This window comes from Mytilus trossulus, chromosome 6, assembly GCF_036588685.1.
Source record: "Mytilus trossulus isolate FHL-02 chromosome 6, PNRI_Mtr1.1.1.hap1, whole genome shotgun sequence".
Lineage (NCBI taxonomy): Eukaryota > Metazoa > Mollusca > Bivalvia > Mytilida > Mytilidae > Mytilus > Mytilus trossulus.
The window spans coordinates 81,576,720-81,648,808 of NC_086378.1; the positions used below are offsets into that span (position 1 = coordinate 81,576,720).

Here is a 72,089-nt window from a genome sequence, read left to right on the forward strand (position 1 = left end):
CACAAGGAGACAACACGTTTACCAGGCTAAATTTGGGGTCAAATATACATGTGCTGAAACATATAACTCCAAGAGAAATTATTATGGATTATCTCCTAGTAGTGTTTGTAACTGGGCAATAATTTCCTTTATTGATTTAATTTTCATAATTAATTTAAATTTAACATTTCAGTTAAAACATTTCAACTTTCCAGACGCAAATGTTGAAAAACGGGAAAGAAACAAAATATTTTACAAGACATAAACATGTAAAATATAAATATATATTTCAGCTGACTAAAAATATTTTCATAATGTTACTTTGTCATCATTTCTTAAAAACTAAGTCCCAAACATTATTGCTCAGTTGATATGTGTCATCCTCATGCGGTACGAGATAACTATATATAATTCTGAGTTTCTCATGCAATCTCGAAAAGAGAGGCCATCACAGACAAACATGACATTAAATCGTCATTATACGAACAAGAACAAACAGCTCTAAGTTGCTTTGATATTTATCCAATTTTCAGGAAACATTGTGAAAATGATCTTCAATTTTTTCGAAAACATGTGAAATAAAATTGCAAACACGGTGGACCGTCGAGGGTCAACAAACGTAGTAGACTCGTCCATTGGAAAGACGAGGATAATGGTTTCATCATTTGTCATTCATACCCAGTTTTGAATATGATATCCAAAAAGGATGTACTTTTTTTAATCTATGAAACTAGAAAATTCCAAATTGTAAATATCTCTTCATCTGGACTTGGCATCTATCACGTTTGGACGGGTCCATTTCATTAGTAAGGTGATCGATAAATCTTACGGAGTTATGACAAAAAAGGAAAACAAACTTATTGTAATGTGTTTTTAACAAGGGTTTCGTTCCTCTAAATTATTTGCGGAAACAAATCAACAAAATAGGTCAGTTAACTTTGTCTATTTTTAGATTACAGGTAATCATTTGACACTACGTATAACCTGATAACCTGTGTAGTGATTTTGATTTTACGATAAATTTATGAATGAACGACAATTTTATGAATGAACAAGAGCACCTGACCTTTTTCTTAAAAAAACACCAATTAAACATATAAAACCGTATATTATAAAAGATAATTCAGTCAAATTTTCAATACTAAATCAACAACTGAAATGATTCCATATTTTGTTGAAACATCGTACGAACGGAAAACGTAATCGCAGGTATAAAAATGCATTTTTTTCACTCGGACGTCTATGTTTTTTGATAGTCAAACGGTTGTCCCCCTAAATACAAAAATACATCTACAAGAACGTATGCTGAAACTTCTTAAATCCACTAACGTTTTTCAAAAGTTTCAAGCTATGTATTGCATTAGAAAACATACATAGGTGTTTAAGAATGACAGATCAGGAGCCTGTTTAACAAAATACTATGGCTTGATCTGGGCGAAGTCTCTGATCTGGGTCACAAAGATGGCCATACGCGACGGCATGAAAGCAATTGCTTTAAAAATCAGATAGCATATGAACTTTGACAGGTTTAACCCTAAGTATTAAGAAAAAAATAGCATTTTGCAGTTTCACCTTTATTCAACTTTTGCTCAAGTTATTAAAGCAAACATTACTTTGTTTCAATTTAAATGCTCCTGTTCATAAACCTTTCATTTTGCATAAATATCATCGTACTTTTTAAAACTGAACAAATGCCCTTTGAAGACAAAAACTTTGATCATATTCATTCAGAGAGCTTTCTTTGTTCCATTCATACAGAAAAAAATATACTATAATGTCATTATTACATGCACACAGGAACATCACATCACAGTAATCATCTAATATATGTTTCTTATGAAAATTAAACCATTCTACATTCTTTAAAATCATACTTCATTTTTTTTTATAAATATTAAAAAATCTCACTGAATAAATGCATTTTTGAAAGAAAAAAAAATGGCAATGATGTTGGTAATCCACAAATATTTACAACCTGCAATAACAATGCACATAGAAACAAACACAGAGAACTTAAAATTACCTATATTAAACTGTAATTTTAAACACATTTTTTTGTGTACAAAAAACACTATTTGTCTAGCAAATTTCTTCTGAGGATATTTAGTAACACTTTTTTTCTTCTTTGAAACATTTTTCATAAAATAAACAATCATGATTCATTCTATTTTGTCAAAAAACAGAAAATTTTATAACAATTTTATTATGGTTCAGATAAGACAAAAAAAACAAGAGCTTTGAATTTTTTACTAAATAGAAAAAGGAAAGGTAATTGGAATCAAACAGAAAACCAAGGACTTAAATATACGTCCCTGAGAAAACATACCAAATAATTTGGCAATAGTTTTTTTCAAGAAATAGTAAAATAAAAACAAGCTAGCACTTTTCCCAATAATATTAAAATCAAATATTCAGAAATAACAGTAGTCATATGAAATCACCCTGTTACAATAAGAACCATTCATCTCTTTAAGTGGCTTATATTTTTTTTAATCTTTTTTCAGAAGCTGATGATACTTTGTACAAATCAAAATTTTCTAGGTTGAATTTGAGCAAATCCATGGTTGAACCTCAAAAGGAAGATTTTTCACCTTGGCAGTTTTGATTTTGATACCAAACCATTGTAAAAAGTGCTGAAGATGAAATTGATATGAACAGTTGCAAGACAATTGGTGAACATATGTTTGGTTTGGTTGTATAAACTTAACCTGAGATCATACCTGTCAACCTCTGAAAATGAAAAGTCAGGTCATGACCTGCATTGAGAAAAAAAATCTCAGGTCATAACGCGTACGACATTTTGCGGGCTCAATTGAAGAACAAAAATATGTTTACATATAATTTATATAGTCAATATGTATATAAAACAGTTAGAACATGTATACAAGTTTATTTCAGACTATTGTTATATTCCATAGTAGCAGACTTGGCATTCTTTAAAAGAACTGCACTTGGTTTCAGTTCATAGCAATGCAAATGTGTATTCATTTTACAAGAAAGAAGAGCACACAGTGTATCCTTATTAAGATCAGCCCTAAACTCTGTAGCTATTTTCTTTACTAAAGAAAATGCCCTCTTACTGTCTGCATTGCTGTTTGGCAAAAAACTGTAATGTTTTAGCAAGTTTTGACAAAACAAAAAATCTTGGCTTGTTAAGAAAAATGTCATGCAACTTGGACATTTCTCCCCAAAATGTACCAATGTCAGTTTCAGGGGAAGTTCATCTAATGGGGTCAACTGATAGTCACTGAACTCATCTTGTAGCTTGTTGAAAATATCGTTACGTAGCTCAGGTAAACAAGTCCTACATTTTGACTTTTGGTTACATTGAAAAAGACCGATAAAACCGAAGGTCGTATTACTTCTAAATACCAGAAATAATTCCAGTCAGAAATCCGGGTGAAACGGGTAATGTTAGAAATTCCCGGGACCCGCCGGGTAAAGAAAAACTCCCGGGTGAGAGGTGAAAATAACGGGTGTCACCCGCAAAAAACTGGTGAGTTGACAGGTATGCCTGAGATTGATATAGTTAAATATCTTCCCAACCCACTGATAAAATCTGCCATGTTTGTGCTCACAAATCTTAGTTCTGTTACACTTTTCCAGTTTGTTTGTCTGCACAGAGAATAAATAAGAAGTGTTAAAATGAACACTTGGTTCATAAAAGAGTACTACTACATTAATATGCACATACAATTCATCTTAAATTGGTTAAATATTTCATTTGGTTTTGCCAATTTACACAACATTCTTTTTTTCAAAACTTCTTATTGCTTTAACACAATCCATAAATATAGACAAAATTAAATTAAAGTTAATTTTCCCAATGAATTATTGAAACTTCCAATTGAGAAAAATAACCAAAAAAAACTATTGCAAAATATGAGTAACTAATTGTATATATAAAAACCCCAGAAAATCTATAACTAAATACAAATCTTACAAGTTGTCAAGTCTTACAGTTACAGCATTTTTTTGTACATATTAAAAATTTAGGAATGTTTGTAAAAATATTATTTAGTATCTAATTTTCATTATAATTCAGCACAAATACAATAAATTTGATCACACAATAAAGTGTATATCTTTTTCTTCTTCATAAAGAGATCGTCCTCTTTTCCTGAATAAAAATTTTCTAATTTCTGATACAACACATACACTTGAGGTTAAAAGTATCAGGAAAACAAAATCTGAAAAAAAAAAAAAATATTATTGTCATATATCTTCATTCTCATAAAGCCAAAGCATTACATCAGTACAGAGATAACAACAATAACTATTTACAATATATACTAAACAAGGAGAGAGGTTACAAAAGACGGGAGGACAAACAATAGTATTGATACATTTCATATACATTTGTATAAACAAAGCTTCTTCAGGACTGGTTTTTGTGTACGTGACATACGTTCAGAGAACTTAACTGTATTATGTCGTTGTCCAAAAAAGGAGGATAATACTTAGTACTTTTTGTATCGAAAAAAGTACATTCCAATATATATAGTGATATTCTTCTCCAATTTGTTGATTGTTACATTGATGGCAAACACTGTCTTCTCTTAATACGTTTTGCCACCTTCCTGTTTCAATCAATTTGTTATTAGTTGTTTGAAATCGACAAAGAAAAACAGCTTCTTTAATGTCCAAAATATTAAAATATTACTCAAATTCACAGTTTTTCTTAATTTTTGTTGTTGTTTACAGCTTTTGAAACAATTAAAGTTGGTGCTTTTTATAGCTGACTATACAGTATAGGTTTTGCTAATTGTTGTAGGCAGTTATGTAACCTGTATTTGCTTACATCAATATCATATGGAATTAATGGATAGTTGTTTTGGTGGCTACTGTAGCCCATCACCAGACTTTTAAATGAAACAATAAGCCATACCATTTACAACAGAAATTAAGCTCATAATACCCAATAAGTTTATTTTACCCCTGTACTTAAATGCATTTGTTTTTTGATGTTTCTCATCAATATTGTTGTTTGAAGAAAAAATGTGTGTATATTTACCTATATGAAGTTATTTTCTTTCAGATCATTACTTCATTCTTTTGAGGAATCAACTCAGACGATACTTTGTATCTATAAAATATGCTCAAAGGCATTTAAAATAATGACCTGTGTCGGTCTGTCTTTTATTTGATCAATCCTTACACCTTTCGCTGTGTTCTACAGCAAGAAAAACCTTAAAATATGCATTAACTATAACATATTTACCTGATAAATAAAGAGCCTCTGTTTGAAAAACAGCCTGTAAAGGTGGAAAATATATAACAAGGAGCTGACCAATGATCGATCCTCCGACAGCTATCACAAACATTTTATTGGTAAAAAGTCCTACTTGAAACACTGATTTTGTCTAAAATATAAATAAAGATATTAATGCATATTTTTTTTTATCACAGAATAATGCAATATGTACATGACTCCAATCTATAATTTAACATGACAGGTGCCATAAAAGGTGCAGGAAATGCTTACCCTTCTGGTGCACCTGATTTCTCTCCCAGTTTTTAGTGGAGTTTGTGTTGTTTCTTATTTATTATTTATAGATGTTGATGTAAATGTCCTTTGATTTTTTGAGTCTTTTCTTACTCCTTGGATTTGATTGTTATTGTCTTATACAGATTTTCCATTGAAAGGTAAGTTATACTGAAATAAACATGAAATGAACATGACTTTTGTTTTTTTCTCTTCAGATTTTGTGAAATGAGTTAAAGAATAAGTTTCTTGATATTTGGGATGTAGATTGATTTCATATAGAGCCTTAGAGGTATGTTTGATCATTTAACTCTCGATGTATTCCACATTTTTGTGGTTTGCTTAAACTTTCAGAATTAATTCTGTTTCTTCAATACAATATTTTAGTATGTGGGTTTGTTGAAACAAACCAAAATGAAAGTGCTAACCTTTTCTTTCATTCAGATACAGATTTGGTAAACACTTTTTATTTAAACAAGAGTGCACACACTGAAATGTCTCGCCTTCTTTACTAATCCTTGATACTATCTTTATAGACCTAAATATAAAGCCACATAAACTCAACATTAACCAAGAAAATGAAACATTGATCAATGAACCATGAAAATGAGGTCAAGGTCAGAAGAACCATGCCAGGCAGACATGTACAGCTAACAATTCTTCAATACAACAAATATAGTTGACTTATTGCTTATAAATAAAGAAAAACAGACCAAAACACAAACACTTAAAACTTAGCAATGGACCGTGAAAATGAGGTCAAGGTCAAATAAAACCTGCGTAACCTACATATAGATCATAAAATATTTCCATACACCAAATATAGTTGACCTTATGCATAAAGTATTAGAAAAATAGACCAAAACTAAAAAACTTAACTTTGACCACTGAACCATAAAATGAGGTCAAGGTCAGATGACACCTGTCAGCTAGACATGTACACCTTACAATCATTCCATACACCAATTATAGTAGACCTATTGCATATAGTATAAGAAAAACATACCAAAACACAAAAACTTAACTATAACCACTGAACCATGAAAATGAGGTCAAGGTCAGATGACACCTGCCAGTTGGACATGTACACCTTACAGTCCTTCCATACACCGAATATACTAGACCTATTGCTTATAGTATCTGAAATATGGACTTGACCACGAAAACTTAACCTTGTTCACTGATCCATGAAATGAGGTCGAGGTCAAGTGAAAACTGTCTGACAGGCATAAGGACCTTGCAAGGTACGCACATACCAAATATAGTTATCCAATTACATATAATAAGAGAGAATTTAACATTACAAAAAATCTTAACTTTTTTTTCAAGTAGTCACTGAACCATGAAAATGAGGTCATGGACATTGGACATGTGACTGACGGAGAGTTCGTAACATGAGGCATCTATATACACAGTATGAAGCATCCAGGTCTTCTACCTACTAAAATATAAAGCTTTTAAGAAGTGAGCTAACACCGCTGCCGTAGCCGCCGCCGCTGGATCACTATCCCTATGTCTAGCTTTCTGCAACAAAAGTTGCAGGCTTGACAAAAAAATACTAGACTAGATCAAGATGCAATTAAAAAATATAATTCTAAAGTCATCACTGTTATATAGGCAATCATTGGTAATTTTGGTTTTTGGTAATTATTTTTTAACAGTCCACATGATCACCTCATTATAAACTCATATCATATGTGCTAAATTTAAGTTGCTGTGACCACATGGCCAATATAAACTACCTAGAACCAGAATTTTTAAATTTTTAACCTTATACATAATAGACTACTGGAAAAAACAATGCCCAGCCCTCCCTATCAGTATATAATTGGATCAGGAAAGGCATTAATTTTACTGTAAGATTTGGCCTGGATACTAGATAATTCTGATACAAAAAATGCATTTCATGAGCAGCCAAAAAATTTCTAATAATTTAAGTATTCCATTCATAACTTTAATTTTGAACAATCAAATTTTAAGACAACATATAAAACTTTAAATACAAAAAGCGAATCACTAATATTAGGAAACACCTACCTGAGATCGACAACTTAAAGCATTAAACATATCAAAGAATACAAAACATGTAAACGTCATCGTTGTGTCTCGTGGCGTTATTTTATTGTCACTCAACTGAAAAATAATTATATTATGAATAATACATTTGAATCATTATCTCAGACTTAAAATATAGTATATACAAATACTTATAGATTATTGTTGATCATCTCAACAAGATTGATTTTCTCGCTTGAGCCAGGACGGTGAAAGCGAGAAAGGCAGTCGAGTTGAGATGATCAATGATAATCTGTTTATCCCTATTTTACCTATGACGACGTTGTCAATTTCATTAGCAACACCATGTGGCTCCTTAATTTCTAGCAATCATTTTCCATCTCAAGCAAGTAGCATGATATGAAAAATTATCACAAAAAAAGATCAAAGGAAAAATGCACAAAACAGCATTAAATATAAATAACAGAGCCTGGTGATGTTATCTCAAAAATTGATACAAGTTAAATTTTGTATACCTCAGAAAAGTCTAAGATATTTATAACACAGATAATAAAGCTTTTGACAGTAAAATAACATATAACAAATCTTAACAATCTTTTGGTTTCTTGGTTGAGTTTGATCACAACTTATCTCAGCTTTGAACAACATATTATTTGGACACTTCCCTTTGGTTGACTACAGCATGGTAATTCTAGATAAATACTATTTGTAAAAATGTATATGGCTGAGCTACTGTCTCATTGCTAGTGATAAAATCCAAGAATTCAAATGTGGAATCAAACAACTGTATTTCCCTCCCCTCTTTTGTGACTTTCTGTGTCATGGGTTGCTGTCTCACAGACACATATACTGTATCTCCTTTTATTTGTATGTAATTTTTCAGAGATGAAACTTAGAATTTTTTATATTAGAATTTTTTATAAAGTAGTCCAGTCTTGTTATTATAGATACAAACAGTTATATCATTCATGAGTTTCAGAATCAAAACCAAATTATGGTAGACTTGGTCAAATTTTAGTAACCAAGGGCTACTGGAGCTCTACTACTTTGAATAGTACTTACTTCTCTCCAGAATACCCAAAGTGTTCCTGAGACTATAATAGTAGCAGATATAAGTATATTAACAATTAAACTCCTTGTTATTATAGGATCTTTGACCTTCCTTGGGGGTCTTTTGATAACATCATGGTCCACTGGTTCTACACCAAGACTGAAATATAAACACAAGACATCTTTATATTACAATTTATTACAGTGAAACCATAAATAAAACCATAAAACTGTAAATAGAGTACTGCTGTTATAAATAAAAGGATAACATTTCTGTGATCTTTTTTTAAATACAATATGATTTTACTGTAGATTTTAAATATTTCAGTTTTACCAAGGAAACATCAAAACTAAGTTCGTAGAAGACATTAGATAAAGCCAGAAAAGGTTTTAAAGATATCCAAATAACAAAACACTTGCCCCTATTTCAGTTTATCAATTACTCAGCTGTGACCTTGAACTTCTACTTAATCAGTAGCTACCTCAAAATTATTAGGGTTTTCATTTGATTATTATTAAAGTAATCACAATTGCTTACATCCTCTTCTTTGAACTTATGTGGCATGTGTGGATAGAAGTCTCCAGGGGAGGATCCATGATTTTAGGTAAGAGGGAGCGCAAACTTCAACTTTCATCAAGCGAAGTGATGTAAAAAAAAATCTTTATTAAGCTGAGGACATATCATGCTTTGCAAATTTTAAGGGGGGAGAGCACAACCACCATGCCCAGCCTGAATCAGCCCCTGGTCTCATTGGCAGTCTTACCACATCTCCCTTTTTTCATATTGGTAACACTATTGTTTATGAATCAAAATAATGTTGTACAAAAAAACGTAATGTAGAACCAGACAGAATTCATTATTTTATGCTCCTAAATTTTTCTATTATTTATCAATACAAACCTCTGTGCAGGTGGGCCATCCATTATTATATTAATCCATAATATCTGCATAGCATTCAATGGATTAGGTAACTTAAACACAGTACAAACTGCTATCAAAGATAAAGCAGCTATACTCCTGTTAAAATGAAAAAAATACAGATACAAAATTTTTCAGAGAGGAAACATAATGACACAGTTATGACACAGTTAAAAAACCAGTAAATTAAATTTTTGATAATTTAATAAATATAAGAAGAATATCAGGGGTCCAATCCTTTTGAAATCATTGTCTTTATTTTGTGAATTATTTTTATAAAATATTTCAATCAAACATTTCCATGAAGTCTAAAAATAACAGTAATACTTACGTGCTAAGCTGAAATCTGACAAAGTTCCTTATATTATAAAATATAGATTTTCCTTCCTCAATTGCTGACCTAAAATATAATAAAGGAATATTTTCGTTCTGAAAACTGTAAACATAGTAAGTATAGAGATAAAAATCTATGGAGAAAATATGTCTAAATCATTTGATCATTTCTGTTTGCTATTAAAGCATATCTATAATACTAAAATAATGAGGTCCAATTTGTCAGCTGTCATCAGGTAAAAACGACGAATCAAAGATTTCAACTTTATATATAACTAATATAGTACAAAGGTGTAGATTAAAAATTACACCACTCCAGGCCCTTTTGTTTCCCCGTTATTAATATTGCCAATAATTAAGAAGTTCCAGGTCGAGTCCGATACCGATATCAATAATATATTCACCTGTTACCTATTACCTTATCTGTATGTTCTTCATCTGACAGGGGCACCACCAAACAGTGTATTCAGAATTAATATGCTATATACACGGGTCATAATCACAGGGTTGACACTACTAAATTGTCAAACTGTTACCTATTGTAGTATCTTAATTAGTAAGACTTTCTAAGATAACAATATGAATACTAAAAATCTGGACTTTAAATAAGGCGTATAAGTACAGTTTTCAATTTGTTAGTGGGCATGACGTAAAACAGCGAATCAAAGAATTCAACTTTATTTATAACTAATATAGGACAATGCTGTTGATTAAAAAATACTCCATTCCGGGACCTTTTGTTTTCCAAAAAAATAATATTACCAATAGTTGATAAGTTCCAGTTCGATGGGTTCAAACAGAAAGACTTGAAAGCAGAGAAAACTGTGCATCTTATAATCGGCATGACTTTATCAGATGACAATACTAATACTAAAATAAGGAGTTATATACTTTAATTCAGTCACAGACCCGCCCCGATATCATGGGTGTGTTCTAGTATAACTTAATAAATCACTAAAACATCAAATTACTTGTTAATAATTCTTACTGTCCTGAAAAATTACCATTGCAGGATGAAGATGAAAAATGTAAAATTTCATGCAACAAAATTACACTGTAATAAAAGGATGAAGTGATATTTGAGTTTCATGTTTGTTTTATAAAATGAAGTACTAACATACATCCATTTAATAATGTTTTACATATTTCCTATTGCTTTGACAAATAAACTTTATTGTACAAAAACAATACATTTTATTGTATACTGTAAATTTAGAAACTATTGCAAGGTTTTTTGTGTATAATGCGACTGGATGAGTATCGCAATAATAAGAACTGGATTCTGATATCTAATGCATGTGTATGTATGCATGTTTTCCTAAAATTGCAATAATTAATCTCGCATTTACGTCCATTCCTCCAAAATTGCAGCAATAAATGCACACAATAATTTCTAAATTTACAGTACTTATGAGATACTTACAGTGTAACAGAGAAATCATCATCGACCAGTATCATGTCTGCTGCCTCTTTAGATACATCTGTCCCTGAACCAACAGCTATCCCAATATCAGCACTTCTCAGAGCTACAGAATCATTAACACCATCGCCAGTCATACCAACAACATGACCATTCCGCTTTAATGCCTGAAAAATAACAGATTATCTGCCCTGTTATAAATATCTTCTTTTTTCGAAATTTCATTTTAATTGAGATACAGAACTATCTTAAACGATTACAAACAATAATAAGAAAAGTGTGTATAAAAATTGAGATCAACACACATGTTCACAAAATAGTCATAAAGACTAGCATACTAATATATTGATGAAAGAAAATATTTAACCTTTTTAGACTTTATAAAGTTATTTAGAGCTTTTTTTTTTTATTATATATATCTTAAGGTTATTTAAATTGCTGAGGTGGTGTCAAATCTCCTTTATTATAAGGGTATTATTGATAGTTTTATAAAAGCCTTCCATTTAAGGACCATTTTCTAATTTGTGGAAACTGTATGGCCTTGATCAGTCATTCTCAGTTTCAACTGATTTCTTTTATTTTGAATGTTTTAACCAAATGGTTTTGACTTGTGGAAACAGTACTGCATTGAGATTTCATATGATTATAAATATAGAATTGTAATTTTACATACCCCCACAATTTTATTTTTATTTTTGGGTGTTGTCCTATATAAAACAGTAACACTGTCTATAACCCTAGACAACTCATCACCATCCATGTTCTCTATCTCTTTACCAGACAAACATTTGTTTCCTGCGGTATACAGCCCCAGTCTAGCAGCTGAAATAAAATTGAAAATTAAGAACAAAAGAAATCTTAGCATATTCACAAACAATCTGTCAATGTCATAAATGGCAAGGTTGTTATATTTCTGACTAAAATTTGCTTAAAAATTTTCAAAGTCTCAAATATGAGCAGAAATTACCCAAACAATTCAATAACAGCAGGTACACAACTTCAAAACATCTGCAATCTTCCTGTGGGAAAAGTTTCTTAATAACATGCAGAGAGTTTGTCAATCTCTCTTCAAGAGATATCTAATAAAGCATCCACATTCTGACCAACTTTGAATTTAGTAAGGATCAGCCAAACATAAACTCCACATGGCAAGGGTTTTACTACCAGTCAGAAGAAGATCAGGGAGTGACAATATCTTTATACCCCAGTCAACCTTTGAGCTTTTATTTTCAAGGAATGTGATTTAATAATTATAAATCTTACCAATAGCTTTAGCTGTTTCTTCTGCGTCACCTGTCAACATCTTAACAGCCACGCCCCCTGATATTAATTCTTCAATGGCTTCCTTTACTCCAGCTCTAGGTGGATCAATGATACCAACCATACCAACAAACACCAAGTTGTTCATACTGGGTCCATAAGCCATGGCCAATACTGAAAGTAATTTACAATTAACAAATATTAATATGTGTTTTCTATTAAAAAAAATCTTTAAGAGAAGATGCTTTCTGACAGAGTGACTGTAGGACAAATATATATCTTATATTTACATTATTGTCCTTTGTCTCTGTTTGTCTCATTGGCAATTATACCTTGTCTCCTTATTTATATAGAGTAATTTCCCTTATTTTTGTAATCTCAGTCCTTGGTTGTTTAAAATCTTCTCTAGAATTCATTACTCATTTTTATCACTTTCCATGTAATCATATTGATCTGATACTTAGAACTAAATACAATCTTACATCCACATTTCTGATTAAATAGAGAGTTAACTAATCATATGATTAACAAAAGACTCACAGAACAGTTTAGGCTATTATGTGTAAACCCCAAATCAGTTTTCACACTCCCATTCATATATTCAATTATCTAAACTTTCTGCTTTCATCATATTTGTAAACTCAAACATAGACCTTTAATAGCTGACTATGTAGTATGGGCTTTGCTCATTGTTGAAGGCCATATGGTGACCTATAGTTGTTTTAAATTTCTGTCATTTTGGTCTCTTGTGGAAAGTTGTCTCATTGGCAATCATATGATATCTTCTTTATATAGTTATCCTTTCTTTCTATTACCTCGTAATCCAGAACTCCCCATGACTGATGCCTCATGGTTATATTCAAGGATACGCTTTTCTGTTAATGTTTCCAAATGTCCTTCGTTGTAAAATTTACTGCAGTTATTTAGAATTCTTTCCAGGGCTCCTTTCACAAAGAACATGTACTCTTTTGTCTAAAATTACATTAATTAAATTAAAAAGCTGCAATTCCAAACACATAAAAATATATATACTTTAATTAAGAGATATTTTGATTCCTATCTTTTAAAATCTAGTGAATATCAGGGGATATAACTCACTTAATTATTTTTTTTATAAAGGAATGTCCAGTACCCTAATATATCTTAAGGTGTATCAGTTTGTAGTAGAATGCTTCAGTTCCAAATTTGAATGCTGCCATTTCACTATGTACTGTAAATTCAGAAATTATTGCGAGGTTTTTAATATTGCGAAAAATACAACAGAGTTGTACACCTAATAATTTAATCTCACATTTTGAAATATTTCATATGATCTAAATAGGATTTTTCTCAAAATCATAAAAAATAAAGTCACATTTAAGTCTAAAATGACAAAATCGCAATAATAAATACACGCAAAAAAATCTGAATTCACAGTATTAATTTTAAATTCAGTTTGAATAATTAGCATGTAAGTTTCTTTAAAAGAGCTTACAAGGAATGAGATTCATATACAGATTGGTTAAACTCTATGGTAGTGCAAACTATCAACACTGGCACTTTTCATGGTAAATAATCTTAAGGTGCAAAGTCTTCAAAATTGTATGGCAATATTTGTGAATCCTTTAGCTAAAACTGAATATTAATTGTTTGAATAACCAAGACAGTATCATGTGCAAAGGTAAAGGAAAAGACACTAGGAAAGAGTGAAAGTACACATTAAAAAATCTGTAGAAATTAATAGGTTTGAGATATGTCATAAAGCAAAGGAAGGAAGTTAATTACACTACAATCAAATTAACAAAAACAAAAGATATTGACATGAAATCAATTTGATACTTAAAAGAAAATATCAACATGTTTAGAGAAATGATAGCTATGACAATGTAAGGACTTATTTGTAATAGAACTTCTATAACTAATTGTCTCAATTTTTAACCATTTCTTTCAGTTTTATATATTTGGGGTCAATTCTAAAATGAACTAAATAAACTGATTACACAGAGGCTTTCTGAGATACTATTCAGAGTATTCTTTTGTCAACTAAACATGAGCACCAAAGATGGATTTTCCATTAATATTTTAAAGTAGAAATGAGTTTGTTTAATACATTGAATGACATAATGTTATAGTAAAGACATTCTAAATGACCGCTTGCCAAAATATTATTGGCACTATTCTGATGCATGCATAGTTTTCTTACAGAATTGAGTATCTTTGTCTTTTAGAAATTGGTAGAAAAAAAACAGTGATGATTAAAAGACACTTGAATTTTTCTTTGTTTCTTACTGACAGGCCTGTGTAGAAACATTAAATACATTTCTATGAACCAACTAATTTTTGTTAGCAAATTTTGCCCCACTAAAGAAATATTATGTGAATATAATTATAGGTAGATGCAATACGACAAACCTTACTATTCTCTTAAATGAATACACTGTCAGAGTTAAAAATCTCAACAAAAAATAGTCTTAAAATATGCAAGAAAGAGATCAACAGAAACAAAAGTATCCTTTGAAATTTCTAAATTACAGTATATAATCTAAATGATACTTTCAATATTAAATTTAGTACTACCATGCAACTTGATGTTAGAATCCCTATAGTACATGTCACAGTGCATGCAGACAATAAGTGCAGAAAGGTAAAAAATTAAACCCATACCTCTATACCATGCTACAAGCACAGCATAATTGTCCATTAAAAACTGATCAAATGTTTCATTTCAATTAATGAGAAATTCTCCAGACTAAGAAGTCTGTATAACACCTAGTTGAAGTATATGTAATTACCTTATTTCATATTGATTAAAATATTCAAGAAAAAAAAATCAGAATATACTATGTGATAGCTGCAGATATTTAAAAAAAATAGTTTCAGAAGAAAAATGTAAGATTTGAAAAATCAAAATAAGAAATTAACATTTTGAAACAACAATCAATAACTGTTAGAAAATGTCAAATATATGCTTGTCTAGTCTGTCAAATGTTGGTAAAAAATTACCAAAATTGATATTTTGATTAAAATTTCTTTGAGAAAAAACATGTATTTCATCATCTATATATTGAATTTCAAATCTACTTGGGCTAGCAAATAGTAAAAGGTATTGGGATGTGCAATATTTCATGCCATCTGTATATTTATAACATGCATTTACTAAATAGATAAGTGAAATTTTCATACAATAACAAGATATTTATCACAAGATTAATCTAAAGTTACATTTAATAGTTGCCTTGTTCCACAAATCTTCTTCTTAAAATCATTCATAGCTGGTATCATAAATTGAGATACCTTCATATAAAGTTATATTGTTTGTTGGTTACCATGGTTACACAGAATGGGTAAACTGAACTAACCACGCTCATATGAGTATTATAGCAAGTATGGTTGCAAGATACAAGAATTGAATTTCATCTCTTATGATGAATTTAATTAACAAATAATATTACTGTAGGTCAATAACTTGAAAGATTTTAACTAAGATGCAATATACTTCACCAAAACCATAGATTGAGTAATGATTGGCATAATTTTGGACAGAACATTTGACAGACTCTGGAAAAGATTCTAGATCCAAATTTAAATGACAATATTTTCATACATTACAAAAATTCACTGGTCAATATAGCCTGAAAGAAATGAAGGTCAAGGTGACCAAACTACCCATTGAAGTTACTCAGACTTTCTTGGATACATACCATAACCACACTGCATCACTTATTATTTACAGCCGATTGCTTTGCGTGTGCATGGAAAAAGAAGCCTTTGTTAGATTTCTTTTTAGCTGAACCGTGAAGTAATTATTAGGTAAGTTATATTATTCTCCTTTCAAAAAAGTCTAGTCTTACAGACAGATAGATTGGTTAATGAACAAGGACGTAATAAAAATCTGGTTTTGAAGAAAAAGACAGGCAAAACCTAGCCATAAAAACCCACAAAAAACACTGATCAACAAAACAATAAAGAGTAAATATAAAAGTTTCAAAAAACAATGTGCTGAATGTTTCAATAAATAATTTAATAATAATAACAAAGAATAATGAACACTGTAACCTGATCATTTTAGTCAATTAACAGCTTGAACAACAAACATATACTGACCTAAGGCTTTGTTCTGGCCAATCTTGGTCAATATATAATATATTTTACCTCAATTTGAAATAAAATTTTCAAATCTGTCAGTACATTCTATTCTGTTTATGAATAATGCCAAAACAATCATGTTTCTATTGTCAATGTGTGATATTTTTGTGTTTTCTGGTAGCATGATATTACAGAGAAAATATCAGGAAGCAAATTCAAAGGTAAACAAATGTTCAAGTTACAGATCAAAATTTATCATGTTTTTTATACATATATGTGAATTTTATATATAAGTTCTGAAATATAGAAACTCTCACCTCTCCATATTTTGGTGTACACTTAACTGCCATAAACTTGGTGTCAGAATTAAATGGCATTTCTTCAAGTCTTAAATACAAGTCTCTTATATGATGGATATTTAGCTGAAATATAAAATATAATGTGAGGTTCTAAAATAAACTCATCAGAGATACCAGGATTGAAATTTTGTATTTGCACAAGATGCATAATTTATCTACAAAAGACAGTGACCCTTAAAAAAAAAAGAAATTAAAAAGGCCAAATAAAGTACAAAGTTGATGAGCATTACAGCTAATTTCCTAATGCTTGTAGAGTAAAAGCTTGGTTGGCTTGCTTGCTTTGTTTGTATAAAAGTTTACTAAAGCTTTGTAAAAAAGATTGACATCTTCAAACAATATATATAGGCATAATTAAACTTGTATATATTATATTTATGGTGACTTGAAAAACAACGGTACCACTCAGATTATGATTCTACCTTGACAGGTAAGTTTGTATCTAGCCTATAAAATACTTATTTAGCCTTGAGAATTGAAAGGTCAGTTTATCCCATTCATACAAAAGAAGTTGGTAAAATTGGCTTCATGCCATTTACCTTGTCCAACATTAAGGTCACTTTATTGTTATTGTGATATTGTTAAAGTACAAAAGAACCCTATATTCTGCCCAATGCTTAAACTTTGTGCATCTTGATTCAATTGTTTAAAATATGTTAATGTTGAATTTTAGGGGTTACTTTCGCCCTTTTTCTTACGTGTTAGTTTTCTTTTCAGATATAAAAAAACTATCGGCTTGACTTAATAGAAATTGACTAAGCTTGCAGGTTCTCTTGGGTTTTTTTTACACCAAATTCTAACGGATTATTAAATTTAGTTGCAAAATATTTTAAAAGAGAGCTGAAATTTTTTTTTTATCTTTTAATGTGAATTGAAGGTTGAATAATTATATGTGAATTAGAATGAAGAAAACATCTTGGTCCCATCTTTTGCATGTTTAGGTCATGTCCCAACAAAAAATCAATAAATATGACAGTACAATGTACTCTAAGCAAAAACACATAAGGTCACTGTGAAATAGACATCTAGGGCAGGAGCAAACTGTCAGTTATACCAAACCAGTTTGACTAGATCTTTAGTTAAAAACCAGTTTGACTAGATGTCTAGATTACTCTTGGAATAACAATGGTGTGGCCTATATTTTGACAATGTAAATAACATGAGGACCTGGATGGGTTTTTTTAATATCTGTATTCTTTAAAGTTTTAGGGCATTTTCTTTTAATAGCCTTGAAATAACTCATTCTGTAAAATTCTCATGAAAATGATTTTCCAATTTAGTCTTTCTGTTACAAGATTATTTATCAATTATGTACATTGATCATGATTATATTATCAGTCTTGCATTACAGTTACCTAAGTAACCCTTTATTTTGCACAGTTATTCTTTATACTTTTGCAATGCAGTAAATTATTTTCTTTTCTTTATTTTGATATTCATTTTCTATATTCTCTATTATTTTTTGTTGCTATTACATGTATTCTCTATTCTGTAAACCCCATTCTGAACCTCATAGGTAAACTTCTTTTGTATGAATGGGATAAACTGACCTTTCAATTCTCAAGGCTAAATAAGTATTTTATAGGCTAGATACAAACTTACCTGTCAAGGTAGAATCATAATCTGAGTGGTACCGGTGTTTTTCAAGCCACCATAAACTTGATTGGACGTTACACCAAGTACAATTGTACAATATACAAACAAATCAAGCAAGCTTTACATGCACCATGAAGTAAGCTGAAAGTACCAAAATTTTCACGAGATTCTAGATTTAGATTCCCAAGGTAATGTGACTAAATAACAAAAACAACCTACCTTCCATGCAGCAGCTATAAGTGCTCCCTCTGTTGGCTGTCCGTGTAATCCCTCTGGTAAAATCTCAGCATCATTACAGATAACACCAACTTCTATAACTTTACTAATGGAGGAATGTGAATGTTCAGTTACAACCTCGCCATTACAGATCACCTCCCCAACAGCAGTATAACCAACACCAGTTACCTGAAACCAAAACAGATATGAAAGAACATGTAGAATGATTTTACTCTTACCACATAAAATCCAATTCAATTATTCAACACTTAAAATTATTAATAATATTTTTAATCGAAAAATTCTTTTACATGTTTACTGATGTCACAAATTTATGATTTACTGTTAAATAAAATCTACAAGTCATGTTCTACAACTATTTCATCAATATCATCAGTTTATTTGGATTTACGTTTACAAGGCACATGGACAGATAGACAAACAGGTTGATTCCTAATAACTTCTCCCCATAAAACAATTTTCCTCTTCCTATAATTCAGTAATAAAATGAAGTTATTTGTGATTTTTGGTTACCTCTGCACGGCTACCATCAGCTCCATAGATCCTGGTAACAGTCATTTCATTCTTGGTCAGTGTCCCTGTCTTATCAGAACATATCACTGTAGCACAGCCTGTAATTAAAGTTAGCAAGTAGGAAAATCTTTTGAACATTTAAATCATTCATTTTATTCTGTATGGTTGATTACATCAGTTGTGAAAATTATTGTCAAGATAAATTAGTAATTTCATAAAAATAATTTCCTTCATGACACTATTATCATTCAGTATTCTACTGAATATCTAATAAGCCAAATTTTTTATTTTTTATGTCTTTTAAATATCATCCATAATCCCTAATTCAACTCATAATTATAATGCATTGAACAGCATGTATTCAGTGGTTGCCTTTGATTGATATATATTTTATTTGTGCTTTGTTTATTGTTTTGAACATAATCAGGTTGTTGTTTGCTTGGTTTGAAATATTTCACATGTTGTCATATTGGGCCTTTAATAGCTTCCTCGACAGTATGTTTTTGTTTATTGTTGAAGGCAGTCCAGTGACCTACATTTATTTACATCTATCTCATTTAGTTTCTGTTGGATATTTGTTCTTGAAGATTTGATAAAAAATTAAAATGAAGTACAGATTATATCCCATATTTGGTTTTATAATTTGTTTGTTATCAATATTTTTACCTAATGTTTCAACAACTGGCAATTTCTTGACTATAGCTTTTCTTTTAGCCATTCTCATTACACCAAGTGCCAGAGTAACAGTCACCACAATGGGTAATCCCTCTGGTATAGCAGCCACAGCTAAACTGAATTAGAAAAGATATTTCATTTGATATATATACTACTAAAGGAAGAGACCGATTTCATTGAGCAGCAACACCTATGAAAACATACAAAGTCAAAAATATTTGTGATATGACATATAAATATGTAGCGTTTTTTTAATACCTAAATTTGTTTTTTCAACAATCTTTTTTTCCACAGAAAATGCAAATTTTTTAGAAAATATCCCAATTCTGAGACTGTAACCCATCAGGTTATTATACACTTTCATACATGGTCAATCGACGTACTGCCTGCAAAATTTAAAAACTCTTTGTTTCAACTCTTGTCCAATTGTACCACATTTTTACAGGCATCTTCTAATATATGTTAAGTTGATCTCATATTAACTGTTTTAAAAGTTTTCTAGCATAGTTAAACTGAATTAAAATCAGTTTTGCTGTATAAAGTGTAGAACAGACTGTAATAATAACATATTGCATCGAAGCTTATATAATACAGTGATGGATCTCTTATCAATAAATAATTGAAAATAGTCTCTGAAAGATTTCAGATGACCTTCTGATTCTTCAGTTAAGGCAAAGCATAAATAATTTGACATAATTTCCTTTCTTGTACGAATTCATGCATGCCATTAGGAGACCCATTTGACTGCATCTTAATATTGAAAAAAATATGCATGTAGTTTTCATTTTCCCGATTTTTTATCAATTGAAAATTTGTTATGTCACATAAACCTTTGAATGGATGTTTAAAAAAAAGACACATTAAGACAGCAATCCAGAATGGGTAACCTTAAAAGAGATGACATAAAACAGGTTTGGAGATATGTATTCCCTGAGAACATCTCATTCAAACCATAATAAAAAAAACAACAATCGCACTATCATTCTCTATTTTAAGTGGACCATGGAGTTGGATTCAAAACCCTTAATTGGCATATAAATTAGAAAAAATCATATCATAGGGAACATGTGTACTAAGTTTCAAGTTGATTGGACAACAACTTCATCAAAAACTGCCTTGACCAAAAACTTTAACCTGAAGTGGGACAGACTGACGGACAAACAATCGAACAGAAGGACAAACATACAGACAAATGGATGGACGAACAGATCAGAAAACATTATGCCCATAAAAGGGGCATAAAAATTTCCATTAATATTTTTAAAATAACATACCTGACACTGATAGTAAACATTTCTAGTAAACCCCTGCCTTGTAGCCATCCTAACAGCATTATAACACCAATTATACAGAACGAGTAAAATGACAGTTGCTTCCCTAGTAGGTCCATACTCTTCTGTAAGGGAGTTTTTGGAACCTGAAAATAATTATGTATGATATATACATGTTGTACACGCTTGTAGCATTTGTTATGTCATCAACCATTTTTACAAAACCAGTGAAACCTTTTGTTGTTTTTTTTTTAAATTGTATAGGAAAATAAATAAAAACAAGATAACAAGAATTAGAAGTAGATTACATTCCTCCATATGGTCAAAGTGTATTGCAGCATTGATTTGATCATTATAAAACTTTTAACGTGCAATCTTTGTTTATTGTAAAAATAATAATCCATACCTCTTCTTCTTTCATCATTTTAAACAACTGTCCAAACTTAGAATTTTCTCCTGTACCAATAACTATACCCTGAAATAAAAATAAAAATAGCAAAACAAACCCAGAAATACATTGTAAAAATTGACATTTGTTTTGCCTAAACATTATGCTGCAAAGCATAAAGTGAAAATTACAATTCCTATCTAAAAAGTACTTTTTTTATACAAGATTGTTACCTTTCCTCTGCCAGAATTGACCATAGTCCCCATGAATGTTATACAAGGATATTCCTGGATCTCATTATCATTCTCATGACCATTCTTCATTTCCTTTGTGGTCTTTAAGTTTGGCATACATTCACCTGTAAAGCTGGACTCATCTACCAATAAATTATTGGCCTGCAAAAATAAATGGTAAGATATGCTAAGAATGTAGTATCATATTACTATATATCTCTTGAATACAAAAATGCAACGAAAAAATGAGTTAAATAGTAATTGATAAATGCTAGAACTAAAGTAATAAGATTTGGTTTACATGCCTATTATATAAAAAGAAGTCATGTTCTATCCAAAATTTAAAAAAAAAAGAAAAGTTAAAAAAAAATGTTGATTGTACTTTTAATCTTAATGAAGTAACTGACATTGAACTAAAATGTATTAGAAATCTAAAAAGTATAACTTACTATAGTATATGCAATGATACAATCAGTGAATTTTTAACAAAATTGTTAAATTACATTTAAGAAACAAAATAACACTGCATTCGAGACAGATGACTGTAGATAAAGTTGAATTTTATAACTTATTTTTTAGAATTGAAATTTTTATAAAACAATCTAGGAGCTTTTAGACCAAAACAATTGGTTTCTCTTAAAAAATGCTATTACAACTACTGTAAAATAATATTTTCTTATTTGAATAGCAACATTTTAGAAGAAGATAACTTTGTATGACACCAAAGCCACTGCAACTTAATTAATAAATGAAGCTCATCATACCAAACATGAATCATTATCTTACCTCAAAAAGACGAAGATCTGCAGGAACTCGGTCTCCAACCATTAGATGTACTATATCACCAGGAACTAATTCTCTGGCTAAAAATGTCTCTATCTGACCATTTCTCAAACTGATAAAGAAACAAAAAATCTAATATGTTTGGTTTTTGTGATAGTACTTTCATCTTTGGAAAACAATTTGCTAAAAAGTTTTGGCTATTCAAAATCAATATTGTATCATTCATTAAAATATAATATTATTCAATGGTTTCTTATTAAAATTGAAAGTCTGTAACACAAGTTTAAAAGACCAGCCATGATGGTCATAAAAATTTGAATTATGATTTTCGTATTTAGACACATAAATCGACCAGGTATATTACTGGATTCTGTGTTATAGCAAACTTTTTTTCCTCCATGTACTGAGTAATGTTGGATGACTCAAAAACTGGGATGCAATCATTATTCTTAAAATCTGGACAGTAAACAAGAACTTGTATCATTGCATTCATTTTGTAAATAGCTTCATATACAAAATAACTTACCAATGACACTGAGGTGGAACAAGTTTAGCCAAGGCTTCTAGTGATTTCTCTGATCTGTACTCCTACAAAATAATAAAACAACTACCTTTATATTTAACAGACATATGGTATTTACAAGTAATAGGTAGCAGATTGTACAAAGTTATGTTTTCATGAGTTTATGATTTCAGGAATTTAGCAAAGTCTTCACATAAGCCCAAGAAATTGCAACTCCATTGATTATTTAAATGTGTAGTTTATCATTACAAATGAAATTCACAAAATTTGGGATCCAACAAATAATAATGAATCCACATTCAATCAATAATTTCAAAGATTATATGGCTGCTACAAAACTATAAAGTAAAGAAATGGTGATAACTCTTCAACTATTTAACCTTTAAAAAAGTACATAATTCTGAAAGTGCTATAATCCAGGTTATCCTGTGCTTACAAAGTTAAAAAGAATTAAAAAACTAGAGGCTCTAAAGAGCCTGTGTCGCTCACCTTGGTCTATGTGCATATTAAACAAAGGACACAAATGGATTCATGACAAAATTGTATTTTGGTGATGGTGATGTGTTTGAAGTTCTTACTTTACTGAACATTCTTGCTTCTTACAATTATATCTATAATGAACCTTGCCCATTAGTAACAGAGAAAAATATTTGGTAAAAATTTACATAAATTTACCGAATTAATGAAAATTGTTAAAAATTTACTATAAAGGGCAATAACTCCTTAAGGGGTCAATTGACCATTTAGGTCATGTTGACTTATTTGTAGATCTTACTTTGCTGAACATTATTGCTGTTTACAGTTTATCTCTATCTATAATAGTATTCAAGATAATAACCAAAAACGGCAAAATTTCTTTAAAAATTACCAATTGGAGGGCAGCAAGCCAACAACCGATTGTCCAATTCATCTGAAAATTTCAGGGCAGATAGATATTGACTTGATTAACATTTTAACTTCTTGTCAGATTTGCTCTAAATGCTTTGGTTTCAGAGTTATAAGCCAAAATCTACATTTTACCCCTGTTCTATTTTTAGCCGTGGCGTCCATCTTGGTTGAATGGCCAGGTCATCGGACACATTTTTCAAACTAGATACCCCAAAGATGATTGTGGCCAAGTTTGGATTAATTTGGCTCAGTAGTTTCAGAGGAGAAGATTTTTGTAAAAGATTACTTAGATTTATGAAAAATGGTTAAAAGTTGACTATAAAGGGCAATAACTCCTAAAGGGGTCAACTGACCATTTCGGTCATGTTGACTTATTTGTAAATCTAACTTTGCTGAACATTAATGATGTTTACAGTTTATTTCTATCTATAATAATATTCAAGATAATAACCAAAAACAGCAAAATTTCCTCAAAATTACCAATTCAGGGGCAGCAACCCAACAACAGGTTGACCCATTCATCTGAAAATTCCAGGGCAGATAGATCTTGACCTGATAAACATTTTTATCCCATGTCAAATTTCCTCAAAATGCTTTGGTTTTTGAGTTATAAGCCAAAAACTGCATTTTACCTCTATGTTCTATTTTTAGCCGTGGCGGCCATCTTGGTTGGTTGACCGGGTCACGCCACACATTTTTTAAACTAGATACCCAAAAGATGATTGTGGCCAAGTTTGGATTAATTTGGCCAAGTAGTTTCAGAGGAGAAGATTTTTGTAAAAGATAACTAAGATTTACGAAAAATGGTTCAAAATTGACTATATTGGGCAATAACTCCTAAAGGGATCAACTGACCATTTCGGTCATGTGGACTTATTTGTAAATCTTACTTTGCTGAACATAATTGCTGTTTACAGTTTATCTCTATCTATAATAATATTCAAGATAATAACCAAAAACAGCAAAATTTCCTCAAAATTACTAATTCAGGGGCAGCAACCCAACAACGGGTTGTCCGATTCGTCTGAAAATTTCAGGGCAGATAGATCTTGACCTGATAAACATTTTTACCCCATTTCAGATTTCCACTAAATGCTTTGGTTTTTGAGTTTTAAGCCAAAAACTGCATTTTACCTCTATGTTCTATTTTTAGCCGTGGCGGCCATCTTGGTTGGTTGACCAGGTCACGCCACACATTTTTAAAACTAAATACCCCAAAGATGATTGTGGCCAAGATTGGATTAATTTGGCCAAGTAGTTTCAGAGGAGAAGATTTTTGTAAAAGATAACTAAGATTTACGAAAAATGGTTCAAAATTGACTATAAAGGGCAATAACTCCTAAAGGGGTCAACTGACCATTTCGGTCATGTTGACTTATTTGTAAATCTTACTTTGCTGAACATAATTGCTGTTCACAGTTTATCTCTATCTATAATAATATTCAAGATAATAACCAAAAACAGCAAAATTTCCTCAAAATTACAAATTCAGGGGCAGCAACCCAACAACGGATTGTCTGATTCGTCTGAAAATTTCAGGGCAGATAGATCTTGACCTGATAAACATTTTTACCCCATGTCAGATTTCCTCTAAATGCTTTGGTTTTTGAGTTATAAGCCAAAAACTGCATTTTACCCCTATGTTCTATTTTTAGCCGTGGCAGCCATCTTGGTTGGTTGAATGGGTCACGCCACACATTTTTTAAACTAGATACCCCAATGATGATTGTGGCCAAGTTTGGTTCAATTTGGCCCAGTAGTTTCAGAGGAGAAGATTTTTGTAAAAGTTAACAACGACGCCGGACGCCGGACGCCGGAGGCAAAGTGATGGGAAAAGCTCACTTGGCCCTTCGGGCCAGGTGAGCTAAAAATACACTTACCTGTACAAAAGCGACTGTTACCACAATTATAATAGCCTACAATGTACAAAAAATATCTAAATCATACAGAAAAGAAAATGTGACTTGCTTCATGTTTCATATATAGATGTCACTAGCAATTGGTAATAGGTTTATTTTTTTGTAGGGAAATTTTATATTTTGTCGTCCAAATTACACTAAATGAAAAATAAAATGCTGTCCATTCTGCACCAAGTTCTGCCATACATTTATGTCTTATTTTCTAATTATTTGATCACTGACAAAGAAAAAACCAGAAGACTAGTTACACATTATAAAATTTGATTGTGTCTGTACAAAATCAGATATCATAATTTTAGAAGTTGTCTTCCTCCTTGTTCCGCATATTTTGTACTTATGTTGTGTTTTTGTGGTAAATTTGAATAATGCTATATGGATTTAAGACTCTCTTTTTTTTTTAATTTCACAACATTTTCTTTCACGGAGTTTCATTATTGCTTCTTATGCCTTTAATGTTTTCAATTACCTAGTATCACTATAAATATATTTACTATGAAAATAGCAATTTTAGGGAACAAAACATATGTGTTTCTTAACTCAAAATTTAGGTTAAGAATTATGATTTGAGTAGGAAATATTTTTGATACTTATTGTATGTATAGACAACATGAATAATAAATACCTACCACTGTTATACTGACAGCATCGTCAAACTGTTTCATTATGAGGCTTATTAATGCTGAAGCAAGTAACAGCAATATCAACGGATTGTTGAACTGGAAATAAATAAAATAAAAATATATATTAGCATATTGTCTGAACCTGTATGTTTCTTCAAATGAAGTGTCTATTATAAAAGAATAAACAATAAAAATGATAGTATTTCTTATTCCAAATATTGACATTGTTTACTTATTTTGAGTATACATTGTACATGGTGTACAATGCAGTTGTGACATTTTTATACTCGGTTTATAATGTGATGGATGCTATCTGTGTGATGGCAAAACTGCAACACTCCAGTTTCCAAACAATATATTTTAATCCATGAAAATGTATAAACCTTACTTGGTTTGCTGATACCCTCAACAAGGTGAAAAAGAAACCTATTAATTCTGAGGTCACTTAGTCAAAGGTCAAGGTCAGAGCAGCATTTGATTGTCTGAAAATGGGACAAATTTGGTTTTTGGGTGATATTGTATTTTGAACCCTATGTCATGCATGTCTAATCTTCACAAATCTTTGCAAGAAAATGCCCCTTAGAAATTAAAAATAACAAGACCCATATTTATGTCAGTAGGTAATAGGTCAAATTTACAGTGCTTATGCCCTAAATAGACTGAAATTTTGAAGAAGAAAAAAATATTTCTTGACAATATCTTTAACTTTTTTTATTAAACATGTTAAAATAAACAACATGATAAACCCACAGTGCTTCTGTGTTTTCAAAGGACAAATTGATATATATATATATCTAGTTTAATTTTATAGAAGATTTTTCTCTTCATTTTAGGAAACTGTGCATTTAAATTTCCAAATGGATTTCTGCTGATTTCTGAAATAAATATCTCAATAACAATTCGTTATAATTGATCATTAATGATCCTTGAAAACACTTGTAGCAGAAATGATCGAATATACAATGAACGTTTAAGTGTACTCATTGGAAAAAATAAACTGCTGAACATAATGATTGATGACCTAATATATTTATTTTGTTTATTCAAGCATGAAAAAATACAAGCTTGACATTGTAAAAACATCTGTATATTTCTTACTCTGAATGTTGACCTCAAAATGTTTATTTGTTTTTTTTAAATTGTTGTTTTGCAGCAGCATTTAAGCATACCTCTTTTATTCATATTCATCTCCAATAAATCTAACCCTGGAAACGGAGGGATAACATTAACGGATAAATTGTTATAAAGTAAAATCACAGATGGACAATTATTTACAAATTAATAAAGGCTTACACATGTGCTAATATACATACAAATAAGCAGAATTAGGCAACTATCCATCAGAATTCAAATGAAAAAAACATTTATCAATGTTTATAGATAACATTATGTGTATATTGTATTTCTATAGTACAATGTACCTCTCCTAAATATTTTTTCCATAGTGGTTCCTCTTTAGCAATCTCAAACTCATTGTAACCATGATAACTCCTCCTCTGACTAACTTCACTTCCATTCAGACCGGTATCAACATTTGTTCTAGTTGTCTCAGTGACTTCATTCACTGTCATGTAACCTGCCTTTTCTGATGTTAGAATAGACATCATAGCTTCATTTGGTTATAACTACAACATACAAAAAGTAGAAAGACTGATATTTTTTATTTTATTTTTGTCATTGTTGAGTGTTAAAATCTGAAAATAGAGAATAAAAACACAAAGTTCACAAAAGATTGTAAAACCTCCACCTTTTTAATAAATATATATAAAACTCCATAACTCAGAAACGTAAAATCTAAAATTTATAAAAATCAAAAGGAAGCTTATGACAACAGATATAAATGATTCACCAAAGATTCTTGCAAATTGGTGAAATTGCTTTTAACATGTTTGAGTTATTGAGCAAAACTGGAAAAAATCCCCTTTTTAATGAATAAAACCCCAAATGACTCGAAAATGTGAATATATTCTGTCTGTAATTCAGTTACATTTTCTGAATGTGCATCTCTCACTTACTGTTTGAGCACAAAAGAAAATCTATATCATGTCTATGTTCTCTGGATTATACCAAATTTAAAGTTTTCAAAATGGTTATTATAATATTGTATTGTATACGTCTGTATTATAAAGTTTGAAGGTGATCACTACACCTGAAAGTCTCTAAAATGTTAGTTGTTTTTAATAAATGCATAAATAAATCCATTGTCAATCACATATTTGAAACATATTATGTATTTACTTTTTGATTCATGGTATTAGGTTATGGTTATTATATTCAATGTCATGAAAAAAAATGGGGTTAAATTAAAAGAGTACATTAATGATTTATTTTTTTATTTAAAATATGTTTCTTTTTCTAATAAATTGACTCTTTTTTCATTACGAGTTTTAAATGATTATGTTTGTCAAACAAATATCTGTGGTAGGAGAAAAGTCAAGTTTGAAGAACTCATGCAATAACAATGAAGATTTATAATTACATAAGAATTGAACACAATGATAAACATGTTGACAACACCTGTCTATTTTTGTCATTTTCAGTTTATAAATTAATTATTGATTTATAATTGCATGTAACATCTCCTTATATCTATGTAACATGTACAAAATGATGTATAAAACATATTTTTTTATACTAAAAAAATGTATATATAAATTGTATAAAACCATATTGAAAATTGAAGAATGCATTCCTGAAGTTAAAATTATTAATTATATATGTAATTTAACATAGTTAACATGATAAATAATAGTATGTCCAGCATCAAGGAAGTTTACATATTTCACATGACATTTTTGACAGAAAGTTTACAAGAAATGATTGTTTTGTAAAACAGGTAATTTTGAATTGTATTTTTCTATCTGTTTTTAACCATGACTGCAATGACATATATAGCAGTATAGGGAATTCCCTTACATCTATAACTGATAGCTCTTCTAAACATTTATTGTAATGTTGGCCATGTCAGTATATCAGGTAAAAAACACCTATTTTTTCATTTACTGGTGCAGATGAATAATATTGTAGGTAGAAATACAATGAAAATCCCTTATACATTAACATAACTTAATCAAATGCTGTTTATATAAATAAAAAAGTCGTATAATCTTCTTCTCTCATTTCTCTTGACTCATAACCATGATAACTGTACTTTGAAAGTGACCAATAATAATTACAACCACCAAATATACCTCAGTGAATATGTAAACAATATATATAGGGAAAACAAGTTATCTTAGGGTGATGATTTTACAATACAACAGGCTATTATTTGAACTTGGAATTATTTCTATTTATGGAATTTGAATAATTTCTTGTTTTTAAGAGTTTTTAATAAATTTCATGTTTATTTGGTATAAGAATGTTTTGAGCGGTTCATAACACTTTCCATACAACGCATTTTGTATAGATAGTGTTGTGCGTGGCACAGTGCATTCTATTGAAAATGTACCATCTTCTTTGTAAAAGAAAGTGTTGTGCGCAGCACAGAACATTTCAGTACAGAATAAACATGATAAACATGGAATTTATTGAAAATTTCAAGCACAAGAAATTATACAAATTCCATAATTAAAAATAATTCCAAGTTCAAACAATAGCCTGTTATACATAGATGAGAATAAAGTATTCTATCTATCACAATAACATTGAGAATGGAAATGGGGAATGTATCAAAGAGACAACAACCTGACCATAGAAAAAACAACAGCAGAAGGTCACCAACAGGTCTTCAATGTAACGAGAAATTCCCCCACCCAGAAGCGTCCTTCAGCTGGCCCCTAAACAAATATATACTAGTTCAGTGATAATGAACGTCATACTAATTTCCAAATTGTACACAAGAAACTAAAATTAAAATAATACAAGACTAACAAAGACCAGAGGCTCCTGACTTGGGACAGGTGCTAAATTGCCGCAGGGTTAAACATGTTTATGAGATCTCAACCCTCCCCTTATACCTTATAGCCAATGTAGAAAAGTATGCTTAGTAAGGATGATAATCTAAAGGGGCAAAACTCTAGAACGGAAAATAGTGACGCCACAAAAAATCAACCTTAATCAGTTTTTGTTGCAATAAGCATTCTGTGTAAGTTTCATACTAATTTATTCAGGCAACTGGATTTAGATAACAAAACTGAGAAATGCAGCCATTTTTCACTTGTATATGGGCATAATTCTAGAACAATAAAAGTGATGCCATCAAAATTCAAACTTGATATGTCTTTTCAAGGATGTAGCAGCAAGTACATTGTACAATGGCACATGTAAATTCCTGTATAATGCAGCTTTCCTGTATATAACAGGTAATTATTCATAAGAAATACTTATAGTTAAATTGCACATCATTCTGACATTCTGATGCTAGTTACCAGGATAATGAGAAAATAAATGGACTTAACAACACCATAAACACATTTACAAAATGTATTCACTCTATAATAAATCAGTTTGATAAATGTCAAATGCTTTAATATATATGCACTTAAAACAGTCTTAAACTCTGCTGTTTAAAGAGTTTTTGTACTTTTTGAAAAGAAAGTTGCATTATGAACAAAACATACAAAAAACAGAATGCAAGTAATTTTCTCTTGTAATTTACCAATTTTTCAATTGGAAATTTATGAAATTTTTGTCCTTTAACAGAATGTGTGAAACTTTTAAATATACATGTACATTTTAATCATGTTAATACGCTTTGTAAACATGGTAAAGAAAATTTTATAAAAATTAAAAAAAAACCCAAACATTTGAAAGTTCTGTGAGGTACTTTTTGGTACAAAAATGTATAATATTTCCCCCAATATTGGAGTTTCACCCTCTAAAAATTTACAATTTACTGCAAGTACATGTACAAAATGGATTAAGTGTTCAGTAACTCTAAAGTTTGAAAGTAAGCGTGACGAATATGGACCATAATTTGGTATTCGGCCTTTGGTTTCTTTTTGTATCCTTTTTTATAAGTTCTAAAATTTTAACTTTTATTTTGTGGGTTGTGTTGGTGTTAGAATAGTATGAATGGAACAATTGAGTTTTTCGAGAAAAAATTAATACATTTTGATTCACCGTTTAAGTGACATGAAACCAAACAGGAAACCAATCTTTATTTTCTTTATTTTGCACAATATAATTCAAAAGGCATAAATAAACACCATTACTAGTGTTACTTGCTTCATGTTAATATTTAAAATCTATTTTCAATGTTATATTAAAGTTTTTTTTAAACCTGACAGGAAACCATAAGAAACCGAAAGAATTTTTTTAGTTTTATTTTATTGCAAAATCTGCTTAAAATAATCTGAACAGTATACCTTTTCTTAAAATCAATCTTAAATGTAACAGTATTATAAAACTCCTAAATATGTGCTTGTTTTGAAAACAATTAGTACAATTTATTCAGAATTTTCCATATTTTCTTCATTGATACAGGATACCATAATCGTTGTATCTTGATGTTTAAGCAAAAAAAATGTATTTATATTTGGTTTTGATATTCCAGTTATATACAATTTATTCCAAATCATTGGCAATGTAACATTCTTTAAATCCAGTAAAGAAAAAAACTTTTAACTTGGAATTAAAATCTTTAAAATAGGCACAATGTGATACTTGTGACCTGTACACCATCTACATGGTTACCACATTTTAACCTACTTTAGTGGGCTAAAATCAATAAAGTACTTCCTTTCAAGTCATGCATGGTAAAAGTTTACTTCTCCTTTGACAAGTTTATTGCGTTTCTGATAAGTGTTTGCAGAACATGAATAAAAAATATTAATTAAACACTGTGACAAAGATTCCAACTTTGTACATTCTCAGTGTAACGGTATATTAACATGCATTTGTTATTAAATTATATTTATTCACCTAAAATATCCAGTAATATTTACTGCTGAAGTTAAATCAATCCAACGAGCATTGGTACAATGATAAGAGACGTAATTTCGATTGAAATTTTCCAAGGACTCTTCACGTCATTATCGGGAAACGAAGTGTGTTCTAACGTCTGTCAAATATGAAATCGATTTTGTCAAGTCATTGGGCATTTATTTTCACACAGGATCGTATGTAACAGTATGCACATAGGAAAAATAACAGACCACCGGCGCAATCTCTTTGACAATTGTATTTTCCTCTTTTATACAAGACGAAACAAGTCTACAGATTATGTTTGCTAACATCCCGTTGGAAACAAAAACAATGTTTAGACCTAGTATTTCGTACATCTGGCCGTAATGGCGTTATCACATGTTTCATGTATGACCGGAAATGGTTAGAACTTAAGGACAAAAACAATTTTAATAAATAACTGGACTTCTGTTTCGTGTGAAATGTAACGCATAACGACAACGTAATTTTACTTAATTATTACGAAGATCAAAACAAGAATGTAAATCATCTCGGATTTACCTGTTTGAATATCTCGCGAGAGTTCATATTTGCATATTGTTTTTAAGAAATTCTATTACAACAAAGCAGATTACATCATCTAAAAATTGCGTTACGAAATTGGACACAAAAATCACGCCACTGTTCTTACATCTGCTACATAAATACTTATAGTTCTCGGCATTTTCTTCTCACTATTCTTATTGGTCGATGTTCTTTGTTATTTGAAAGCAAAAGTTACGAATTTGCCGGTGACGATTATCTATAAATCAGTCAGCGTTATGCTCTTCGGAAGCAAAAAGTAACGCGAGAAACGACACAAAAATATGGTTGTAGAATCTTTGAAATTCGTATATTTTAAATTTTTTTCTAGGGAAGAGTAGCATACACTTGTATGTTGATAAAAATAATGACATCTTTAGATGTAGTTGCAACTTTTCTTACAGTAATTCCCATTTTATCACTTTTCTATAGTTATAGGAAACAGAGCCCAATAGCAAATTATGGTCCATATATACACTGTGGATATGAACCCAGCAGTCACATAGTTATGATATTTGATATGCGCCCTTTGCCTGATCCTAAGAAAGAAAATTATATAAGTCAGATCTAAACCACTTATTTGTCACTGACAGACAAAAAAAACAAAAAAATAAAAAATGATTGTCGCTATAAAAGCCAGAAGTATCTGTTTTTTCTACATGTTCTATTCAATTAAAAAAATAACCTTTATCCACATTCATGACATTGTTAATGAATCTTTATTTTTTGTACATGTTAAATTTTTATGTTACATTTATGTACATAATGTAGATAATGAAACATTACCCTGACATTTAGATATATATTATATGTCTGCAGCTGAACTTTACATTTCTGACGCCTTTAGAAATGACAGTGAATTTGGAATGTTCCTCTCTTGATCTGACAAAAAATGTTGTGTGGGTCTCTGTAAAAACTGTTAAAATATAGAAAAATAAAGGTTGGCAGGTACATGTAGGTGAAACTTACATATGAAAAGATAAATGAAAAATGAAGAGATTGATGCCCGATTTATATAATTCCAAGTCCCTCAGTCGGCTCCAGAAGCGATGAAGTAGCGCATTCATTTTGGGTGGGCAAATATCTTTTTGATACGGAACAAGCTCTGACGTCCCACGGCCCAAGCTTGTCTGGCATAACAGCCGTTGGACGTCAGAGTAATCTCGGACTACTTGACAAGGGACTCTCCTTTTGAATTTTCCTTAGAGTTCGGTGTTAATTGTTATTTAACTTATCAATTTTGCTTTCATATCCTCTGATTTTATGATTGATTCATGAGATAGAATCGAAATAAAGTTTGGTTGTCATGGTCGTAAAAAATAGATTTAACGTCCGAATTAGAAGAAAAAAGACATATGACCAGATGACGGTATACCATAGATAAAGATAAAAAGGAAAATACTCACCTTCGAATTCAGAATTGTATCCCCATTCAGTTTCGGATATATTCTACCTAATGACTTATACAGACGGTGCGAAGTGCATATGTCAAACTGTCAACACTTTTTTACCGGAAGTACACGAAGTATTGCGGAACTGCGGCTTGAAAATGAGGTGGTAGCTTTACTAATGGTTTTGCTTTAATATATTGAATTGATGTTTCAATGTAATAAATAATTTTAAAAGTGTCGAATGACCATTGAATTATAAATATTTTGTTTGCAAATGATTGTTGTACGAAACAAATGTCTCAGTACAAACAATCACCCAAAAAATTGTTATAACGATGAATCACAACCAAGAACGTAATTAAGTTTCCGAAAGACCAAGGTTTGTTTAAAGTTGCATAGAAGAAATGTTTGTTGATCTTTATAAGCATCTATTTTGGGGTTTGTTTGGCTTTTTTTTTTTGGGGGGGGGGGAGGGGCTTGGATTTTTTTTCTAAAACATATTATTATTTTACATTGAGCCAATATTATTTTCTTGCTACACATATCAGGTAAATATGATCAAATATACACACCACATTCTATTATGAAAATTACTTTATTTAAGTTATCTTCTACATATCTGACTTACCGCCCCTTTCATGGTAAATTTTGTTAATGTAAATCAAACAAACAAAAATCTGTTTTTGGGGGGGGGGGGGGGGGGGTTAAATACAGTTGTAAATATGATAAAACACATGCTTTTCTATATATATCAACAAGAAAAGTCTTGCAAATGATTAAGATACTACTCTCGAATTTGCACATTTCATTTAATATCTAGACCGATTGTTATCTGCCTTTTCACACATGTCATGTCATCTTAACCACATAGTGAATATTAATGACAAAATTGAATCAAACAAGAGACAAAAAGAACAAAATTTGAAACAAACCTTATACCCCTGTCACTTTTCAATCAGTCATTTCTTCTCATTCATTTGGTAAAAATACACAATGTCCAACTTTTACTTCATGATTTAAATTAGGCAACAACATTTTTTTTTGTCGTTTTTTGTTTTGTCACATCATTTTTTAATCCTTTCAATAATTAATCAAAACATTTTTTTTACTCATTTTCCAGAAATAAACTTTTCCCCAAAAAAGGATATAAGGATTTAATTTGTCCAAAACCGAGACGCGGATTTTCCGAATTTGAAATAGAGACAAGACGCCATGAAATAGCCGAAGTTAGTGAGCAAATGTTAGTGACAATGGCATAAAGAATATTTTATGTATGGAAAGTGGGAACTATAAAAAAAAATATGAAAGAAAAAAAACCCAACAACTTTGTATTGTATAAAGAAGAATGGCAGCTGCAAAACTAGACAGATAAAATACCCTCCATAATTATGGAACTAAAGGATGCCGGAACGAACACAATTCCTTCCTCTTTCCATCAAATGTTATATATCCAATTAAACTAACCGCCGGGTTTGTACTACCATGAACAACATAAATGATGTCACATGTGGAGCAGGATCTGCTTACCCCTAATAACCACTTGAGATCACACCCTTTTTAAGTTTCTCAGTTTTGTTCCATATGTTGTGTATTCAATACTTTTATCTAATTTTAAGTCGTAATTCTTTTTATCTTTCATAACCTTGTCAGTTATTTTTTACATATATGAGTTTGAATTCCCCTCTCACTTCTCCATCTGGTCTATATAGCAATCATTAATTTACAAAAGCCACAAATCAATTTTATATTCTAATTTTAGTAATAAATTTTGCAATATGTCTGCACCCAAAGCAATACAATGTACCTTATTATATGGCCTTTCACATAATAAGACATTTCCGTATATTTTTAAAAAAGAAATCGTAAAAACATTACATTTCAACCACGATAGTATCACCAGCCCAGTAGTCAGCACATTTTTTGTTGACATGAAGTGACTTTTATAAAATGTCGAATTATTAAAAAAAAAGTTTTTTTATTTAACACAGGCATAGTCGTATTTGACAATTTCACGGTGTTTTACCTCTAGCTTTGTGTTTTATTTAACCTTAAACGATTTTGAATTGAGTTGTTTCATTGGTCATTGTAAGTCATGTATCGGATGTTCAGTAGTTGTCGTTTGTTGATGTGGTTCATAAGTGTTTCTCGTTTCTCTTTTTTACACAGTTAGACCGTTAGTTTTTCGCGTTTGAATAGTTTTACAATAGTATTTTTTTAGGACCCTTTATATAATAGCTTGCTGTGCGGTGTGAGTCAAGGCTCTGTGTTGTAGATCGTACGTTGATCTATAATGGTATACTTTTACAAATTGTAACTTAGCTGATGAATTGTCTCAATTGGCAATCATACCACATCTATTTCTATCTATTGTATAGCTAAAACGCGTGTTTGGCGTATACTTATAAAAACAATCGAATACGTCAACTGAGTGAGGTAAAATTAAAAACAAAACGGAAGTCCATAAAACCTCACAAAACTAAATGCTTACAAGTACTCAATTGCATCAACGGAACGAATGGAAAACAATTGTCACCCTCCCAACTTTGTTATCTTCGACGATATTGTTTTTAGCATTATATATATTGGTGTCTAATGTCGACAACTTGGTTAGAGATTATGCTTGTAGTATGTACCGTAGTGGCATAATATCTGCAGTGTGACACGATTTTTACGTACTATTTTGATTAATTTGTACCATTGAATATTGGAATAGAAGTTCATGGTTGAAATCATTTATTTCGTTAAATACATTACTTAGAAAAGGAATTAAGGATTCAAATTGGCTTTCAGTTCTTCACTATTAAACGGAATAAAATAATAAAGTGTCCGGTCTGAAGTGTAGAAAAATTAATATGGAAACATAAAGTGTGAGACTAAGGAATCGAATTGTATTTTGAAGAAGTTAATGATTTGACGGTTGGCCTGTTGGACTCTGAATAAAACCACAATATTGGGTTGTGTTTCTTTCTGTAATCAGAATTGTGCCTTCTTTTCCTAGATAATGCACGTGACTCTCACATTCGATCATTGTACCAATGAAATCGTTTTTCATACACATGTACGAGTTAGGTCGATTCCTAGGAGACAAGACATATTTACCATTGTTGATCTTGATCACTCTCCACTGACCTTCAGTATCTGGTCTGTTTTTTGTCGATTCGACTCGCCCATCCCATAACTATAGTCCAATTGTTCCATTTTTCGGTTCGGAGCGACATGTTTCTTCCAACAAGAAAATCTAGATCATCTCCTTTAACCTGGACCATGAACAATGCCGTCAGTGCAAAAAATCCTAATCCTTTCGCCATCACAAATACAGGGTAATTGTTACTAGTCTTCCAGTCTACTATAAAAATAAATGTTTTCATATGATATCTGAAACACATTTTTACAAATATTTAGTATGATAATAAACTTTATTAATCAGTAAATGTTATGAATTAAACAACTTTTAATTGAATATATATGTGAAGCTGCAGCTGTCATAATCGACTAGGGACTGACAGTCTGTTGATTAAAAACCGTCATATAACAGACTTAAAAGTTAAAGAGGATAGACGACCCTAAAATGTTTTCTAAAGGTTTTGCAAAATACAGCTGATATATTTCTTGTGAAAACTATCCTTAGTTTATCGAACAAACCACAGTTTTGTAAATTGTTAAAATATTCATATAATTTATATGTAATGTCAACACAGAAGTGCTGAATACTGGGCTTGTGGTACCTCGACCTACAGTGGCACCGATCCAGTGGTGGTAAAATTAAACTTTTCAAATATACCAGGCTTACAATTTCGAATAACAAATTTCTAGCTAATAGGTTAAATTGAAGGTCATATGAATACGGGTTTAATGAAGTCGAATTATTCACTTGCAAGTGAAAAATTCATCAGCGGTATTTTTTTGCTTATTTAGACAAAATCGAGCCAAATTGGCTGCTAAAACGAATTATTATTTCATTTATATTACACTTTTATTAATGATTCAACCAAACGAAATCATCGTCTATTTTTTTTTCATATCTCGTAGCTAGTGCCCCTATAGGCTGTACCGAGACTAGACAAGTTGAAAATCAATGTAGCAGTTATACCACATACGGTTTCTCCAAATATAAAATTGACGAATACAAAAACTAGAGACTCTCAAGAGCCTGTATCGCTCACCTGACTCTATTTAGGTTTTTGAATTCATATAAAAAAAGATAAAATTTGGCTACAAAGTAACAACACTTGGTCAGCACCAGATAAGACACATTCATGCTATGTTTGGTTTAATTCCATTCAGTGGTTCTTTAAAAGAAGACATTTGTATGTATTTCCCATAGGGTCCTATGTTAAACTTAGTCCCTCGCTGGCGGCCATCTTGGATAATGGATCGGCTACAAAGTAACAACACTTGGTCAGCACCTCATAAGGAACATTCATGCCACGTTTGGTTATATTCTATTCAGTGCTTCTCTAAAAGAAGTCATTTGTATGCATTTCCCATAAGGTCCTATGTTAAACTAAGTCCCCCGCTGGCGGCCATCTTGGATGATGGATCGGCTACAAAGTAACAACACTTAGTCAGCACCTAATAAGGAACATTCATCCTATGTTTGGTTTCATTCCATTTAGTGGTTTTCTAAAAGAAGTCATTTGTATGCATTTCCCATAGGGTCCTATGTTAAACTATGTCCACCGCTGGCGGCCATCTTGGATGATGGATCGGTTACAAAGTAACAACACTTGATCAGCATCTCAAGAGGAACATTCATGCCATGTTTGGTTTCATTCCATTCAGTGGTTCTCTAAAAGAAGTCATTTGTATGCATTTCCCATAGAGTCCTATGTTAAACTAAGTCCACCGCTGGCGGCCATCTTGGATGATGGATCGGCTACAAAGTAACAACACTTGGTCAGCACCTCATAAGGAAATTCCTGCCATGTTTGGTTTCATTCCATTCAGTGGTTCTCTAAAAGAAGTCATTTGTATGCATTTCCCATAGGGTCCTATGTTAAACTAAGTCCCCCGCTGGCGGCCATCTTGGATGATGGATCGGCTACAAAGTAACAACACTTAGTCAGCACCTAATAAGGAACATTCATGCTATGTTTGGTTTCATTCCATTCAGTGGTTCTCTAGAAGAAGTTCAAAATGTAAAATGTTAACGACGACGACGGACGACGACGGACGACGACGACGACGACGGACGCCGGACGCCAAGTGATGAGAAAAGCTTACTTGGCCCTTCGGGCCAGGTGAGCTAAAAAGATGTAACTTACCAGATTAAGTTGGATAATCAGTATGAAGTGTGAATATGAAAACTTCACAAATACAGCAGCATTATATACTATGTTTAGAAGATCATCTTCCGACCTAAGACGAAAATGTGGGGTTTATTTTCATATTCAATAGAAAATTGTGGTTTACGTACTATTGTTTTTCTGATTGTCTGTTTTTCTAAGCCATGGTGCCGTCAATTTATGTTGGACATATGAATTTGAATATCCCTCTGGTATCTTTCGCCTCTCTTTTAACAATGGTAAATTAAAAAAAGTAAGTTCATTCAAAATAGGAACAAATAAACTCATCATAGAGACCAGGATTAAAATTTTATGTTTTAGCCAGACTTTCGTTCTCAAAAGACCCATCACTGACGCTCGAATAAAACAAAATGTTAAAAGGGCCGAATAAAGTACGAGTTGAAGAGCATTGAGGACTAAAAATTCCTAAAGGTTTTGCCAATTTACAGCTAAGGTAATCTGTTCAACACAGAAGTGCTGACTACTAGGCTGGTAATACCCCCGGGGAAGTAAAACTCCACCAGCAGTGGCATCAAACCAGTGGTTGTAAATACATTCATCATAGATACCAGGATTGAAACTTTATGTATACGCCAGACGCGCGTTTTGTCTACAAAAGAATCATCACTGACGCTCGAATAAAAAAATGTCAAAAAGGCCAAATAGTACGAAGTTGAGAGCATTGAGAACCTAAAATTCCTTAAAGTTTTGACAAATACAACAAAGCTTCTTTAAATTGTTAAAGATTCGATCTATAGCTTGAAATATTTCAAAGACACTTGACTTTTGTTAAAACCAGGTTATTGAATATACATGTCTTTTGTGTCAAAAAGTTGCTGTATTGTTGACGCAGAATATACCCAGATCTTCAATTATTTATGATATCCTAATAAGGTATACTCTTTAAAAATAAGAAATGATTTCCAAATATTGATCCTACTATTATTATGTATAGTTATTTTAGAAATAACAGTGGGGGACTGATAATTTAGTTATATATTGATATCGAACTCATTAAATTGAGAATGGAAATGGGGAATGTGTCAAAGAGACAACAACCCGACCAAATAAAAAAACAACAGCAGAAGGTCACCAACAGGTCTTCAATGTAGCGAGAAATTCCCACACCCGGAGGCGTCCTTCAGCTGTCCCCTCAACAAATATATACTAGTTCAGTGATAATGAACGCCATACTTATTTCCAAATTGTACACAAGAAACTAAAATCAAAATAATGCAAGACTAACAAAGGCCAGAGGCTCCTGACTTTGGACAGGCCCAAAAATGCGGCGGGGTTAAACATGTTTGTGATATCTCAACCCTCCCCTTATACATCTAACCAATGTAGAAAAGTAAACGCAGAACAATACGCACATTGAAATTCAGTTCAAGAGAAGTCCGAGTCTGATGTCAGAAGATGTAACCAAAGAAAATAAACAAAATGACAATAATACATAAATAACAACAGACTACTAGCAGTTAACTGACATGCCAGCTCCAGACTTCAATTAAACTGACTGAAAGATTATGATTTCCTCATATGAACATCAGGCACAATCCTTCCCGTTAGGGGTTTATTATCATACCATCATAACATATATGAGAAGAAAATAACCCGTGTCATGCAAACAACTGTTTTTAGAATAAATGTGTTTAGTTTCGATACAAAGACCTTATCAGTGACTCAATATTAACGCCAAAATATGCAATCTTTAATGACTTAACAACATTATCGTAATTATATCCCTTCTTAATAAGTCTATTCAAAGGGTTTGTTAGTTTCTGAGGTGTATACTGACACCTTTGTGCTTTATAAAGAATTTTTCCATAAACAATTGGATGTGAAATACCTGAACGTATAAGAAGTCTTTATAGTCTGCGTTAACAGTCGTTAACTTCGACGTTTTTGTCTCCATTACAGTTGCATTTTAAAACTTCTCGTGTAAATCACAGAAAAATAATTGATTGACAGTAAATTTTGAGTATTATTGTGTATTTTCTGAATACTTGACACTGGGTATACACATGCAAGTTAATAATTTCTTTATGTTAGTTTGAACTGTTTATATCTAAACAGTGCACGGTTGCCGCACCCACTTTTGTAGTAATTTGATTTCCTGTATAGATACACAAAAACAACTGTGACTTAAAAAATATCGCATAGGGCTCATAAAGAAAAGGTGTCAATTCTAATGATATCTCTGTAAATGACATGTAGCTATCCATTGACAAAACAAAAATGATATATAGATGTAAAACAACATAAATAAATAATCACCAATATTTAAATGTAAGTTTTCCGAGACTGGACAAGTTGAAAAAGGATGTAGTAGAAACACTACATAAACTGTTATAACTAAAATTTTATAAAAACAAGAAAAACATGTAACATAGAAACAAAGAATTGGTATAACATCATTTCCTACAATAATTCCTAAAAAAATCATTGCCTCTTGTGATGCTAAAGGTTCACTAATGAGGTAAACGTGAGTAGAAATATATTTTGATGATACCGTAACAACTATACTGTAAATTTTTCATATAGGCATAAGTGTTTGATCAAAATTTAAAATAAAACACTTATTACGTCCAGAAACGGAAATATGTTGTTAATAAACATGTAGATATAGAACGGGAAAACGCAATTACTACAGATTAATAGAAATTATTATCTAAAGACAATCATACATTTCTAAGAAATTATATGAGAACTATACTTTTCAGAATATGTACGAACATACATAATGTGTATAATTTACATCAGTTATCAAGATAATTGCATTAGAGAAACTTGTTAAGATGTTAAACTAAAATAAAATACAATGTTAATTGTTGCTGCATATTGATAAATCAATAGTTTTCCAGCCTTTAATTTTCGAAGTTTTCAACATAGTACTAACTTACAATGTAGCATGATACAATTTCTCAAAATGTATCTATTTTTCACGAGTAAGTATTCGAGCACACTTGGGTTTGCGCAGTGTCATGGGCATTTTCATTATGACACATTGTCTTTGCGTGAATACATTTAGTATAACAACTTAACATTTATTTCTGTTGCGGTAAAACAAACAAAGAGATTTAAAAAAAAAAAGTAGATTTCCCTTTAAAAGTGTGTGACCTTTCCCCCTTTGACAGTATTTATAATTCTTTGTATTTGCTTGTAATTCTGATGTTATAGATTTAAGTTATTTCTACGTATTATTTGTTTTGAACCTACTTGAATATGGGCATTGTTATTTCATTAATCTAACTTGAACATTGGAATAGTAAGTCTTAGATATGCGATTTGTTTTAACAGTTGTCATTGGCTTTGAATTGGCGTTCAGTTACTGCGAGTTAATTATCTAAGAAATATACTTTAGACATATGTCCGATTGAGTTGACTCTTTTTCACAGCATCGGACACATTTAAATATACATTTTCTGTAAAAACTTTTTCACAGAACACTTTTATGGCTCACATATACAACTTTGAAATTTCATGCGGCACCCCACGTGTTTCCCATTTTAGTACAAACTCGATAATACATCTAATTCGGTAGGTCACATTCGGGGGAAAGGGGACGGGATTATGATGTAACAAATGCAAGAATCGAAAAACATTTTAATACGATCTTTATTTGATATAAATACTTTTTTTTGTAGTTCGAAGAACAGACTACCTAGTTCTGACTATTTTAAACGTATCAAATTTTCTATCAAAACAAAATTTTAAAAGAGAAGCTTTACTTGACAAATAATGCATAAATATGAACAGAAATGTAAATATGATTAAACACAAATAATTTAAGAAAGATATGCAAGGTCATACACCCCAGACTACCTATATCATCTTTACACGAAACCCTTTGGAGATTTACCGATTTATATTTAAGTCTTTGAAAACATGAACAATTAAATTTAAAATTCGGTAATGAAGAAGCTTCCAGTAACTGAAACTAAACGCATATATTGTTCCTGTGCCATTTTATTGTTCTTTGTGTCTCCAAATTAATTTGTACAGTTTGTTCTAAATAAATATATTGTTGATACATTATTCAGGTAAGGGAAGGTATGAGTAACAAACATATTTAAGGGAAGGTATGGGTAACAAACATGTTTAAGGGCAGGTATGAGTAACAAACATGTTAAAACCCGTCATAATCATTGTGTGTATATCATAGTAACCGGAAGTCTATGACTTGTGGTTAGTTGCCGCTGAGTCTGCTTTATTTGTATTTATTTGATATTATAACACTACACCGGGCCATTGGTTTATTCTTTTCTTTTCTTTCTTTTGAATTGTTTTTATTTTTTGTAACTCTGGGATCTTTTATAACTCACATTATGGAATGTCCATCCTCACCGGGGTGATTTGAACCCATACTTTAATGATATCTGGTAACACCTCTTTAGCTATGTTCATCGCCATAGTCAAATTGAAAGGTAAAATCACAAACTACTGAACTCAAAACGGAATGTCCCTTATCAAATGGCAAAATCAAAAGATAAAATACATTAAATGAATGGACAACAACTATCATATTCTAAACTTGGAAAAGGCATTTTCTTATATAGACAATGGTGGGTTGAACCTGGTTTAAAAGCGCTAAACCTCTCACTTGAATACCAATCGCATCAAATTCCATTATATTGACAACGATGTGTGAACGAACCAGACATACTTATCAAAATAGGGATTCAGCAGTCACCACAGTGTAACAATCGAAATCAGAACAAAAACAAACAAATATTTAGCAAAGAAGCTCAAATAGCATATATAAAATTTACCGTTACGTTAAATGCTTTTTGAACTTCTGTAAAAAGTAAAATCATAGAATCAAAAAAAATCAATGATCAAATTGCAAAATCAAAAGCGCAAACGAATCAAATGAATGGAAAACAACTGGCATATTCCTGACAGCTTTCGTGAATCAGATAAATACTTGCACAGTGGGCTTTATCCAGGGTTATAATAAATAAAGACAACCGTAGAATACCGATGTACATCTTCTACCCAACGCCCTCAATTAGGACCACTAACATGTGTATACAGGACCCTCCACTTTACAGAACCTTCGTAGTGAGTATTCTGTTTACTTATTCTCGTTTTGATTCCATTCACTGTACGTTGAGTAATCAACAATCATTATCAATAACATGAAGAAGGAACAATAATTATAACGAAATGCACATCGAAAACAATATTGATAACGAAATGCACGTCGAAAACAATATTGATAACGAAATGCACATCGAAAACAATATTGATTTACATAACTTAAAAATAAATAATTTTAAAAGACAAAGTTTCAACATTTCATTTCACACATTGTTATAACTACTTACTACACAGGGGGATTAAAGCCAATGCATTCTGATTGTGAATTTTTGAAACCAAATGCCAATGAACAACTTTAAACTAAAGAGCTCATTACAATATTTTATTGACAACATGACAAATTATATACATAATATACATATATGAACAACGTTTTATATATTTACAATATAATATTTTATAACATAATTCTAAGTAATTAGTATTTCATTCTAAAACCACTATTTTAAAATTGGAATGCACCAACAAAACATGGAAACTTTATACGAGTTCGACTGGTATAGTTGCTTTATCTTATCAAGAGGCATATTTGATAATTCTGATTTAGAGTGAGACTAAAGTTTTGTTCTTGTATATTTTGAAAAAGACAATTCCAAATCTAATGCAATAATAACAAACCGTACAAAATGTTCGTCACTAGATGCGCATTTCACAACGAATGTCTCTTCAGTAGTTTTCGAGTGCAACCTATTTGAAAATTCAAAACTCGTTACAAAATGCAGAGTTTATCACTTAAAGCAGAGCAAGGAATCATGATCAGTGGGTTTTATGAGTGAAATATATCCCTTAATTAGGATAATAAAAGTAAAGAGAAAATGAATGACCGAATTATTACGTATATCAAACTAAAAATTGTAATGATGATCAGAATTGTACTTTTTGTTTTCTGTCTTTTATATTTCATCTGTCAGCCAAATACTTTTCTTACTGATCAAGTCTTGTTCAAACGTTTTTTTTTCTGTTATTGTGATGTGGCAGGTCAGGGCAGTGTTGTGCTCTCATATGTCGTTTAACAACGTCACATTTTACATGTGTCTGTCCAAAACAACAGCCTGCAATTCCGTGATTGTCTTTTGTCCATGTCTGTCGTATTTGTTCTCCGTTTGATGTTATGGCATACACCATGACTTTTTTAGCTTGCGGTCTGGGCTTACCTACTGACGATGGTATAGTCCGTCACACAAATGCCTTTTTTAATGGTAGTATACATATGTGTTTGTCAAGTTAAAAAACAGAATAAACGAGTTAAAACATATAATGATCAAATTTGTCTTTACACCAGTATGTACATTTTATAACAACAACAACAACAACAAATAATAGTAAAAAGTAAAGTCTCAAAACTGATAAATTTAGAGGAAAATCAAATTGGAAAGTCCCTAGCTAGTAATAGAGTATCACCTCTTAAAACATTTGATATAAATGACAATATAATATTAGCAGATCAATTAATAAAATAAACACTCTAAAATGAGTGATAGAAGACTGTAAAACACACAATAAAATACATAAATATTACCTCAATAACATTTTCAATATATCTTAGCATAAAACACCATAATATTAAAAACAAAAGTACCCCCCCCCCCCAAAAAAAAAAAAATAATAAATAAATAAAAAAATGTTAAACTTTCTCTTAAAATCTCAATAGCAGATTTTGGCTGTAAAATAACAAACTCTACGTTTTATTGATATAATAAGTTGTGGTATGACTGCAAATCAGACAACTCTCCATCAAAGTCCGAATTTGTAAAGGTAAACCATTATAGATAAAAGTACGGTCTTCAAAACGGAGCATTGGGTCACACCGAACAGCAAGACAAAGGGCCCCAAAACGACTAGTGTAAAACTATTCCAATGCGAAGAAAACCAACGGTATAATGCATTTAAATAAACGAGAAACACTTATGTTCCACATCAACAAACGACAACTACTGAACATCAGGTTCCTGACTTAAGACAGGTGCAAACAGGTGCAGCGGGTTATAATAGGTACAAACCTTCACCCTTACCCGAAACAATAGTGTAACATCACCGCATAGAAGGGCACACTAAATTATCAATCGAAATAGCATCACTCAATATCCATTTCACATGATAGTTGAAACAACTCCTTCATCCTGTTTTGATTGACCTAAACTAACTTCTTTATCATTTCGGTTTTTATTAACAGATACTGTTGACAGAAACGAAGTTTTCGACTTGGAACTCCGCTGATCAGTTTTAATAGTATCAACCTGCTTGTGTTCAGTTAAATTTCTGTACAAGTTAAAAACACGTTGGTTACAAATGTATGAAAAAAATATGTAAATACCTTGAAATGAATTCAGAGTAGAAACTAAAATTGAGAAAACTGATAGCGGAAAAAAAGAATCTAAAATCTGCAAAATCCAAGAACCTCCAGTTAGAATAAAAAGTTTGACATAAACCGAAAATTGAATTTTATTCTGCGAAAAAGAGTCGGTTGCACAAGCTTTTGGTGTAGAGGCTATATTTATTGCTGTAAAAATAAACAAAACAAGATTGACCAAACAGATGACTGCCACAGGAGCAATGAATGTAGAAAGGACCGTCAACTGATGCGATATAAAACAAGCCTTCCCACCGTAACCGAAGGATTGATCGTCAATTACAAGATTGGAAATTATCACATTCAAGCCAACGAAAAACAATGGAACGCCGTATGAGTAAAGGTTATAAAGGGCAAACCGCTTTCTGTCTCTTTCTTGATCATAACTCTGGAATATGAAGTTCTGTCGAAAAGTACTATACATATGAAAAGAACAAACATTCACACATCCGAAAGTGGACAGCCAGAAAAAATGAATACAAATACCTAGCATCATACAACCAAGTTTGTTTTCAGTTCTTTCAATACCGAATTCAAGAAATGTATAGGCACAAAATAATGCAAAAACAAGACTCATGTTATTTTTCCCAGGCAGCGTCCTTAACGTTGGAAACATACAATAAGTGAAAAATGTCAATAAAAGAGCAATAAGAGATAATGTAGTGCCAATTAGTATTATTATTTTGATAACAGGAGTATTCTCTTGTTTGGTAGCTTCAACAATACCGTAGAATAAGCTCCTACATATTCTTATGGCATTCTCATTGATAAAAAAGAATTGATAGTAATTGAGTTCAACACCAGAACGAATAATACGGACTTTAGTTTTGTCATTTGTAATCTGAATTTCATCAGCTTCCAACTGAATTTGAGGACATTCAAGTAGACTACTAACTCGTCGGTAAACATACATATCCGAGTTTTCAGTAGTAAACTCTTTCTTCAGGCTACATTCGTTATTTTCAGAAGCAAAATAGAATCGTGAAGGAAGATGAAAAGCATTTTCATCGAAACCCAAAATGCATGTTAATGTACAAAAAACTTCAGGAGTACTTTCTGAACAAGGAAAATTAAAAGTCAAATTAGTTTGCATAAACCTGATAAGATTTTGTTCTACTTTGCTTCTGTCAACAACACTAAAACTAAATATTTTTATAAAGACAGATATATGAATATGTCCTACGGGCCATAAAAAGCCATCATTGCAAGGTCTGTTTACCAAAATGATAGACATTTTGTTAAAAGGATATTCAAAGCCACCAACTAGCTCAATTTGATTCAAAATTTCGTTTTGCAACCTCTCCATAAAAGATACAGGTGTTTCAACTGTAGATGTTAAGTAAATATCGACGCCAAATGCAATGATATAACCTACGTTTGAGGTAAAAGGAAGCATTGGTTGACATCTGTCGTTAATCAATACTCGTCCAGGAAAACATACGATATCTCGACACTGTTCCTGAAAAAGATAAGTCAGTACATGTGAATCCGAAAAAATCAAAAATCAAAAAGAAATCATTTACAATAGCATAAATAAAACATAAAACTGTGAGCATTACGGCCTCTATTTCTACCGAAAGAGAGAAAAGAGTTAAAGTTGTGGTTACTAGCTTATATTTTTAAAATAACAGTTCGCGGTAATAATGCCGTAATGAGAAAATGTTATTCAATTTTTTTACGATTTTAAAAATAAAATATCGAAACAATGGACTTCGAAAGCAATGTCCTGTGAATATGTAATAAACGTTCCTTCACTTTTCACTGATACATCATAACTGGCAGTTTATTAAAACATTCACTCTTGCATTGTTTTATCACTTTATCTGAACTTGCCCTAACTATCAATTTTATATTTTTTTGTACAAAAGATGTCCTTCTTTATTCAACTCCTAAAGCAATACGTCATTAGATCAACATTTTGTTCGACTAAATGGCACTTATTTACAATGGTATATTTTTATTTCTAAAACTAGTAACGATTTCAACTTCAAACCCGAGTAGCTAAATAAATACTATGCTACTTTTAGTTTGTAGCCCGGAATTGATTTCGTTTAGTCGATTTATGACTATTTGGTGTTGTTATGCATATCAATAATGAGGTAGTTTTTATAAATTTCTTGTTTCCAAAACTTTGAATTTTTCGAAAAACGTACGATTTTTTTCTATCCCAGGCATATATTACCTTATCCGTATTTAGCACTACTTTTTAGAATTTTGTATCCTCAATGCTCTTCACTTTTGTACTTGTTTGGCTTTATAACAATTTTGATATGAGCGTCACTGATGAGTCTTATGTAGACGAAACGCTCGTCTTGCGTACTAAATTATAATCCTGGTACCTTTAATTACTATTAAACAGCGGTATACAGGTAAGCACTTTACAGTTAAGCAATGTACAGGTAAGCACTATACAGGTAAGCAAGATACAGGTGAGCAATATACAACGAATGAACTTACCACGTAAGAGTCATAAACTTGATGTCTGTAACATCCCTCTTTTGGACTATCAAGATCAGATGAATCATCGTATAAAAGCAATGAAAACAGACTACGAATATGTGTCACCTCATTTTCTATAACACTAGGTATACATGTAGGGTCCTTGTTGAACTTATCATCGTATTTTTGGGACTTTGCATTACACATTTTACAAAATATATTTTTAAAGGGTTTATGATAGTCTACTTGAGGTAAAAGAAAACAATTATGTTCAATCTGTTCGTTATACTTGTCCCAATCACCCGTTACATTACAGCTGCCTATAGACATTCCGGTCGTCGTATAATTGCACATGGCACAAAATATATTTGGAAAATTCTTTAAGGACGAGCTATCTATCTTGTTGTAATATGCTACTTCATACGGTGGTGCATTATAATTCTGGCATGCATATTCCAATGACGAATTAACATTACTACCACAATGCTTTGTTTGTTGATTTTTTGAACACCATTTCCCACAAACACGACTTAAGTATGATACTTTGCATCTAGACTGATGTCTATACTCTAGCAACTCTGACAGAGACACGTGGTATGCTATAGGTAAGCTTGTCTCGCATACAAGGTCAACTAACCATGGATAAAACTGGTACGGAATAGACATGTCGGATGGGTCTTTAAAATAACGACAAAGACCACAGAAAATGTTTTTATAATCAACATAGTTGTTGTAATCATTAACTGGCAAATCGTAAAGTAAATTGTTATTTTTACTGACACATTTTTCATATAAACCATTAAAGCCATTGCTAGCACTTTCACATCCATCATAAACTAAGAAATTATTGGCGCCAGAGCTGATACATTGAGTAGATTGCTTAAAAACTTTATCAATGCAACATGGAACTGTTTTGTCAAAATGACAGAATTCATTGCACGAGCAAGTAGTATCTAATTGAACTAAACTAGATACGTTTGTACAAAAATGTCCATTACCGGTCATTGCGTAATACTGTAGGTATATGTCTTCAGTTTCATGTGTTTCCTCTTTTTTATCTATAATATTGTTATTATCATAAAGCCCCGATAAAAAAGTTTCATCAAAGATATAATCTATTTGTAACTGGTATTTGAAATATCTTTCTTTATACACAGACTGTGAACTAAATATATAGGCGTCATTTGATTGCTCATAACTAAACTTATCAAGAGGAACGTTACAGATGTAGCAAAATACATTTTTGAACGGATAAGTGGTTGATGTAAAACCAAAATCCCGGCAGGCATTTCTCTGTTTCGTATCTTGTGTCTCCCAGAGACCTGTTTCATTACATTGTGAAATGGCAGGTTCTTGGAATACTGGGGGGTTGCAAATGTAGCAAAATATATTTCTAAACATACCGTAAAAGTTTTCGTAATTGATGCATGCCCATTCTATACTTGGATCGTAGGTTTCCCATGTTCCACTGACATTGCAGGTTGATATTATGTCAATTCTGCGGTTTTTGTCACATCCTCTGACATAAGCGTTTTTCGAAAAGCTTCCAAATTTGCATTTTTTTATCATTGCGTTTTGGATTATTTCATCAAACGATGACATAAAGTTGAAATCAGTGAAGTCTTCACAAATTGAACCAAAAGACCAATTTTCAATGTTAAGATCGTTATAGCATTCAGCACAAAATTTGTTCTTATATGTAAAACGTGTTTCTTTTGATGTAACTGGTAGATTTTGAATTTGCTCTGTCACATTCTTTGATCCCTCACACCGGTTTTTGATATCAATATCTACGCCATCGGGACAAGAAGTTCTCATTATAAAAAAGTCTTCAAGAACGGATAACGACTCTTGCTCAAAGTATGATATGATGGTGATATTTGTACATTCTATATTAAGTGAGAGAAACATATCAACGCAACAATCTCCAAAGTAGAAACATCTCGGATTACAACTGCAATATGGACACAAATAATCATACCTTGACGTGTCAGGCAGATTGTGATCATGATTGTAACAGAATCTTTGTCCACATGTTAACGTATATGCGTCCAGTAGAGTACTCATGTTAACATTTCGATTTGACGAAACTAATACTGGCAACACAGCTACTATCAAAACGTATAACAGATGCATTCTACAAAATAAAATAAAAAGTCATTATATCAATATCATATGCATCATAAATTGTTACAAAAGCCAAAGTCTTACTCGGAACAACATACGAAGAAGTCTCACTCGGAACAACATACGAATAAGTCTCACTCGGAACACCGTACGAAGAAGTCTCAATCGGAACACCATACGTACAAGTCTCACTTGGAAAACCATACGTTGATCATGTCCCAGCCATCTTTGTTTGAATGTTTGATTGTTTCAAGGATGGTGGAGGTATTCGAGGTTAATTTACCAATTATGCGTAATCTTATCAATCTCGTATTCTTATACCTCAAAAGGCGTGTACAGAATTAGGGAATGTATGTAAAATAAACTTGGTGTTAAGAATCCTCTTTATATTTGTAATAATTACATAAGATGTATGTTTCATTATAATACATTATTCTGATTGGCCACACTGCAATCTCGCGTTATTCCTTAATCAACTTCATTACACAAAAAAATGTATCATTCATGATGACACGAGGTCTTACAATAAAGTGCACAGGTAGATTAAATAAAAACTTGATAAAAATCGTGTTTTTATGATCCTAGCTACAAATGGTATTATAAGTATTGAATGCTTCTTTTTGTAACTTCATAGGATGTAACAGCGTTGACCTTGCGCCCATTTTTAGAATAAATCGCGTCCGCGTTTCATACAAAATGTACTTCGGTCAAAGCTTTTAAACCCAAATTAAGTTACAAAAAGAAGCATTAAATTCTTATGTAGAAATCTTTATTTGGCTGATAATTATATTGCAAGTCTGTTCCATTATGTTACGTTATTGTGATTGGCTAACAACAATCTCTCGTCCTTCTGGAATTGACATTCATTATACAATGAAATTTAATATCCATGATGACATTAGTTCCAACAATAAAGTGTACAGGTAAATTAAATAATAACTTGATAGAAATTGTGTGTTCATGATCCTAGCCTAAATAAAGTAGTTATAAGTATTCAACGCTTCTTTTTGTAATTTCATAGAGTTGTAATAACGTTGTCCGTACGCACATTTTGCGAATATAGCGCTTCCGTGCTTCTTACAAAATGTAATTCGGCAAACGCTTTAACAATTCGTAAATTTGGTGTGGGTTGTCCTGGTATAGGTGAGGAAGTAACCTGTAATATTGGTTACAAAAATAAGCATTCAATTCTTAAATGATTACACTTTGATCATATCATTTTGTCCACCTGTGACCTGTTAATCGACAGCTGAACCTAGAGTGTGTTCCAAAACTTTTCTAAGGAATAAATTAGAATAATGCACACCGAAACTTCCTAATGACTATCTTGCAGAGGATGTCTTAACCTCTGTTCTAAGTATAAACATACAGTAAATTAGGAATTTATCAATTCTAAATGTTTGAGAATGCATTTAACATATCAGTAAAAACTAATATCAACATTTAAGATTAAAAACCGTTATAAGTATATCCGTAAAGAAAATAGATATTACGTATCTAAATAGTGGTACATTCAAACTTTATGAAACAAACAAAAGAATAAAAATAAACCGACTAAAAATGAAACAACATTTTCGAAAAAACATAAAATATTGTTTGTAAACAGCACTAACAAAGAAAACTAATAAAAAATAATCTTACAAAATAATATCATAAATTTAAGTTTTATTCGGACAGTGGGGCGACAGATGGACATTCAAACTCATAGATCGAAAATAAAATGACTCAAGTACACAAGACAAAACATAGAAATCTACAGATCAAGCATCACGAACCCCACCAAGTTCTGGGATGATATTAGGTGCTCCGAAAGCGTAAGCAGATCCTGCTCCACATGTTGCACCCGTATTGTTGCTCATGTTATTACAAATCCGGTTAGTAGTCTTATTCGGTAGGTAAAATTTACGAAAAGAGAACAGAATTGAGTTACGACACAAGGACCATATATGGACGACTTCACACGAAAATTTCTGATAAACTGGTCGAATTCAACCAATTATCAATTTATCATTTCTCAGCAGTACCATACCATCTGCACCTTCGTATGGTTTTACATTTCTCAGATGATACGTTATGCTCATGAATGTGCACACTATACGGAATTCATATACAGGAGTGTTCTCTTAACGCAGACACTGCTCAAATGAAGTTATGAAGAGAACATATTAAAAATGACAATCCGTAAATTTTACGGACACCATCACGAATTAATTGATCCATACGATTAGTAAAATTGCCATTGTTATATTATAGCTTGTTTCTGTGTGTGTTACATTTTAATGTAGAGTTTCTGTTGTGTCGTAGTTCTCATCTTATATTTGATGTGTTTCCCTTAGTTTTAGTTTGAAACCTAGATTTCTTTTTTTTTCAATCGATTTATGAATTTCGAACAGCGGCGTAATAAACTACTGTTGCCTTTAATCATTCCTCTTTGAAACGGATATTCAATAACGGTCATCCAACTTTCGTTGGCCCCCGTACGAAAGAATAATTTCAACTTCACCTTTTTAAACTCATTGTTAATAGCTTCCTTGTGAGCCGCAAACCTCTATCAAGGAAATTATAATATGAAATACTAGCACGGAAACATCGTACTCATTAGAAGATATATACTCCGTATGCAGGCGCTGCCGGAATTTTGTAACACAGAAATGGAAAGTTCACAATGGGGAAGCTGAACTTATCTCTTTCGTCGTAAATTTTTGTTTACAACCGACCCTCTTGGTCAATTTATGTGACGGAGGTTACTTATCTATTGTATCCTTTATCTCTAATCCGATGGGAAAGATGCGTTCAACATAGTCACCAAATGTTGACCTATTTAGTGAGGGAACATCATCTATATAGCGGATATTGCTAGCTTCCTTCCTTTTTTTCTATATGACTTCAGCCTTCTAAGAATAAGGAGACAAGTCGTCAAAAGAGGGACACATTGGTTTACATTGGAATGCCGATAGTTTGTCACGGATACAGAATTCATAGTCAAATCTCGTGCATCTTTCATTAAATCAGGAGTACATTAACTATTTTACGGATTCTATGAATTTGGGTAATGGATTCTATTTTCTTAACATTTTTAAAGTAAATATGTTTTAATATTTAACCTTTGTTTTATTATTTATGTGTTTTATAAATATACGATGCCCGTCTTTTCTTAATTTCTACTTCGAAAATATGAACGAACAGAGGAAAGTCATCCATATACTACGGTTATATGTTTTATCACTTCCATAAGAGGAAAATCACATTTAATAAGCACGATAAGTGAAGATATCAATTTTTTTTAGAAAAAGATATAAGGAAAGTGTAATGATTTACAAATTCACCATCATAAAATAGATCATTTAGTAAGGAGCATCCTAAGAACACATTAAGACACATATTTAAAAGTCCTTAAATAATTACACTTATATTTTTTGTCATATATTTCTTCAACCGTTTCGGTACTTATGAATAAAGACAACAATAGCATACCGCTGTTCAAATCTCATAAATCCATAAACAAAAAAACAAAATCGGGGTAACAAACTAAAACTGAGGGAAACGCATTAAATATAAGAGGAGAACAACGACACAACATTAAAAAGTAAAATACACAGAAGCGGACTCCTCGGCTTTCAAATATTTAAGCTTTAAGCATTGCTTATGAAGGTAAATCCAGAAACGCGCTATTTTCTTCTAGTATATGTAATTCATAACAAAAGTTTTAAGATATGTACATTTTTTGGAAAAAATGTTATAAGGTTGCCCTGCAAATGTATTGAATTTGACATATATGCAGAGACCTTTATTATTCCAAAGTTTAAAGTAAGTCCTTTTTACATTTTCTCTTTCGTGTCTTTTATATTGCTTGCTTTCACATGGTGATCAAAGGTACCAGGATTATAAATTAGTACGCCATACGCGCGTTTCGTCTTCATAAGACTCACCAGTACCTAAACAACACGGTGTTAAATAATCTGAAAAGCGAAAGAATCTTAAGAAAATAAACGTTTAAGCAACACTCACTCAAATTCATTAGCTTATTGCAACAAAGTTGTTCAAAACAATTTTTTTTTTAGTTATCCATTTTGAAAAATTACAAAAAAACAAAAGTTTCAATTGCCTCAGACAAAGTTGACCTTAGATGGAATTATCTTTTTGTTTAAGGTCCTTTTGGTAATGTAGCTTTTCAATTATTTTGGTTCGTAAACATCTTTGGCTTTCAAACCTTCGACTTTTAACGTTCCTGATGAAGATAAATCTAGAAAAACGGTTCGGTCAAAGGAAATTTATAACGTGATGTTTTATTTTTTTTAAATGATTGAGGAACAATTAAAAAAAGATTAGAAAATAAAAAATAACGTTGCACAATGAAAATAAACTTGTACTCAACAAACGTCCTTCCATATTATTGTCTTAAAAACTCTTAAGAGCAAATTTATGTAACATTCTATCGTCGAAACTGTCTATATACAGGTCGTTTACATTAACAGATGGTTAAAGATGCATCAATTTTTTTGGCGGCCAGTTTTATAAGGAAACCGAATAGTAACTCTGAAGGATTCTAAGGATAAAAAGGCAAATCTTGTTAATAAATAAATTAAGAGACTATTGTGAGTTATTAACTGTTCTTAATTAGGTTTATGCATGCAAATACGTTTTGAAAAGTTCAGTTTACCGGCAATATTTCATAAAACTCGATCGGGGCCTTCACAACTATATTTTAAATCATATATTTTAGAAGTGTCATTTAAACGTAGTAATATTTGGCAGTCATGAATTGATCACTCCATTCATTTGTTAATTTTATCTTTTAAACTGTTGCTATCATTAGTACCCTCATTATCATATAAGCTGTGCTGTTTAGTAACTAAGGCTATGCAGATGAATATCATTATATTTATGTCAATATAATTCGGGTAGAAGAAATCTCTTTTCAAAGTCTGTAACTTTGTAAGTCTGAAAATAGAGTAGATATATTAACCCTTTTAAAACATACCAAAATTCACCTTCTTTTTAAAATAAATGAAAGTTTCATACATGTACACATACGTGCACATAAGCTTGCATAAGGTCGATTTCTATCCGACCTAGCTCGTATGTGAAAGCATTTTACAAGTTGTAACGACACATCACAAAATATAACCAATGACTGAAAATAACATAAAAAGGTGTCATTGGTAAACAGCTGGCTTTTGAGCGTTGCTGTCTTTTGTTGATTAATAGCGTTTGAATTTGTCCGTAAATTTTTCGACTTCACCTGTTGGAATTTGCATTGAATATGTTTATTCATTAAACTATTTTTGGCAGTATCATTATTGTATACCCAGTCTTGCTTTCATCATATGGAGTCAAAAAACATACCTTGAGACGAAATCGAATAAATATTTATTTGCCTCAATATTGGTGATCCATATATGTAAAGCACGAGATCATGATCAGAGAAGAATGACAATTACTAGTGCTGCTTATGTCGTTGACTTCAAGATACACGTGATAAAGTGATCGACAACAGTGTATTTGAAAGTCAAAGATAGTAGAAGATAAAAAATGTTGACACTTGAGAAATAACAAGCTACGATAAATAATTAAACCAACTGTTTAAAACTTTTCATCATTATAACTGTCTTGGTTTTCAATAACCTGCCCAACATCGCTCGCAGTCCTTTGATTACAACTTAAGTATTTACACGAAACAGAATATAATATAGTGTTTAGATATACTTACTAAAACTGCTAACGTAGTTTGTTAATAATTTGTGTTAGAAGTAAGATTTTTCTTTACGTAAAACTTTAAAGGGATAAAATTACACTGGTTATAGTCTAATTGGAAACAGCTGATTCAATATTATAACAACAAATAATAGAAGAATCTTTCCGTTTCTTGGATATTTTCTTAGATATACTCGATATATCTGAGATTTTTTATATTACTGAAATCTGAGCACATCTTTTGTTGGATAAACATGAAGAAAAGAATCAATCTTTTATTTGGTCTCCACAGAAACACATAGAGCTTATCAACGAGGTATAACAGAAACAATAATGTCTTAACTCACTAGTCTATTTCACAACTGACAGTAAATTACAACAGTTTAAAAACAATCAATGAAAAAGAATACTGGACATACATTTATATGCTAGTTTAGCTTTCTGCGAAACACACAAAGCTAATAGAAACGAATACTGGACAGACATTTATATGCTAGTTTAGCTTTCTGCGAAAAACACAAAGCTAATAGAATTTTTCTTTATATCTAAGTGAGTTCACTTTAAAAAAAATGTACCATAGATAAAGGCAACCGCTGTTCGAAGGTAATATATCAATTGAGAAAAAAAAAATCCGTGTTACAAAATAAAACTTTTTTTTTACAGGTTCAACACTGAGGGGTTGTAATTATTTTTTTTTATAGTCTAGTAGAATGTCAATGAAAACATATCAACAAAGCGAAGGCAAAAGACGAAAAACATTCAAAAGACAATCAACAGTTCACCAAAAAAAAAAACCAGAACACTGAAGACCGAGCAACCACAAAAAAAATATATATAAAATGGATGTGTCATATCAGGAACTCCGGAAAAGTGAGAAGATCATGGGCCTTATGCGGTATCCGTCGTTTTGTTCGTGTAAGTACAAAACCGATGTAACGCCTAATTCGGTAGGTAACAATTAACAAATCAATATTTGTTTATGTAGTGATTCACCCGATTGAGAAAGTTCCTCATTGTGTCTATGTTCCAGACCGTATGAGTATTCGGACCGTACGCGTACGGTCTGGCATATACTAAAAAAATAAAGATGGTCAGGTTTATTAGATACAAATGCTTATAGCAGATCAACATAGCATAACTGTCAAACTAATATAAAAAAGTTCAATTGTAATTGAAACAAAAACTTTATATTATAACTTTTTTTGTTTTAAATTCACGCTAATTAAATCTGTTAATCTCTTGTATCTAGCATGTCGATCAGTAATACATTAATTGAGTTATGATCACTGAAATTGAAGATATCGAAAGTAAATATCATAAAAGCGTTCAATGTAGAAACAAAAGCTTTATATTTTAACTTTTTTTGAAATTCACCCTTATTAAGTCTGTTAATCTCTTGTATCTAGCATGTCGATCAGTAATACATTAATTGAATTATGACCACTGAGATTGAAGATATCGGTAGTAAATATCATATGGGAGGTCAATTGTTTTGGAATATTTTTAATACCAACTTTACCACAAAATGTAAATGCAAAGGAACATGCATGGACTGCATTCATGAAAACGTAAAAAAAAAATACGTTACTTGAATTGTGTCACCTTGCGCGATAGTACCAAAATAGGATTCAGATTTACAATTAAACAAATACTTAATTTCGATTGTTCGTTTGTTCATTTTATCTAATTGTAATAAATTATCAATAACAATTTGTCAAACTAAAAATAACTATCGAAATAAAGATTGTGATAAATGCTTGTTTCAATTTAATTAATTACTAGTACACATATGATAAAATAGCATGTATGGTCAGCTCCTACCGGACCATACGCGTATATTCATACGGTCCGACCGTACGCGTATGGTCGAACCGGGTCGGACCGTACGAGTATACGCGTACGGTCAAAATACTCATATCGTCTGGAACATCTATGGAACATCATAATTATGCTGAATGTAAATTCCGAGGTAGGAATACAATTGAAATATATTTGAAGCCTCTTGTGTGCGTAACTTTATTTCACAAGAGGGCAATTTTTCAACAAAAGAGTTTTCCTACCTAAAATCCAAAGTATTACTGATTACTTTTTCAAAGACATTTGCTAAATTTGATTATCTATTAATATTTATTATTAGCCGAGACCCAGGTTTTTAGCTAGCTATATCTTTGTATGACAGTCGGATTGAAATCCATTGACAACAATGTGTGAGAAAAAAAACCCAGACAACCTTTGTAGCAATTTACATTGTAATATTATATCTTAATCACTATAAACACAAATAACAACTTCAACAAAAAAAATTAAAATTGCAACATTAGGTAAAGGTTAACATCATGAAATTTCAGAGTAGCAAGCTTTTCAGAATATTCAAATTTCAGAGTAGCAAGCTTTTCAGAATATTCAAGAATTTAATGCTGTTATGCTGTTATCTCGATAAATATGAAAACAAGACATTATGTATGTGTATATTAAATAATATTGTTTAACACATACTTCTTTAAAATGCACCATCATGGTTTATAAATAGCTTTTGTGTAAGTTTAATGGCCTTTATTTGTTTGTTAGGACTATCAATTTTCACTAATGTTCTCGTTCTATGAACAGCAAACCTTTTTTATTTTGTAAATTGTTTAACATTAATCCTCTTGTTTTATTGGTTTTGTATTAACATGGTGTCATATATAACATTCATTCGTTCAGTTTATGTTTACCTGCATCTAGGACTATTATACTAAATAAAACATATAGTTTTTTCCGCATCACCCCCCTCCCCCCACGTTATTATCATCCTCAAAATGTCATTCTTTATATGTCACTTTTAACAATTTAGACGGTATTTGGTGATTTATAACAATTGTCAATGATCGAGATGTCTTTTGTCATTATCATTTCGAATAACTATTAACTGAAAAAAACCTATTAACGAAATTATAAGATCAAGGCACGAAATCAATGTTTCCACTGGGTCAATGCCACTGCTGGTGGACGTTTTGTCTCCGATGGTATCACCAGCCCAATAGTCAGCACTTCGGTGTTGACATAAATATCAATTATATGGTCATTTTTATAAAGTTTCTGTTACAAACCTTTTATTTTTTCGAAAACCTAAGGAATTCCTTGTCCCAAGAATAAATTACCTTACTTTATGTTGTACTTGTTTGGCTTGATAACTATTTTAATCTGAGCGTCACTGATGAAAGATAGTGTATCGATAAATAGCGCAGGTAAAGTCTCGTTCTATTAACCGTGATGTTGAGTATTATCAACTGATTGGTGTAACAGTTTCCAGTTCCGTTAGTATAATAGTCCCAGCCTGTGTTAATATGTGTTTTGATTGAGTTAAGCCATTTCAATTGGTATTGTATAGTGGGTTTTTCTATGTTGTGATGTTACACTATTGTTTCAGCTAAGCGTGAAGTTTAGTACCTATTAAAACGCCTTTTAAAAGTTAGAAATCTGACGTTCAGTAATTGTTGGTGTGGTTCTTAAGTGTTTCTCGTTTCCCTTATTTTTTATATAGATTAGATCATTAGTTTCCCTGTTTGAACGGGTTTACACTAGTCATTTTGAATCCGTTTAAAGCTTGTTGTTCGTTGTAAGCCAAGGTCGTGTTGAAGGCCGTTCTTTGACCAAAATGGGTTAATTTTACAAATATTTGCTTGGATATATAGTTTTCTCATTGGTACTCATACCCCATTTTTTTCATATCTATACATTGGATATAGAAATATGTCATTCTTTTCGTACGATTCCTTCTGTATGATGTGCACTGATTAATAAGCAATTAAACAAATTCGAGTTAAGATTTACTCTAGTCATCATTGTAACTTGCAGTTTGAATCATTTATTCATTCATCAGACCGACTTCTGAAACTCTTTCATCTCATAGTTATATGTATATTGGTCAATTTTATACAGATGAGACATAAATAGACAGAACTGAAACATTTCTTTGTCTGTAGATGGCCCATTCATTACAGTACCAGATTGTTGATACTCAATACTAAATATGTTTTTGTCGATGTACTTTAGACAAAGTGCTCTCCCTTTTTATTTGTTATTGCAAATGAGATCACTTTGTTTTGCAGTGGGAATCGTGTTTTTCAGTCTTCAGTTTTCTATATTGTGTTTTGTGTACTGTTGTCTTTTCCCCCACAATGCACCGTTATGCGTTTGAATATCTCTTTTGCCTCTTTTTGACGTGTTGCCCTATCAACATAATAAGCACTTCGGACACATGAAAACAAGTTAAAATGGAGTGGATGTAAGCTATCACAGACAGCTAAATGCCCTTCATTAATGAGAAAAAAGATGCCATATAGTCGGCTACAAACGGATTAAAAAATATGAAACTATCCAATTAAAAACGAAAAGCTTCGAAAAAAATTCATGACAGACACGAGCCAACGACATGTAAAAAATTATAGACACCTGACTTTGGATATATATGTAAAACATGTGGCGAGCGTAAAACATGTTTGATCAATGCCTAACATTACAATATAAAAACAAGCTATTAAAATCAGTCGAAATGGGCTTAACTATAGATCATTACAACTACAAACAGCCACACCATTTAACAGTAACACAGACTAAAATGTCAGTTAATGCAACATTATGTATTTACAAATAAAGAAATATTGACGAGTAGGTACACACAAATACCGAGATGTTAAATCCCGGAAGCAAAATAAAGTAATAGATTTAATAGAAATCCTAGAAAATAGTTAACTAGTCTCTTTATGGATATGTATCCTGAATTATAAAGGAATTATCTGGAGAAAAACTAATCCCATTACACAAGCAAGATTGTAACTTATTACAAGGCCTTACACGAAATGTTCATTATTGGTAAAGGTCATGTTATTAAATTAAAATCCAGTTGATGTTAATGAGTCAACAAATAAAGTTCAAGAACAATATGCACCTTAATATAACAGATAAACAGACAAATGACTTAGAAATGTAATAAACTATAAATGATTAACTCTTCTTGCAAACTTTATTAAATAAAGAATTTAAGTACAATCAATTACATATGTTTCCTTTAATGTCAAAAATAATTAGAATAACAATAGAAATAGAAAAATTATTATTACAAAAGGCTGTTTAACAAAATAAAAAACCTGAATCATATTAATCCCAAATAACATTATGGAATTCCTGATATTGTTATTAAAAGACTAATTTATACCATAAGATACTTTTTGAGGTGAAATTACTTATATTGATTCAACAACAGCTACCAAAAAAATGACGATGAAAAAAAAGCCATAGGTCAGATGGTTTTACAAATGATTTTATCTTAGTTGGATACGCATATACGTATTTCAATCGTTATTTATAATTAGGAAAAGAGGAATTATTCATTTTCATACTAGATTACTTAAAACAAGGAATAATAACTTGTACACCGAAAGAAAACTAATAAACTTATTAAAAATCATACATACAAAACATCAATATGCAATGCAGAGCATTTAATCAATAAATTATAAACATCGAATACGCAGGTTTCATTGCCGGTAGGTTTATACTCGGAATTACAAGTTTTATAAATGATATTTTATAATTTACAATATTGAATGATTTACATAGACTGCCCCTTCTCATAGCTTTTGACCTTGTCTCATGACATGTTATCAAAAACGTATAGGAGTTTTCAATTTTGGTCCCTAATAAAACTTTCTTACTCATCTATTTTATCAGCAATCAAAGACGGGGTTCAAAGTTATTGTGAAACTGCCTATTCTAGAGGTGGCGTGAATCAGACGGGATACTTACAAATTCCAAAGATCTTTAAGAGCACATACAATCTAACTCTCTTTCATCTTGTAACAGTATTGAAATATTTAACTTTTCTACTCTTTATACAAATATTCCACATTCCAAACTAAAAGACCAATTGAAAGAGTTTTGCTTTGCTAAATAAAAAGAATGGCCAACGTAGATACAAGTATATTGTCTTAGGGAGGAATAAATCCTACTTTGTAAAGGACCACTCTGATTCAAACAAAAAATTCTCTGAAACTGATATTATCAAAATGCTTGATTTCTTGATTGACAACATATTTGTAACGTTCATCATCATCATACTTTATTCCCTTCTAAAGGAGATTGACAAAATGCATATGAATTATGTACAATTACAAAGTTTTGAAATTAGATAATAGAATTAATGTCACTAAATATTTTGAAATCAAAAGTATTTACAGTCTACATTATTTAAGATAGGAAAATCCTTCGTTAAGGACGTCTAAACAATGCTCTGGTATTAAAAAGTCGAATAGAGCTTCGTGATTGTCAAGCAGAAAACAGGACACGTACTCGTATGATTTTACCGCTATATAGGATGATGTTTTTTCACTAAATAATTCAAAATTTGGTGACTATGTTTAACGCATCTGTCCCATTGAACTAGAGATACTAAAGGATACTACAGATACAGTTAAGTCGGCTTAATATCTTGACTTGCATCTAAAAATTGACAAGGAGGGTCGATTGAAAACAAAATTCAGCTTTCCAATTGTGAACTTTCTATTTCTAAGTAGCAACATTCCAGCAGCACCTGCATACGGAGTATATATCTCCCAATTGATACGATATTCCCGTGCTTGCATTTCCTATCATGATTTTCTTGATAGAGTGTTGCTGCCCACAAGGAAGCTATTAAACCAAGAGTTCCAAATGGTGAAGTTGAAATCGACCCTTCGTAAATTTTACGGACGCCATCACGAGTTGGTTGACTGTTATGAAATATCGTTTTTTAAATGATATCGGATATGTTCCTTACGTCGTGACAACAATCCCCTTCCCTTCCCTTTCATGAATGTGACCTACCGAATTAGACTATTTACCGGATTTGTTATCACATAAGCAACACGGCGAAGGAGGGGGGCAAATGTAGAGCAGGATCTGCTTACCCTTTCGGAGCACCTCTGAGATCACCCCTAGTTTTTGGTGGGGTTCGTGTTGTTTATTCTTTAGTTTTCTATGTTGTGTCATGTGTACTATTGTTTGTCTTTTTGTCTTTTTCATTTTTTGTCATGCCGTTGTCAGTTTGTTTTAGATTTATGAGTTTGACTGTCCCTTTGGTATCTTTCGTCCCTCTTTTACACGAAAATAATTTTTGCAGTTTCTCAAAATTGTTTTATCTGAACTAGTTGAAAACTAAAGAAGTTGTAGACAAAGGGATACTTTATTATCATAAATCTTTGTTTTATATGCAGAAATTTGAAAAAAAAGAGATTTAAATAGGTGATAAAGAAAAATTAATCCCACATTATACAGATGACACTTCAATTAAACTTGATGGTATCAGAATCTCTTGATGCATCTCGCTGCTTAATACATACGTATGAAGAATTATCGCACCGCGAGTAAATAATAATTTTGTTAATGATTTAACGCCGTCACTCGGTGACCCCTTTGAGACCCGACGGGGTTAGTTATTTCATAGTTAATGGTGACACCATCTATTAATGTTGTTGTGTTTCATTGTTTATTTTTCAACAAATCGCAGCAGAAAAAGTTCAGCGTGTCATCAATTTGTTTTACGGATAAATACTGACCCTACGGACCATAGAGGGTAATGAAATCCATTGGGGATTCGGACTTCTGTCTCACCCGCTATGAATCCGTCGGGGGCCAGTCGCGAACTATATAACTTATAATGACGGGCCTCCCTACAAAGTTAAACAATAAAGTTGGCGTGGATAGGTTATGAATAATTAAATCAGGGGATCAGATTGGGGTTCCAGTAGGTCTACACTACTAGGTATAAACTTTTTGATCAACTTGCAAAATTAGTCAATGGGTTGCAAATAATAATGAAATCCAAATTTTATCTTAACAAATCCTAACTCCAGTTGAAAAAAAAAATAATAATCAAGATACCGTTTATTTCAAATTATATCTTCATTTTAACATTAAAAGATCCGTGCTATTATACTCCTTAACAATTTGTTAGTACAATTTATACCCTACAATTGAATAGAGTATCTATCAGACTCTGAACAAAAATGAAATATGAAATAAACGTGATCTCTATAAAGACTTGGCTAATAAAAGTAAAATGGAAATATTACCGAAAACGATTTTTTTCTTATCAAATGGCAAATTCAAAAGCTCAAATACATAAAAACGATTGGAAAACAACTCTTGTTCCTGTCGATACATATGTAAGTTTACGTAGAACATTGAATCAAGATTTATAGCTAATTAAACCTCTCGTTAGTATCGTATGCAAGTCGCAACTAAATTGATATATATGATGAGTTTATGATAGGAACAAAAATCAATAAATGGTAAAAATTCTTTAAAAAAACCTCCAATAACAACTCAATAAAGAGTAAAGTTTACCAAAAAAAAAGAAAAAGCGAGCTTCCCCATAATACGTTTAAAACATACCTATTGTTGTTGCAAATGATTATCACATTACCAGGATTAACACTCGAGATGTTTCCGCCGTGATTTTCTATATCATCAGTAAACCAGTCTGTAAAAGATGTGCGTCTTTTTCAAATTAGCCAACTCAGGTAAGGTAATCTGGACATCAGTGTCTTATATACACAGATAGAATATTAATTCTGTAAGATTGAAATTCACTGGAGGATTCCATTCCTAATGAAACAAATAAAATAAAATAACAAACAAGCCGAAATATACATTGTTATCTCTACTATTCAAAGTTTATTGAGCACCGGGATCAAATTCCCTATGACAAAAGTTAGCTTTTAGCTTTGTGAATTCCCGGTAGAAAATGTATTCAGTTTAAAATAGTGAATTGCAAATTAAACATTATATTGAACTGCTACAAATAAAATATTTGTCAAATTTTGATTAACCTCAGATATATTTTAAAAACACTAATTTATCAAACCAATTCGTATTCACGCTTATCAGAAGTATCATACTCTTCATATATTGAAAATTTGACTTCTAAATTTTTGCTGAAAAAAATCTAAAAATGCATTATTATCAAATCAGTATTTCTATCTGCAAATTTGTAAAATGGTCAATACCCACAAAAGTCACATGCCGATAATTGCGATTTGTTTGCCTTAGAATCTAAAGTTGTTTAAGTATAGCTTCTCAACTGTTTGGTATTATACATTCTTGACTTTCATATATTCGGCTATGAGCGTTCCTGATGAATGAACACACAGAAAAGCCCACGCGTAACATTTATATTTTTTTGTTATCATTTTTATAGTAAGCAAACATTTGACTTTTACTCCATCATGTAACAATATACTTTTAATATATTTGAATTCTAATTTGCCAATCTGAAACGAATATAAAAATAATATGACAACACTGATTCGAACAAGTGACTGATGCTGTATTCACACCAAACGCCGTGTACAGTAAACATGTTTACATTTGGTTTAATGTAATGTAGACTAGTTTCACATTAAATTTGTTCACATCTATACACCTTGTTTAGTTACCTGTGCATAAGATTTGTGCACACTTGTTAACTATATGTCATTAAAATGTTCATTACGTAGAACTGGATTCTTATTTTCGGACAACTTTTCTAGCAGTAGGGAACGATCATTTAAAATTTAAAAAAAGGGGGATTGATTTTTTCACAATTTGATTAAAAAAAAATTGGGTCATACAGATGATTATAATAAACAAATATTTTGAATCCAAAGTTTCCCTATACATTATAGTTTCAAATATTGAATTGGTTCCATCGAAAACAAACTAAATATAAACTTTCGCGCGAGAAAAAAATTCTGACTCAGAAACATCCCCCTTTTTTAAAGCAAAATGGTTGCTCCTTTATGAATGTAATTGAATTATCCGTATTTAGTTCTAATATAATCTTAAATCAATCATAATTCTATCTCACTTTTGAATGATAGTTTTTCATATGTGACGTCATGCTGTTTCTAAATTTCATAAATTCAAATGTGGCATAACGTTTGTGCCTTTTCGCTATCGTATGTGACGTCACATTTTTTTAATTACGTTGACGCCTGGACTGATTCGGGTGTGTCTATTCTGTGTTAAACTTAGCATCGTGTATTCGGGTTTAGTTTTCTGTAATAAGTTAATACTTCAGTTTCATTCTATATATCTCTTTCATATTCATTTGTTAAAATTTACTGTTTGCAATGGCATGCATTGTTCTATATAATAAGGATGTTCTTATCTCGGGCATAAAAACAATGCCGTATTTGGCAAAACCTTTTAAACTTTTGATCTTCAGTGCTTTACAACTTTGTACCCTTTTTACTTTCGATCTTTTATATCTGGGCGTTATATATTTGGGTTTAGTTTTTTGTAATTAGTTAATACTTCAGTTTCTTTATGTATATCTCTTTCATATTCATTTGATAAAATTTACTGTTTGCAATAGCATGAATTGTTCTATATAATAAGAATGTTCTTATCCCGGGCATAAAAACAATGCCGTATTTGGCGAAACCTTTTCAACTTTTTATCTTCAGTGCTGTTCACCTTTGTACTTTTTTCACTTTCGATCTTTTATATCTTGGCGTCACTGGTGAGTCTTGTGTGGACAAGGCGCGTTTTTGTCGTTTTGAATTTTAAACCTGATGCTTTTTGTTATCTATTAATCATTTTTTTTCTTTGTCTAATATGTTCTCCTATTTATTTGTATTGTAGTCCTGTAATATTATGTTGTCATTTCAATGTTATATTTAACTTTGCCATTAAAGTGCGAGGTTTGGCATGCCTCAAAACCAGGTTCAACCCCCACTTTTATTCCCCTTTAAAAGTGTCCTGTACTAAGTCAGGACGATGATCATTGTTAAATTATTGTTCGTTTCTGTGTGTTTTGCATTTTTACGTTGAGTCGTTTGTGTTTTCTCCTATTTTTGAGATATTGAGATAAGACGTGGCACGGTACTTGTCTATCCCAAATTCATGTATTTGGTTTTCATGTTATATTTGTTATTCTCGTGGTATTTTGTCTGATGCCTGGTCCGTTTCTCTGTGTATTGCGTTTCGGTGTTGTGTCGTTGTTCTCCACTTATATTTAATGCGTTTCCTTCGGATTTAGTTTGTTACCCCGATTTGTTTTTTGTCCATGGATTTATGAGTTTTGAACAGCGGTATACTACTGTTGCCTTTAGTTATAACACTTTTTTCAAGAATGCGAGAGAAATTTATAGCCAGTTTGCGTCTATCAAACAATGTTGTTTTTCTGTCAACGTCCTTTTTTCTAATACTTTACAGAATACGAAAAAGTAAAGTACGTACTTATTTCCCAGGCTACATACAATCTTTATATCTACATATACTGTACTGTGAAGAGAAATGTGGTGCATCTACTGGTGACTATAATTCTCCGATACTATAGTCCGTATAGTAGTAATTACTTTGGAACGGACATAACTGACCGTAGATGGATTTGACTTTTTTTTTTTGACGCCCTTTGCATTCGAATACAGGTGAAGCATTCTTCATTAAGGATAGTCTAGAAAAGTTGTAAGGACGCATGCCACTTATATATGCTTATTTATTTTTTTCTGCTGTTTAGTGACAGCTAAATAGATTAAACGTGTCCATTATTAGTTACTAGTTATGAACATTACACGGGAATTATCCAACATTTTAGTCAATACGAACCCTTACCATTGCGTACCTCCCATTTAGTACTCTTATCATTTGGTACCTTGATCATTTGGTACCTAGTACCTCATGGAACATGTATATGTATACCATTTCGTAACTGACGAAGCCTAAAATTCAGTTGTTGTCGTTTGTTTACATATTTGTTTTACATTCATATTTTGTCTATAAATAAGGCCCTCGTTTCACTATTGCTGTCAGGCGGTAGAGAAAATGCATAAAGCTTAAAAAATTAAAGCGCGTATATAAGATTTTATTTAGGAATAAAGTATATAAATAAAATTTTATGAAATCTGTATAACTTTTTCAATATATTTTAAGTAAGAGCTAACGCTTTTTACAAGTGCTCCCTAATCAAACTAAATATGGCTCATTTGTTGAATCTAGAAGTACTCCGACTATTATTTTAAAATTAAAAAAAATAGTATTGCTGATTTCAAAACCCATTGATATACGATCTATTAAAATTGGTACAAAATTCCTAGATACTAAACAATTTGATACTATGCGGGTCTTTTAATATAGGTAATCATTTTAAGGTATACACAAAACGTTCACAGTATTTATCAACAGAAGGACTGTTTACTGAAAAAGCAAAATGTACGAAAACGTCACCATGCGACGTCATCAAAACGTATCTTTTTAAAATAAGCAAACACAATATATTATAAGTACCCATTTCGTAAAAAATGAAGAGTAAGCATGGACTAATATCCAATTGTTCAAAATATTTGAAGAAATTAAACAAAAGCTCGGTTATAATCCTTTTGACGATGTGAATTTAAGCATGGATGAAATTTGGGTACTCCTCATAACAGAATCATGGATAGTTTGGAGGTTGATTCAAACTCATTTTTTATGACTCAATATGGATTAAAAATCAAATTGGTGTACCTATACAATAAAAAAGGAAAGGGCTACAAAATAAACAAAAAGATTTCTTGAAAAAACTGTCAAATAGGTGCAATTTGGGTACCGTCACATTAATTGGTTAGTGTTTTTTTTTATATTCGATATTTAGTCCTTCCGACGTTAACCGATTAACCGGTAAACCGTTGACATCAGTAATATGTAGTATTAGCAAAATAAAGCAACACACCAATATGATAAGTGTGTTTTGAATTATAAATGAACATTTTATTCCACTTTTGTTACAAACTGTAAACGACACGAAAGAAATGTAAAGAACATTCAAACTCATAAGTAGAAGAAAAAAAACAACATCATGGGGGAAAAAACCCGAAAAAGACCAAAAGACATACAACAAGACAGAATTAACCACAGACTAAAACTTCAGAGTAGACAATGTAAACCAGGTCGGATCCCAACTTTTGTTAGAAGAGTTAGTGATTATTGTTCCTCACGTGACACCCGTTATGTTGCTCGTGAACGTTCAAATTATGATTAATCTTAATCGCTGGGTCAAATACTAGTAAAAGTGGACGGGGTTGTGGTTACGACAATTTGAAAAATATCCATCGTCATATGAGAAACAGATATTTGTGTAAATTAAAAAAAAATGTGAAGACGTACTTGAAATTTCTTCTAGATTATCTACAACTATTTGTATATATTTATTGTAATTTAGAGCGTCGGAACATGGACTTTATGATACCTCTGCAGGTCGACTATCAGTCCCTTAGTATACCATCACTTTAGTAGTCACTACTTCGGTACTGACAAGATCATTAACGAACCTTTCTAAAATTGCTCGTTTAAAATAAAGAAGCTTAGATTTCATCTTCGTAATGCATAACGGAAGTTGTCCTTAGATTGATATGGCTATATATCCTCAGCTGTTTGGGTTCATACACATTATTGGCTTTAACATGTTAGACTTTGAGCATTCCAGGTGAAGGTGAGATTGAAGAAAAACGCCTTGGACAAAATGAACTTTTTAACTTGTTGATTTCATTTATCATTGTCTTGTGGTGATAAAAGAAGATTGAATGTTTCCCTTGAATGAAAATCAACATACACAAGAATCAGCAAAGATAATATAAAAACGATATCAGAAAATAATATGATTGAACCAGAGGTGCTCGGTAAGCCGATTTAATGCTTTATTTTTCAATAAAACAAATGTCCAATATAAATCTGATATGAATTCTGTTGCAGACGTGACCTGCGTCTTCAGTTCAAAATAATCAAGATATGCCAAACAAAAAAGTTCCAGACTATTTTCGATATATAAACATATATTTACTGTCCTATGGAGAGCAACAGAGATTGAATGCATCCCTTGTTAATTATAAAATATATACTCTAATCAGTACAAAGGAATATAAAGACGGGGTCAGAAAAAAATAGTATGATTATTGTTCAATCCTCAGGGAATAGGTAAGCTAAACGTATATTGAAAATCAAAACAAATATATTACGGCCAAGCAGAGGGCCTTCGTATCGGTGGAGGAAAAACATGATGATGCATATTCTATCAACACAAAGAAGTGATGACATATCTTTGCTAGGAGAACAAAAATGTTGTCCAATGACCAATATTTTTCTATATAACCAGAGCTCAAATAAAATAACAATACTTTTAGCCTGTCGATAGTAAATGCGGGTTTGTGAAAAGATAGAACAGAAAGTTTGGCATTGTAACATTTAACAGGACAGACATACAAGTAAACTCTACTCATGGCTACAAATGCATATCATATTGAGTAAAAATTATGCTTTTATTTTTATCATGTTGTAGAGGTTTTTGGTCAACATTTTTTTTATACCGCAAAGAAATATTATTGATTCAATTAGAAGATTGTCAAATGCATGTGGCTTTTTTTTTTTTTATTAATTTTACCGTCTACAAAGGTGGGTTTTCCTTGTTGTCATGATCGGGCACGGAAACAGTAATTATTAACAATAGTTTGCTGTAAAAAGGAACCACGATGCGTATAACATTATTTGATATAGAAAATTATCTTATACGATAATGGATATTCAATCAATTGAACCATTGACGGATTGATGGTGCATGTTTCCAATTTTACCGTCAGCAAACGTGTATATAAACTTTATCATATTGCACCCGTAGTCGATTTTGTCAAAACAATAATATAACAAAACTATTTGTCTAAATGTTTGACAGAACTTACAAATTGCACTTTAACAGGCTTTATAGAAGTA

At 31.4% G+C, this 72,089-nt stretch overlaps 3 protein-coding genes across 3 annotated transcripts; all 3 read right to left on the reverse strand.

Moving 5' to 3' along the window:
- Window positions 1–3,494: 3,494 nt before the first annotated feature.
- LOC134722008 (calcium-transporting ATPase type 2C member 1-like) lies at window positions 3,495–34,506 on the reverse strand. Its single transcript, XM_063585417.1, has 23 exons — window positions 34,365–34,506; window positions 27,951–28,154; window positions 26,536–26,625; window positions 25,871–25,906; window positions 23,106–23,167; window positions 22,583–22,691; window positions 21,797–21,958; window positions 21,582–21,650; window positions 21,179–21,321; window positions 19,896–20,020; window positions 19,230–19,327; window positions 18,699–18,884; window positions 16,845–16,949; window positions 13,278–13,434; window positions 12,466–12,636; window positions 11,876–12,024; window positions 11,206–11,369; window positions 9,781–9,849; window positions 9,432–9,548; window positions 8,543–8,690; window positions 7,502–7,597; window positions 5,201–5,342; window positions 3,495–4,169 (listed from the first exon to the last, which is right to left on the reverse strand). The coding sequence occupies exons 2-23, from the start codon at window positions 28,134–28,136 to the stop codon at window positions 4,045–4,047; spliced, it is 2,709 nt and encodes a 902-aa protein (XP_063441487.1). The 5' UTR covers window positions 28,137–28,154; window positions 34,365–34,506; the 3' UTR covers window positions 3,495–4,044.
- An 11,875-nt stretch (window positions 34,507–46,381) lies between these two features.
- LOC134723052 (G-protein coupled receptor Mth2-like) lies at window positions 46,382–48,000 on the reverse strand. The gene has a single exon (XM_063586687.1). It carries the CDS (start codon window positions 47,998–48,000, stop codon window positions 46,828–46,830), a length of 1,173 nt encoding a protein of 390 aa, XP_063442757.1. The 3' UTR covers window positions 46,382–46,827.
- Window positions 48,001–48,113: 113 nt separating this feature from the next.
- Window positions 48,114–65,856, reverse strand: LOC134723053 (uncharacterized). Its single transcript, XM_063586689.1, has 4 exons — window positions 65,760–65,856; window positions 49,545–51,663; window positions 48,463–48,546; window positions 48,114–48,143 (listed from the first exon to the last, which is right to left on the reverse strand). The coding sequence occupies exons 2-4, from the start codon at window positions 51,660–51,662 to the stop codon at window positions 48,114–48,116; spliced, it is 2,232 nt and encodes a 743-aa protein (XP_063442759.1). The 5' UTR covers window position 51,663; window positions 65,760–65,856.
- Between the last annotated feature and the right edge of the window lie 6,233 nt (window positions 65,857–72,089).

Coding starts and splice junctions, on each gene's coding strand:
- LOC134723053 (XM_063586689.1), bottom strand. CDS start 51,662: ATGCATCTGTTATACGTTTTGATAGTAGCTGTGTTGCCAGTATTAGTT. Junction 48,547..49,544: donor AAGTTTATGACTCTTACGTG/GTAAGTTCATTC, acceptor TATCTTTTTCAG/GAACAGTGTCGAGATATCGT. Junction 48,144..48,462: donor TGCTTCCTTTTACCTCAAAC/GTAGGTTATATC, acceptor TTCCTTGTTCAG/AAAGTACTCCTGAAGTTTTT.
- LOC134723052 (XM_063586687.1), bottom strand. CDS start 48,000: ATGTATGTTTACCGACGAGTTAGTAGTCTACTTGAATGTCCTCAAATT.
- LOC134722008 (XM_063585417.1), bottom strand. CDS start 28,136: ATGATGTCTATTCTAACATCAGAAAAGGCAGGTTACATGACAGTGAAT. Junction 21,322..21,581: donor AAATGATGAAAGAAGAAGAG/GTATGGATTATT, acceptor AATTATTTTCAG/GTTCCAAAAACTCCCTTACA. Junction 19,328..19,895: donor GCCAGTTGTTGAAACATTAG/GTAAAAATATTG, acceptor CTTTAATTACAG/GCTGTGCTACAGTGATATGT.